Source organism: Mobula hypostoma, chromosome 11, assembly GCF_963921235.1.
Source record: "Mobula hypostoma chromosome 11, sMobHyp1.1, whole genome shotgun sequence".
Classification (NCBI taxonomy): domain Eukaryota; kingdom Metazoa; phylum Chordata; class Chondrichthyes; order Myliobatiformes; family Myliobatidae; genus Mobula; species Mobula hypostoma.
In genome coordinates this window covers 4,695,200-4,761,274 of record NC_086107.1, presented here as the reverse complement: position 1 = coordinate 4,761,274, position 66,075 = coordinate 4,695,200, and the positions used below count along the sequence as shown (strand labels likewise).

Sequence of the window (66,075 nt, the reverse complement as noted above, 5' to 3'; positions counted from 1 at the left end):
CTCCACCTTCCAGTAGCTGGCCCGGACCCCAGAGTATGTGCAGCATAGATCTCACATGGCAACGTCAGAGACTTCTGAGCCAAGAATCCGGAGCAGCAAACATCCTGCTGGAGCAACTCAGCAATGGGGCGTCATCTTTCACGTGCTCTGCAATCCCGCAGAACTCAGTTTAACCCCCGCTGCGCCTACAAATGGCAGTAAGGCTTCTAAAGCCTGCCGCAAACTCTGCACAGTTTCAGGCGTCTGTGATTCCAGCAGTTAAACATGTATCATTAGACAAGGGTCAGGGGTTAGGACAGTTAAACTGCTCAGCTTGTTCAGTGAACTTGACGAATGTCTTGTCTCCCAGTGTGGTTCAAACCAAAAGAGTCTGTTTTGAAAGCAATGTATCTGACCCCTCCGCTGAGAGCAAAATATCCTGCTTTCTGCAAAGATTGTTCCACAGAATTCAATCCATAAATTGATTAAACATTCATAAATTTTTGCACTAATGTCTTGTTTCGCTGTCATTTTCTTCCCTGCCTTGCATAATTTAGATATAATTCATGCATAATGTATGTTCTGTACGTTCAGAATCAGATTTGTTTTCACTGAAAACATCCAAAGTATTTATTGCTTCTGAGGATGTGCGGAAAGCTTCTTATGAACACGGCTGCATTCAAAGTTCAAAGTAAATGTATTATCAAAGTACATATATGTCACCACATACAAACCTGAGATGCATTTTCTTGCAGGCATTTACAGTAGACCCCCAAGAAGACCACAACCTTGTTGTGACTTTGAGGCTTTCTTGTTTCAAACACCAGGGGAGCTATGTTGGCGGGAGTCAGGGCTTTGTACTTTGGCTCTTAGTAGGATCACCCATGCCAAACAGGTCAAAGGGCAGAGGCCACACTAGGAGTGGTCCACCAGTCCTCCAGGTTCAGGGGTTCAGCTCAGGGCTAACAACCCCGACTGATAAAACAAAATAGTTACAAAAACAGCAATGAAAAATCCTCTACATCTGAGTTTGACAGCATTCCTGAGTCTACACCTGGGACTTGCATGAGTGACAGTAGTGAAACTGAGAAGAGGTTACTGACACGATGAGGAAGTCCGAACACTGTGTTTCATCAATCTTTATTCTGCATAATTTTTTATAGTTTCTACTGTTACTTCTTTATTTTCCTGTAAATGCCTGCAAGAAAATGACGCTCAAGGTTGTATATGGTGTCATATGGTGTAGCAGTTAGTGTGACACTATTACGGTTCAGGACATCGGAGTACAGAGTTTTATTTCAGTCTGTAAGGAGTTTGTACGCTCTCACAGTGACTGTGTGAGTTTCCTCCGGGTGCTCCAGTTTCCTCCCACAGTCTAAAGATGTACCAGTGAAATAGCCCTGGTTTAAGACTATGCTTTATTTCATTAATACAGTTATGCTGTTGGGAATTTTACTTTCTGCAGATTTTCCCAAAATTGCAATGTGTTCCTTTAATTGCATTATACAACCAAGTAATTCAGTTCATTGATAAGTTGGGTTTGTTGAATTAGCCAATAGGATATGTCTTGTTAACATTTTGTCTTATAAGGTTCCCTAGAACAGTCCCTAGAGGGTTTGGGGGTAGCCATTTTCTGGAGAGAGTGCAGGAGTGCAGGAGAGCGAATGAAGGAAAATGGAAAAGGGCAACAAACATAGAAGAACATGAATTCATTTGAAGGAGAGATGTACTGTTGGAATATCCTCATGCAGAAGTTAGTTTGACAGAGAACGTACAGACAAAGAGCTCCATTGATAATGTACACACTATAGACTAATTAATATAAGTGCAATGAGCCCTTTTCTTTATTGTGTTTGTTATAGTTTAAAATACTTTGTCATACACAATTTTAATCTAAGATTATACTGGTGTGAGCCAAATTATTGCTTCTTGGTGAGTGGTGATTTTGCATGGGTGTGTAGGTGTTCAGACAAGAGAGAGCCTCATTTTCCCTCAAAGGGACAATCAAACTTTTATGTTTGTGTCTACCCAGATCATATTTACCCTAGACATTTATTGGAAATGGCCTTTTCATTATTATTCCTCATGCATTGTCGCGTCATGTTGCTGTTAGTTTGTTTTCACAGTAGTAGCTAACCCATTATGAGCCTACGATGAGAGGGTTAAACCAGTTGGTAGGTTAATAGGTTATTGTAAGTTGTCTTTTAATTAGGTTAGGGTTAAATATAGGTTATTGGGCAGTATGGCAAGTTGAGTTGGGCAGACCTGTTTCATGCTGTATCTCTAAAAAAAAAATTAAATATCTGTCCTTTGATAGTAAATTCCCTTTGACTTTACTTTTCACTTATCATTTCAATGAGGAGAGAAGTTTATTAACTTCAGAAACAGAATCAGTCAGAATCAGATTTAATATCACTGGCATGTGTCATGATATTTGTTGGTTTGCACCAGCGAACAGTGCAATACATAAGAGCAAAAACTAAATTACAATAAGAAGTAGATATAAAAACAAGGGAAAAAGTGGTGAGGTAGTGTTCATAGGTTCATTGTCCATACAGAAATCTGATGGCGGAGGGGAAGAAGCTGTTCCTGAGTTGCTGAGTGTGTGCCTTCAGTCTCCTGTACCTCCTCCTTGATGACAGCAATGAGAAGAGAGCATATCCTGGGTGATGGGGTCCTTTAATGATGGATGCTGCCTTTCTGAGGCATTGCCCTTAGAAGATGTCCTGGCTGATGGGGACATAGTGTCCATGATGGAGCTGACTGATCTTAGATTTCCGCACCTTCTTCTGATCCTGTGCAGTGGCCCCTCCATATCAGATGGAATTGCAACCAATTTGAATGCTCTCCATGGTGTATCTATAGAAATCTGTGAATGCCTCTGGTGACATACCAAGTTTCCTCAAACTCCTAATGAAATATAGTCACTGTCGTGCCTTCTTTGTAACTGCGTCAATACATTGGGCCCAGGATAGATCCTCAGAGATTTTGACACCCAGGAACTTGAAACTGCTCACTCCTTTCACTCTGGTCCCTCTGAGGACTGGTGTGTGTTCCCTTGATTTCCCCTTTCTGAAGTCCACGATCAGTTCCTTCCTGACGTTGAGTGCAAGGTAGTTGCTGTGACACCACTCAACCAGCTGATCGATCTTGCTCCTGTACATCTCCTCGTCACCATCTGAATTTCTGACTGTGTCTTTCTGATGTACATTTTTGCTGTATTGTGGACTCATTCACAAAGGGAGGGAAACAGGAGAAATAGCAAGGATGGATTTAAATGAAAACTGGATAAATTCAAAGTATATGAGAGAGCAGATACCAGCCATCCATATCTCTAACACCAACACAATGCCCATGGTTACTATATCACCAACCTGCCCTTGTTTCTCCACACAGATGTGCTGATTAAGAAATCTGTCAGTCTATATCCTTTCTTAGGAGTCTGAGAAGATGTTGTTTGCCCATGAGGATGCCTAGAGCAAGGATAAGGTACAGACACTGGGGTGTCCCACTTGAAATATTAACTCTCTCTCTCTCTCTCTCTCCACAGAGGCTGCCCAATCGGCTGAGTGCTTCCACCATTTCCTGTTTCTGTTTCTGATTCCTTTGGGCATTGACCCAAATTGAATTAGACTTTAATGTTACTTTCTTTTCAGCTTAACAACTAATTGCCTACTAGTATTTTTATATATTTTGTATATAAGTAGTCATTAAAATACTAGCAGGTAATTGGTTGTTAAGCTGAATAGAAACTAACAATTTTATGAATAAAAAATACTGACCACTAGGAAGTATGTTAAACAGTTATATATGTATATGTGTATATAAATAATGTAACTGCTTATTATGCTTCCTAGTGGTCACAGTGTGTATATGTAATTGTTCAGTGTGTCCCCTAGGCCCACAGTATGCATATGTAATTGTTTACTGTGTCGCCTAGTGGTTACATTTCCTTGTATCATTCTGGAAAGCTCTGGAAGCTTCTCTGCTGTTGCATCATTTAAATAGGAGCTTTCTCATTGGCTGACTCTTATTTGCAAAATTGACTGAAACATTCAAAGACTCCACCATGTTTTTTGCTTCGCTCTCCCTTCACTCACTAGCCCTGCTCCTGTTACTCTCCTTTCAACTCTCTTTGTTCTATTAACACTTAATAAAATGATTACGAAGCAACAATTTTGTGCCTCTTTCCTGACTTCTGAAAGAACCTTGGATTAAAAACATCAGGATCCAACAGCCTTGAGGAGCAGCTCCCATTTGCATGGTAGAGGCACACTGACCATCAACAACCCATTTGCAACGATCCTACATTATAGTGATCGTCATGTCAATAATACAGTAGTGCGTGGCACCTTAGTGTAGGGGGCCAGCACAGCAGCAGAGAGGCAGCAGGATAATGAAACATTGAGCCTAATGCTTTACAGCAATCAGGTTCAATTCCCACCGCTGTCTGTAAGGAGTTTGTATCTTCTCCCCGTGACCGTGTGGGTTTCCTCATGGTGCTCCAAGTTCCTCCCACATTCCAAAGATGCACAGATGCACAGGGTTTCAATGTACTTTTGATAACTGAAGCTAATCACTTTAAAATAATCATTTTGTCTTTAATCACATTTTAATTCTTTCCACACTCCCATCAAGTCCATGCAGATTCTATCACTCAACACACACTGGGGCAATTTACAGCAGCCAGTTAACTTACCAATCCAATCTTTGTGATGTGGGAGGAAACTGGGGTAAAAATCATGCAAATTCCACAAAGACAGTGGCCAGGGTTGGAACTGAATGCAAGTCTCTGGCACAGCGGAGCCACAGCCCTACTGACCGTACATCTGTGCTGCCAGCAGCTGGCGTCCAGAACAATCTCCTCCGAAAGCTGTTCGAGGTTATTTATTATCGCCATTGGGAAGAAGGAAGAGGAGCCTGAAGACACACACTTTGTTTCAGAGCAGCTTCTTCCCCTCTGCCATCAGATTTCTGAATGGACAATGAACCCATGAACACTATCTCACTATTCCTCTTTTGCACTTGTTCAGTCATTAAGTCGAGTCCAACTCTTGGTGACCTCATGGACGATAGAGTTTTTGTGGCAGGATACGGAAGTAGATTGCCAGGCCTTTCTTCTGGACAGATACTGCTGCTGTCCAGGGTGGGACCCGGCTGGGTTTGAACTCAGGAGCACCTGCCTGAAAGTCCAGTGCTGGTGCCATTACACCACTAGCCAGCCTCTTCCGCACTACTTGTTTTTTATTGTAGCTTACAGTAACCTGGGGTGGCAAAGAGGAGATATGTCTCTACCAGAGGAGGTGCAAGGCACTCCTTCCCTCCACTAGTCTGCAGGTCACTCTCGGGCAAAGTGCTTCACCTGCTTAGCCCCCGATCACGTGAAGCCATGGGAGCAGGTGCTGGATGGTCATTTGAGCAACTGGTGCATATCACAAGTCCTGGTTATGCGACCACTGACACCAGGCAGACAATTGCTGAAGAGTATTGATAATGGCGGGGGTCACCCATCTTGTAAATACACGGCCCAGAAGAAGGCAATGGCAAACCACTTCTGTAGAAAAAATTGCCAAGAACAATTGTGGTCAATAGTCCATGATTGCCGCGTCATATGATATGGCACATAACAAACAAACAACAGTAATTTGTTATGCTTGCACTATACCACTGCCACAAGCCACAAGGCAACAGATTTTACAACATATGTCAGTGACAATAAGCCCAACTGTGATTCTCCCAGGAGAGGGAGAAGCTTCTCATAACCTCTCCCCATCTCCTTTACAGGCCTTAAACATTATGATCTGCTCACCTCACAACACACACACACACACATACACACTCACTCACACACACACTCACACACTCACACTCTCACACTCACACAAACACACTCACTCACACACACACTCATTCTCACACTCACACATACACACACTCACTCAGTCACACACTCACTCACTCTCTCTCACACACACTCATTCACACACACTCACACTCATACACACACTCACACTCACACTCACACATACACACACACTCACTCAGTCACACACTCACTCACTTTCTCTCTCACACACTCATTCACACACACTCACACTCATACACACACTCACACTCACACATACTCACACTCACTCACACACACTCACACTCACACACACATACACACTCACTCAGTCACACACACACACTCACTCACACACACATACTCACACTCACTCACTCGCACTCACTCACACACACTCACACTCACACACACTCACACTCTCTCTCACTCACACACACACTCACACTCTCACACTCACACAAACACACTCACTCACACACACACTCATTCTCACACTCACACATACACACACACTCACTCAGTCACACACACACATACACACACTCACTCAGTCACACACACACACTCACTCACTCACACACACATACTCACACTCACGCACTCGCACTCACTCACACACACTCACACTCACACACTCACACTCTCTCTCACTCACACACAGTCACACTCTCTCTCACACACACACACACACACACACACACACACACATACTCACTCTCTCTCTCTCACACACAAACACACACACACACCACCACCATGAAAAATAGACCACCATGATAAGTGGACCACCACTATTATACTTACAGAAAATTTGACACAGACTTAGAGGAGAGATTTTCAATGCAATTACTAGACATCTATGGCTTAACATATACTGTTGTTTCATTTGGGCCACTTTAACTATTAGTTTCCTGGTTGTAGAGCCAAGTTGCTGGTTTTGTCTGGGTCCTGGGGTGCAATTATTCCTTATTCCTTTCTTGTGGCTTTTGCTGTTTTATCTGGCAAGTTTGGAGAATGCATGAGTCAGGCACAAGCATATGGAAATAATTAAGACATGAAGAAAAAAATCCAGACTTGTTGAACAAATGCACCCTTTACTCGGAGGTGGGGAGGTCCATCTGCTTAAGTCATCAAGCCCTGCCCTTCCAGCATTTGGGAATTGAACACTGTAAATCCATCTACTTTTTTCAACATTCTCTGCATAAAATTCAAAGGACTGTAACTTGGTGCCTGCTTAAGTCAAAAGCAAAATCTAAGATTCTTCAATCCAAACAAACAACAGGAATTTCATTATGTTCTCTGATGTCTGTGGAAGAAGACTCCTGGGAATGCTATCTCCAAGGCTATTGACATTTTTGCTTCTAACTCAAGTGCTTGGACGAGCCCAACGAACGCCACATGATGCCATGCTGGTGCAGTACATTGAGAGACGCATCATGATACTTGAGGTAAGTGAAATGGTCAGAGTCCAGTTCTCTCCCGTGTCTTGGAACAGACGTCAAGAAAAGAAACTCAAACCTCTGATTGCCAACATTGCACATTGCTCCCTTTACCGGTCTTTGTGACACTCTACTGGTTAGCTACGACATTTCATGACTGTGGTAGCATTTGTCATTCTATGCAGATGCTGGAAATCTAGAGAAGCACACACAAAATGCTGGAGGAACTCAGCTGGTCAGGCAGCAGCCACTGACAGGATCAAACAGTCGATGCTTTGGGCTGAGATCTGATGAGCAGTTTCCGCTCATAGCTTCGACTGGTTATTCCTCTCCATGGATGACCTGCCGCGTGTGCTGCTCAGGGGTTTATTAAAGGGGTCTTCAACAAGCAAGTAAAGAAAGATTACTAAACTGAGGGAATAGAACTATAAGGATTGGCTGATAAACTAGAGGGAGATGGAAAAGTGTTTTACATCCAGTCATTGCAATCTAGAACTTACGGTCCTATTTATTTATTTAGAGATACAGCAACGGAACAGGCCCTTCCGGCCCTACAACCCACCTAGTTAACCCTAGCCTAATCACAGGACAATTTACTACAAAGACCAATTAACCTACTAAGCAGTACGTCTTTAGACTGTGGGTGGAAACCAGAGCATTGGGAAGGAATGGCAAAACTTGCTTACAGAGGACGCCGGAAGTGAACCCGGAACTCCGAGCTCTGACACCTCGCGCTGTAATAACTTCATACGAATCACTATGCCATGCTTTGCTACTGTGGCGCCCCCAACGCTACTGAAACAGATTTACAAAGCATAGAACGTAGAACGGTACAGCACAATATAGGCCTTTTGCTCACGATGTTGTGCCAACCTTAAAACCTATTCTAAGATCAATCTAACCCTTCCCTCCAACATAGCCACCTACTTTTCATTCATCCATGTGCCCATTTAAAAGTCCCTTTAATGTCTCTAATGTACCTGCCTTCGCCAACCACCCCTGACAATGCATTGCAGGCAGCTACCACTCTCTGTGTAAAAAACCTACCTCTGGCATCACTCCCTTTACTTTCCTTCAGTCATCTTAAAATTATTATCATCATTATGTGCCGTGTCATATGACATCACTATGAGTGACGTTGTGTGACATCATTATGTGTCATGTCGTATGACATCATTATGTGCTGGTTACATACACCTTAGGTTACATTCTCCAGTTACCTTATAAGGTAACCGTAGCCTTCAGCCAGGAGCAGATGTCATCAGGTGGTTCCCAACCTTCACAAAGTGTTTCGACCCTTAACCACGACACTCTCCAGTTGGCGGGGCCAGCAGTGGTGGCCACATCACTGCCCATCTGCTCCTGGCTTCCAGCTTCCCTCCTCTCGCCTACTCCAAATCTAACAAGAGGCTCATTCTGCCTCTTCCCCCATCCTACGAGCTGCTTGTTTTTCCCTCCTTTCGCCCAGGCCCAGATCTGACAACAACCGCCGTGCTGATTTGGCTGGGAAACCTCTGCAGCCGATCTCCACAGGGAACAACCATGCCTGCCATCCCTTGTCTTTACACTCCTGCACTAAGGGCTGATACTTCAAGGCCTTTCTCTCATGGGCCTGTTCCCATCCCTCCTCCCACGGCACAGTCAACTCAACCAGAATTATTTTCTTGTCTTCGGTTGACCACAGTACAATGTCCGGGCATAGGGTTGTGTGCACCACATCCGGGAACTGCAACCTCCTTCCCACGTCGACCCTCATCTCCCAGGACCTGGCCGTTAGCACCAGATTGGGCTTTGGTTGTTTGGTTATGAAAGGCCTGGCTCCCTCTTTGATGAAGGTGATGGCCTTCCTCAAATCTGTGCCAGCCGTCCTCTTCTTGCATCTCTCCCGCTCTAGTGTGTCAGCAAGAGCCAGAAGCACCTTATCATGGCGCCACCTATACCGTCCTTGAGTTAGAGCTGTTTTACACCCGGACAGTATATGAGCCAGTGTCCCCTTTTGACCACAGAGCTTACAGTTTGGGTCCTCTCTCATCCCCCATGTGTACAGATGTAATGGTGAAGGAAGGGTGTCATACACGGATCGCAAGAGGAAGGAAATACGGAAGGGCTCCAGTCTCCATAACTCTGCCCATGAGATCTTGCGCTTAGGCAGATCCCATTTTGTCCAGGCAACAGGTGCCATGTTACGTGACATCATTATGTGCCCTGTTGTATGACGTGGGCGATCATGGTCATGATTGTTCTTGGCAATTTTTTTACAGAAGTGATTTGCCATCGGCTTCTGATCTTAACAAGACAGGTCACCCCAGCCATTATCAATACTCTTTGTTAATATTGATTTCATAAATTCTTTGATCAATACTTACTGTATTTCTTCTACTTACGTAAAAGAAATAAAAAGGTAGACTACTTTTTAATGGAGAGAAAACTCAAACATCTGAGGCACAAAGGGACTTGGGATTCCCTGTGCTGCATTCCCTAAGGGTTAATTTGTAGGTTGAGTCTGTGGTGAGAAAGGCAAATGTGATGTTAGCATTCATTTCAAGTGGACTAGAATATAAAAGCAAGGATGTTATGTTGAGGATTTATAAAGCACTGGTGAGGCCTCATTTAGAGTATTGTGAGCAGTTTTGGGCCCCTACCTTAGAAAGGAAGTGCTGACACTGGAGAGGTTTCAAAGGAGGTTCATGAAGATGATTCCAGGATTGAATTGCTTGTTATATGAAGAGTGTTGATGGCTGTAGTCCTGTACTTACTGGAATTCAGAAGAATGCGGTGTGACCTAATTGAAACCTATCAAATGTGGAAAGGCCTCAATACTGCAGATGTGGAGAGGATGATTCCTGTCGTAGGAGAGTCCAAACTCAGAGGACACAGCCTCAGAATAGAGGGGCATCCTTTTAGAATGGAGATGAGGAGGAAGTTCTTCAGCAGCTGTGGTAGTGAAGTGTTTACATATACTTAAAGCAGAGGTTGATCGATTTTTGATTAGTCATGTCATGAAAGGATACAGGAAGAAGGCAGGAGATTGGGGCTGAGAGGGAAATGGATCAGCCATGATGAAATAGCGGAGCAGGTTCAATGGGCCAAATGGCCTCATTTTGTTCCTATATCTTATGACCTTATGGTATCATCAGAGGTTGGTAAAGATGTATCACCACCACGCCACCCCAAGAAATGAATCACTGAATGGTATTAAGATGATTCAGCTTAGAAAGTTTGTACTGATTCTTCTCAGGAAGTGTATTTGGTAATTGGCTCCTTATTATCAAGTAAATAAGGTGCAATGCAAAGCGTTTGTTTGCATGCCATCTGGACAGATATTTCTATACACACTCTCTGGACTAGAGGGCATGTTTTATGAGGAAAGGTCGAGTGAGCTATTGCTTTTCTCTTCAGAGTAAACGAGGATGAGAATCAACTTGCCAGAGCTGTATAAAATGATAAGAGGCGCAGATATAATTTTAAGGTGGAGATATCTCTCTACCAAAAGAAGTGTAAGGTGCTCCTTCCATCCGCTAGCCTGCAGGTCACCCTTGGGCAAGGTGTAGCACCTGCTTAGCCCCCCCCCCCGATCAGGGTCACGTGAAGCCATGGGGGCAGGCAGTGGATGGTCGTACGAGTAGCTGGTGCAAATCACAAGACATGGTTATGCGACCACTAACACCAGACAGACAATCTCTGAAGAGTATTGGTAATGGCTGGGGTCACCCATCTTCCAAAGACACTGCCCAGGAGGCAATGGCAAACCACTTCTGTAGAAAAATTTGCCAAGCACAATCATGGCCATGGAAAAACCATGATCCGTCCATGTCATGTGACGTGGCACCAATGAACAAATGAACAAATGAACCATACATTTCTTAACATTTAGTAGTTTCCCTGTGCAGGCATCAAACTAAGAAAGAGTAACAAGCAGAAAATGTTGGTGTACTCAGCAGGTCAGGCAGCATCTATGGAGAGGAATAATCCTGGCAGAATCAGAATCATGCTTAGTATCACCGGCATATGTCAGAAATTTGTTGTTATGCAGCATTGCAATACATAATAATGAAAAAACTATAAATTACAAGAAATATATATACACATTAAATTAAATAAGAAGTGCAAAAAGAGATGGATAAAATACTGAGCTAGTGTTCATGAGTTCACTGTCCATTCAGAAATCGGATGGCAGAGGGGAAGAAGCTGTTCCTGAATCGTTGAGTATGTGTCTTCAGGCTCCTGTACCTCCTGCTAATGGTTGCAATGAGATGAGGGCATGGCCTGAGAGATGGGGGTCCATGATGATGTTTGTCACCTTTCTGAGGCATCGCCTTTTGAAGGTGTCCTGGATACTGGGGAGGTTAGTGCCCGTGAGGAGCTGGCTGAGTTTACAACTTTACACACCAGACGGTGATGCAGCCAATTAGAATGCTCTCCACAGTACATCTGCAGGAATTTCTGAGAATGTTTACTGTCTCTCCGTAAATCCTATCCCTGAAGGGCATAAGTGAACCAGATGGGGCTTTATTAATATACAGCACTTTTATGCTTACCATTACCGAGAATACAACATTTCAGATTTAAATTAATTTCAAGTTCAGATTTCCTTAAAGCAGCAAACTCTCTCTTACACGAAAGCAACACACATAAAAGTTGCTGGTGAACGCAGCAGGCCAGGCAGCATCTCTAGGAAGAGGTACAGTCGACATTTTGGGCCGAGACCCTTCGTCAGGACTAACTGAAGGAAGAGCTAGTAAGAGGTTTGAAAGTGGGAGGGGGAGGGGGAGATCCGAAATGATAGGAGAAGACAGGAGGGTGAGGGATGGAGCCAAGAGCTGGACAGGTGATAGGCAAAAGGGCAGACGGCGAAGAAAGTGTCCCGAAGGTGTGGAAGGGTCTGGGATAGGGACGCCAAGTACCTCCTCATGGCGGGGAGAGTTGCCTTCAGAGCTTGACGGCAGAAGCGGCGAGAGGCAGAGTCAATAAAATGTGAGTACCTGGGATCCTCAGAAGGTCCAAATTGAGAGGCTCGGAAACGAATCCTAAAGCCAACTGGAGTAAGTTGGCGGCGGAGACACATTCCAAGAAAGGATATATGGCTGTGATAGCGAGTCTGAGTCAAAGTGTGGTCGAAAAGTTAAGCTCCTCCTCCAGTCCTTTCTTCCATGATCCACTCTTCTTTCCTATCAGACTCTTTCTTCTTCAGCTCTTTACCTTTACCATTTATCACTCCGTGCTCTGACTCCATTCCTCCACCCCCACCTGTCCATCTTCCCCCTTCACCTGGTCTCACCTATCACCTCCCATCTTATACTCCTTCCCCTCACCCCCCTCCACCTTCTTATTCTGGCTTCTGCCCCCTTTCATCTCCAATCCTGATAAAGGGTCTCGGCCTGAAACATCAACTGTTTAGTCCTCTCCACTGTTGCTGCCCGACCTCCAGTATTTTGTGGGTGTTGCTCTGGATTTCCAGCATCTGCAGAATCTCTTGTGTTTTTAAATGTTCAGCACTGAATTCCCAAGCTGCCATGTGGGATCTGAACTCACATTAACATAAACAGCTGAGAGTACCAACCAACCTTTCCAGTAATACACACAAAAAGCTGGAGGAAGTCAGTAGGCCAGGCAGCAGCTGTGGAAACATCAGCTGTATTCTTTTCCATAGACGCTGCTTGGCCTGATGAGTTTTTCCAGCACTTTGTGTGTGTTACTGGGATTTCCAGCATCTGCAGATTTTCTCTTGTTTGTGATTGCCTTCCAGTAATATGATCACTTTTTTAGTATGATCAGTCTTCTTTTTCCGTTTCATTTTCTTTCCTTTTTTGTTCTTTTTGCGCTATTCAATTATATTTAATTATAATTTATAGTTTTTATTATGTACTACAATGTAAAAGGCATCCGTTAGTCTTGTGAGACCATGGATCTGCGCCTGGAAAGTCTTCACTCTGGGCAGGCCTGGGCAAGGTTGTATGGAAGACCAGCAGTTGCCCATGCTGCAAGTCTCCCCTCTCCACGACACCAATGTTGTCCAAGGGAAGGGCATTAGGACCCATACAGCTTGGCACCAGTGTCATCGCAGAGCAATGTGTGATTAAATGCCTTGCTCAAGGACACAACACGTTCCCTCAGCTGGGGCTCGAACTCACGACCTTCAGGTCACTAGTCCAATGCTTTAACCACTTGGCCACGTGCCCACCACACTACAATGTACTGCTGCCACATAACAACAAATTTCACAATATATGCCATTGATATAACATGATTCTCATTCTGATTCTGAATCCACAGGACAGGATGGAAAAATGCAACCAAGACATGAACAAGTACGTCAGTGAGTTCAGAGACTTCCGGAAAGAAATTATGCTGCGCTTGGACAGGCTGAATGTTTACAAATCTGAGTTTAAGAATGAGGTAGTGGACTTGGGATCCAGAATAGAGAGGATTGAGAAGGATATTGACTACCTGGAGTCTCAACAGCCTACACAACCATGCTTGGAGGTTGATGAGAAGCTGGCCGAAAAGGAAATCCAACAAGAGCAGAAGAGAAAGACCAAGTTCCGTATGTCTGCAGGTGAGAGTTGGGCACCTACTTTGCTGCAATTATTTTCCCTTCAAGAAACTGAGTAGCACGGTAGTGTGGTGGTTGTCCCAATGATTTACAGTACAGGTGACCCAAGTTCAATTCCCACCACTGCCTGTAAGGAGTTTGTACATTCTCCCCAGGACCATGTGAGTTTCCTCTGGGTGCTCTGGTTTCCTCCCAAACTCCAAAGGAAGGCCTATTCCGCACTGCCTCTCAATAAATAAATACACCTCTTCGACTTCCCACTCTCAGTCCAACAGCCTCTCCTACTGCCACGATGAGGGCCACACTCATGTTGGAGGAGCAGCACCTCATCTTCCATGTGGGAAACCAACCGGACAGCATGAACATAGATTTCTCTAAATTCCAGTAACTTCTCCCCCTCCGCTTCTCTATATATCCATTCCCCGTTCTGACTTTATTGTAATGTATACCTTTTTATTATTACGTATCGCAATGTACTGCAGCCACAAAACAGCAAATGTCACGACATTTGCCAGTGACATTAAACCTGATTCTGATTCTGAATCATTCATGTCCCTCTCATACCTCTCTTCCTTCTCTTTCTCCCCAAGTCCACTCTCCTCCATCATATTCCTTCCTTCCTTTGTTTATTTAGAGATACAGCGCAGAACAGGCCCTTACGGCCCTTTGAGTCACGCCGCCAGCAACCCCTAATTTAACCCTAGCCTAATCACAGGACAATTTCCGATGACCAATTGACCTACCAACTGGTACGCGTTTGTCTGTGGGAGTTAACCAGAGCACTTGGAGAAAACACGCACATTGCACAGGGAGGACATAGAATCTCCTTACAGTGGAAATCCAATCTCTGACGGCTGAGCTGTAAAAGTGTCGTGCTAACCACTATTCTACTGTGGTACCAAACATTCCTTCCCCTACAGCCTTCACTTCTTCCAGCTCTTCACCATGTCAGTCCATGGCCTCCTCTACTGTCGCAGTGAAGCCACACACAGGGTAGGAGGAGCAGTACCTTATATTCAGTCCAGTAGCCTCCAGCTGAAGGCATGAACATCGATTTATCAGACTTCTAGTAAATGCCCTCCCGCTTCATTCTCTGTTCCTATTCCCTCTCTCACTTTATCTCCTTACCTGCACATCACCTCTCTCTGGTGGTCCTACCCTTTCCCTTTCTTTCTTGGTCTTCCACCCTCTCCTATCAGGCTCCCCCTTCTTCAACCTTCTATCTCTTTCACCTACCAACTTCCCAGCTCTTTACTTCTCCTCTCCTGCTCTCCTGGATTCGCCTATCACCTACCACCTTGTAGGTCTTCCTCCCCTCCCCCCACCTTCTTGCTTTAAATTCTTATCATTTTTTCCCAGTCCCAATGAAGGGTCTCAATTCAAAACGTTGACTGTTTACTCTTCTCCGTTGATGCTGCCTGGCCTGCTGAGTTCCTCCAGCATTTTGAGTGTGTTGCTCCACCTGTCACCTCCCAGATTCTCTCTTCTTCCCCCCTCCCCCACCCTTCACCTGGTATCACCGTCACCTACCTGTGACCCATCACTCGTACACCTCCCTCACCTTATCCTGGCTTCTCCCCACCTTGCCTCCCTCTGGTTTAAGGGTCTGTTGTATGCAAGCTTCATTTTTAGCAGCATAGTAGCATAAAGGTTAGTTCAGGTTCAATTCCGCTGCTGTTTATAAGGAGTTTGTACATTCTCCCTGTGTCCACGTGGTTCACGGGGAGCTCCAGTTTCCTCCCACATACCAAAGACAGTTGTGTTTGTAGATTAATTGGTCGACATGGGTGTAACTGAGCGGCGTGTGGTCGTCGGGACAGAAGGGCAGTGTTTGTCTATAAAATAAAGCTCTCATGGTTAGAGGAGAACTGGCCCTAATCACCAAGGGACAGCTTGCCTTTGTTCAACGGCTTTTGTACCCACGGATGTCCCGAAACACTTCACAGCCAATTATACCCACTTTTATACCCACAGCTGTCCCGAAACACTTCACAGCCAATTATACCCACTTTTATACCCACAGATGTCCCGAAACACTTCACGGCCAATTATACCCACTTTTATACCCACAGATGTCCCGAAACACTTCACGGCCAATTATACCCACTTTTATACCCACAGATGTCCCGAAACACTTCACAGCCAATTATACCCACTTTTATACCCACAGATGTCCCGAAACACTTCACAGCCAATTATACCCACTTTTATACCCACAGATGTCCCAAAACACTTCACAGCCAATTATACCCACTTTTATACCCACAGCTGTCCCAAAACACTTCACAGCCAATTATACCCACTTTTATACCCACAGATGTCCCGAAACACATCACAGCCAATTATACCCACTTTTATACCCACAGATGTCCCAAAACATTTCACAGCCAATTATACCCACTTTTATACCCACAGATGTCCCAAAACATTTCACAGCCAATTATACCCACTTTTATACCCACAGATGTCCCAAAACATTTCACAGCCAATTATACCCACTTTTATACCCACAGATGTCCCAAAACATTTCACAGCCAATTATACCCACTTTTATACCCACAGATGTCCCGAAACACTTCACAGCCAATTATACCCACTTTTATACCCACAGATGTCCCAAAACACTTCACAGCCAATTATACCCACTTTTATACCCACAGCTGTGCCAAAACACTTCACAGCCAATTATACCCACTTTTATACCCACAGATGTCCCGAAACACATCACAGCCAATTATACCCACTTTTATACCCACAGATGTCCCAAAACATTTCACAGCCAATTATACCCACTTTTATACCCACAGATGTCCCAAAACATTTCACAGCCAATTATACCCACTTTTATACCCACAGATGTCCCAAAACATTTCACAGCCAATTATACCCACTTTTATACCCACAGATGTCCCAAAACATTTCACAGCCAATTATACCCACTTTTATACCCACAGATGTCCCGAAACATTTCACAGCCAATTATACCCACTTTTATACCCACAGATGTCCCGAAACACTTCACAGCCAATTACGCAAACAACAGGAATTCTGCAGATGCTGGAAATTCAAGCAACACATATCAAAGTTGCTGTCCTGACAAAGGGTCTCAGCCTGAAACGTCGACTGTACCGCTTCCTAGAGATGCTGCCTGGCCTGCTGCGTTCACCAGCAACTTTGATATGTGTCACAGTCAATTACACCCACTTTTATACCCACGGATGTCCCAAAACACTTCACAGCCAATTACACCCACTTTTTTACCCACGGATGTCCCAAAACACTTCACAGCCAATTAAGCACTTTGTAGAAGTGTTAATTAAGAAATTGCACCATTGTAATTAAAAATAAACCTGAATGGGATCTGTACAAATTCCGATGTTTCAGTAAACAGTCCTAATGCAGTCAAACAGCATTCACTTAGATGAGTAAAAAGGGTAAACACAAGTGTTTTAGATCCCTAGAAATCCAGAGTCACACACACTAAGTGTTGGAGGAGCTGAAGTCATACAGCATCTACAGAAGTGAATAAACAGTCAACCCTTCATCAGGACTGGAAAGGAAGGGGAAAGAGGCCAGAATAAGAAGGTGGTAGAGGGGAAGAAGTACAAGGTAGAAGGTGACAGGTGGATGTGGGGGTGGGGGATGAGACGAGAAGCGGCAAGGTGATAGGTAGAAAATATTAAGAGATGAAGAAGAAGGAATCTGAAAGAGGAGAAGAGTGGACCATGGGAAAAAGGAAAGGAGGAAGTGATAGGCAGGTGAGGAGAAGAGGTAAGAGGGGAGACAGAGTGAGGAATAGAAGAGGGAAAGGGGAGGGGATAAATTACCAGATGTTAGAGAAATCGATGCTCATGCCATCAGTTTGGAGGCTACTTGACGGAATATGAGGTGCTGCTCCTCCAACCTGAGAGTTACCTCGTTGAGGCAGAAGAGGAGACCACAGACCAGCACTTTAGAATGAGAGTGGGGAAAGGAATTAAAATGCTAGGCCACCAGGAAATCCTGGTTGTTGCGAGTGGAGTGAAGGTGCTCGGCAAAGCGATGCCTTGATTTTCACTGGGTCCAACCAATGTTGAGGAGGCCTACTTACTGTACCTGCCTGCACATCGATGGGATGTGGAAGGAAAACAGAGCACCCAAGGGAAACCCACAGAGGTCACAGAGTGAGCATGCAAACTCCACATGAACACTACCCAGGGTTGTGATCAAACTCGGGGTCACTGAAACTATAAGGCAGAGGCTCTGTTACCTGTGTCAATGTCCCACCTCTTCAGAAAGGACACTGGGATACAGATGCAGAGGGCCATTTGGGCTGAACTGAGAACTTTGCAAAAGATCCATTGACTGAACAATGTCACTTTAAGATGCAACCACAACTCAGAATGATTTTTAAATTTCTTACATACTTTTTTCTCCAAGGTTTTAAGTTTTTCACTTGAACCGGATCAAGATTAGCAGGGCAACAGCAATATGTGGCCCAGTTAGCATGAAACCCACAGCCAGTCTTGGCTTAGACACAAGGAATTCTGCAGATGCTGGAAATTCAAGCAACACACGTCAAAGTTGCTGGTGAACGCAGCAGGCCAGGCAGCATCTCTAGGAAGAGGTACAGTCGTCATTTCAGGCCGAGACCCTTCGTCAGGACTAACTGAAGGAAGAGCTAGTAAGAGATTTGAAAGTGGGAGGGGAGGGGGAGATCCAAAATGATAGGAGAAGACAGGAGGGGGAGGGTTGGAGCCAAGAGCTGGACAGGTGATAGGCAAAAGGGATATGAGAAGATCATGGGATGGGAGGCCCAGGGAGAAGGAAAAGGGGGAGGGGGAGAAAACCCAGAGGATGGGCAAAGGGTACAGTCAGAGGGACAGAGGAAGAAAAAGGAGAGAGAGAGAAAGAATGTGTGTATACATGTGTCATTTATACATGTGTCTGCACATGCCCTTACACTTCCTCCCTTACCACCATTCAGGGCCCCAGACAGTCCTTCCAGGTGAGGCGACACTTCACCTGTAAGTTGGCTGGGCTGATATACTGTATCCGGTGCTCCCGATGTGGCCTTCTATATATTGGCGAGACCCGACGCAGACTGGGAGACCGCTTTGCTGAACATCTACGCTCTGTCCGCCAGAGAAAGCAGGATCTCCCAGTGGCCACACATTTTAATTCCACATCCCATTCCCATTCTGATATGTCTATCCATGGCCTCCTCTACTGTAAAGATGAAGCCACACTCAGGTTGGAGGAACAACACCTTATATTCTGTCTGGGTAGCCTCCAACCTGATGGCATGAACATTGACTTCTCTAACTTCCGCTAATGCCCTACCTCCCCTCGTACCCCATCCGTTATTTATTTATATACACACATTCTTTCTCTCTCTCTCCTTTTTTTCCCTCTGTCCCTCTCACTATACCCCTTGTCCATCCTCTGGGTTCCCCCCCCCCGTCTTTCTCCCTGGGCCTCCTGTCCCATGATCCTCTCATATCCCTTTTGCCAATCACCTGTCCAGCTCTTGGCTCCATCCCTCCCCCTCCTGTCTTCTCTTATCATTTTGGATCTCCCCCTCCCGTCCCACTTTCAAATCTCTTACTAGCTCTTCTTTCAGTTAGTCCTGACGAAGGGTCTCGGCCTGAAACGTCGACTGTACCTCTTCCTAGAGATGCTGCCTGGCCAGCTGCGTTCACCAGCAACTTTGATGTGTGTTGCCTTTCTTGGCTTTGCACCCTGTCCAATATCACTTCTCTTCTCCTCACCTACCTATCACCTCTCCCTGTGTCCCCTCCTCATTCCCTTTCTCCCATAGTCTACTTTACTCTCCTATCAGATTCCTTCCTCTCCAACTGTGTACCATTTCCATCTATCACCTACCAGCTTCTCACTTCATCTCCCTCCCCCATTCTCCAGGCTTCATCTAGCACCTTACAACTTGCCTCCTTTCCCTCCCCCAACTTTATCATTCTGGCATCTTCCCCCTTCTTTTCCAGCCCTGATGAAGGGTCTCAGATCGAAATGTCGACAGTTTATTCTTCTCCATAGATGCTGCTTAACCTGCTGAGTTCCTCCAGTATTTTGTATATGTATTGCTCTGGGTTTCCAGCATCTGCAGAATCTTCTGTGTTTATAATACATGGTCCCCTTGGCTTGAGACCAACAGCCAAATCTGGCTTTATACCCTCTGATGTCAAAACACTGGGATAGAAAAATGGCTCCATTAGTGTACCATCTCCTCAGCTCACACCTTCCCGAGTCCTGTCCTCCTGAACAGTTAGATCAGGGAATTAGGAATTAAGAGTTATGGGGAAAAGGCACATTGGTGGAGCTGAGCCTATGGCCAGATAGGCCAAGATAGTATTCAAAGGTGTAGTAGGCTCGACGGGCCAAATAGCCAACTTCTGCTCCTATTTCTTATGGTCTGAAGTAACTATGTACGTAGAGTAAAGACTGAGATGGGAAATTTGTGAGATTGTTGTTCAGGTTCAAGTTTATTGTTGTCTGACTACACACAGTATGTATGTACAAGCAATCAAAACAATATTCCTCCAGACCATGGTGCATCCACAAAACATATATCATACAAAGTATATAAGGCAAAATATTACCACAAATAACACACACAAAATGCTGGAGGAGCTCAGCGGGCCAGGCAGCATCTGTGGAAAAAAGTAGGGTCAACATTTTGGGCTGAGGCCCTTCAGCAGGATGGGAATAAAAAGATGAGGAGTAGAGTTAAAAGGGGGGGGGAAGGGGAGGAAGAAACACAAGGTGATGGGTGACACTGGAGGGGTGGGGTGAAGTAAAGAGCTGGGAATTCGACTGGTGAAAGAGATGCAGGGCTGGAGAAGGGGGAGTCTGATAGAAGAGAACAGAAGGCCGGCGAAGAAAGAGAAGTGGGAGGAGTGCCAGAGCGAGGTGATGGGCAGGGAAGGAGGTAAGGTGAGAGAGGGAAAAGGGGATGGAGATTGCTGAAGGAGGGGGGTGCCATTACTGAAAGCTTGAGAAATAAATGTTCATGCCATTATGTAGGAGGCTACCCAGATGGAACATAAGGTGTTGTTCCCTCAACCCCCCAGAATATGGCCTCATCAGCACGACATATGGAATGACAATAAACTTGAACTTGAACAACAATCTCACAATATGGATAGACATATTGGAATGAAAAGGAGAAGTGGAAGTGGAATTAAAATGGGTGGCTACTGGGTGATCCCACTTTTTCTGGCAGACAGAGTGTAGATGCTCGGCAAAGCAGTCTCCCAATCTACGTCGGGTCTCAGCGATATACAGGAGGCCACACTGGGAGCACCAGACACAGTATATAACCCCAACAGGCTCACAGGGGAAGGGTCGCCTCACCTGGAAGGACTATTTGGGGCCCTGGATCGTAGTGAGGGAGGGGTTAGAAACATAGAAACATAGAAAACCTACAGCACAATACAGGCCCTTCGGCCCACAAAGCTGTGCCGAACATGTCCTTACCTTAGAACTACCTAGGCTTCACCCATAGCCCTCTATTTTTCTAAGCTCCATGTATCCATCCAGGAGTCTCTTAAAAGACCCTATCATTTCCGCCTCCACCACTGCCGCCAGCAGTCCATTCCACACACTCACCACTCTCTGCGTAAAAAACTTACTCCTGACATCTCCCCTGTACCTACTTCCAAGCACCTTAAAACTCTCATGCTAGCCATTTCAGCCCTGGGGAAAAGCCTCTGACTATCCACACAATCAATGCTCTCATTATCTTGAACACCTCTGTCAGGTCACCTCTCATCCTCCGTCGCTCCAAGGAGAAAAGGCCGAGTTCATTCAACCTATTCTCATAAGGCACGCTCACCAATCCAGGCAACATCCTTGTAAATCCCCTCTGCACCCTTTCTATGGTTTCTACGTCCTTCCTGTAGTGAGGCGACCAGAACAGAGCACAGTACTCCAAGTTGTAGGGGCAGGTGTAGCACTTATTCCGCTTGCAAGGATAAGTGGGGAAGGACGAATGGACAAGGGAGTCGCGTAAGAGGCTATCCCTGTGGAAAGCGGAATGTGGGGGAAGGAAGGATGTTTTTGGTGGTGGGATCATGTTGGAAATGGCAGAAGATGCAGAGAATTATATACTCCCACCTGATGACATGATCATCAATTCTTTGAACACCGGTAATTCAATAACCACTGCTATCCCCTTTTCCATCTCTCACCTTATCTCCTTTTCTGCCCATCATCTCCCTAACGTGCTCCTCCCTCCTTTTCTTTCTTCGCTGGCCTTCTGTCCTCTCCTATTAGACTCCTCCTTCTCCAGCCCTGTATCTCTTTCACCCATCAACTTCCCAGCTCTTTACTTCACCCCTCCCCCTCCTGGTTTTACCTATCACCTTGTGCTTCTTTGAGGACTGGTGCAGTGGATGTTGTATATTTGGACTTTCAGAAGGCCTTTGACAAGGTGCCACACATGAGGCTGCTTACCAAGTTAAGAGTGCATGGTATCACAGGAAAGTTACTGGCATGGTTAGAACATTGGGCTGATTGGCAGGAGGCAGTGAGTGGGAATGAAAGGATCCTTTTCTGGTTGGCTGCCAGTGACTAGTGGTGTTCCGCAGGGGTCAGTGTTGGGACCACTTCTTTTTCTGCTGCATATCAATGATTTAGATGGGAACAAATGGCTTTGTTGTCGAGTTTACGGCTGATACAAAGAGGGGCTGGAAGTGTTGAGGATACACTTGGCTGCAGAAGAACTTAAGCAGATTAGGAGAATGGGCAAGAAATTGGCAAATGAAATAAAATGTTGGAAAACGCATGGTCATGCACTTTGGTAATAGAAATAAATGTGCAGACTATTTTCTAAATGGGAAGAACATCCAAAAATCTGAGATGCAAAGGGACCTGGGAATCCTTGTGCAGAACACCCCGAAGGTTAACTTGCAGGTAGAGTCGGTGGTGAGGAAGACAAATGCAATGTTAGCATTCATTTCAAAAGGTCTAGAATACAAGAGCAGGGATGTGACGCTGAGGCTTTATAAGGCACTAGTGAGGCCTCACCTTGAGTATTGTGAACAGTTTTGGGCTCCTCATCTAAAAAAAGATGTGCTGGCAATGGAGAGGTTTCAGAGGAGGATCACAAGGATGATTCCAGGAATGAAAGGGTTATCATATGAGGAACACTTGATAGCTCTGGGTCTGTAGTGGCTGACGTTTAGAAGGATGAAGGGGATCTCATGATTGAATGGTGGAGCAGACTCAATAGGCCCAATGGCCTAATTCTGCTCCTATGTCTTTTGGTCTTTGGGTCTTTGAGGTGAAGATCCTTCCTCCTCCAAGGATAAGGTCTTTGGATCTTCTGTTAGCTTTTCTGTAACGGTGAGTTTTTACGGGATGGGGTTCTTAACCTGCCCCCCACCCCACCCCCTGCCTTCAGAGCTGGCTTGGGACCATCCATGGCTGAGCTTCAATCTTGCTTCTTCAAGAGGATTTATTTCCCTTTGATTTTGTTTGCAGATTGTGATAGCCTACTGACAGGTATCAAGTCTCTGAAGATTGTGAAGAGAACGGGAGAGGTTCAAGGTTCCTGGATAAAGGACCCAATCCGGGACTTCCACAAGATTTATTTCTTCCGGGGGACCAGCGGCGGCTCACTCGCAGAGTTTGCCGGCATCAGGTCCTTCACTGACCGCTCGCGGACGCAGCTGCCCAAGACAGTGACCCTGCCGGTGGCCTGGCAGGGGACGGGGCATGTCGCCTATGATGGCTACCTCTACTTCCACGCCAACGGCACACTCAACCAGATTGTCAAGTACAATGTGCGCAACAGGACAATCAGCGACCGGATGCTGCTTCTGGGGGCTGGGCAGGTCCCAGCCTACCAGCTGTCTCCCTACACCTTCATTGACCTGGCGGTGGATGAGCAAGGCCTCTGGGCTGTCCATGCCGAGCCTGACAGCGGCGGCCGCAGCACCATCGTGGTCACCAAAATCGACCACGGCAGCCTGGCGGTGGAGCACTCCTGGGACACGCCATGCTCCAGCCAGGGGGCCGAGTCGGCCTTCATGCTCTGCGGCACCCTCTACGTGGTCTACAACACAGAGTATGGCAGCCGCTCTCACATCCAGTGCCTCTACGATGTGACTGATGTGGTGACCAGCGCCCAGCTACCCGTCCTCTACTTCCCCAAGCGATATGGTCGGCACTCCATGATCCACTACAACCCGCGGGAGAAGCAGCTTTATGCCTGGGATGATGGCTACCAGACGATCTACAAGCTCTTCACGAGGAGAAAGCTCGAGAGCTCGCTCGACTCCCAGTAGCTTCCATCTTAATCTTTAATATGCGCTTTACATGAAGTGGCCTACGTTTACGTTACTGAACAATATCTATCCTGCTTCTAGAATATAGAATAGTACAGGCCTATCGGCCCACAGCATTGTGGCAAGCTAGAACATACAATTCTATATACAATATAGAACAGGGCAGGCCCTTTGGCCCAAGATTTTGAGAGGACCTTTTAACCTATTCTAAGATCAATCTAACTCCTCCCTCCCACCTAGCCCTACATTTTTTCTAACATCTATGTGCCTGTCTAAGAGTTTCTTAAATGTTGCTAATGAATTTACCTCTACCATCACCCCTGGCAGCACGTTCCACACATCCATCACTCTCAGTGTAAAAGATTTAGCTCAGATATCCGACCCTTATCAACAAAATTTTAGTCTGTCATATTAGCTATTTCTTCCCAGGGAAAAGTCTTTGGCTATCCACTCTATCTTGTACATCTCTATTAAGTCATTGAACATACAACCTTATAGCATAGTAGAAGCTCTTCAGCCCATGATGTTGTGCTGACCTTTTAACCTTCTCTAAGATCAATCTAATGCTTCCCTCCCACATAGTTCTCCATTTTTTCTATCATCCCTGTTCCTATCTCAGAGTTTCTTAAATGCCCCTAATGTATCTGTCTCTAACACCATTCCTGGTAGGGCATTCTATGCACCCATGAACTTACTTCTGAAATCCCCACGATAGTTTCCTTCAATCACCATAAAGTTAAGTCCCTTCATATCAGCGATTTCTGCCCTGGGATAAAGGTCTCTGACTGTCCGCTCAAGCTATGCCTCTTGTCATCTTGTACACCTCCATCAAGTCACCACTCATCCACCTTCACTCTAAAGAGAAAAGTCCTAGCTCGCTCAGCCTATTCTCATAAGACATGCCCTCCAATCCAGGCAACATCCTGGTAAATCTCCTCTGCATCATCTCTAAAGTGTCCACGTCCTTTTCATAATGGGGTGACCAGAATTAAAAGGAATGAAATCTGACATCATTTTTGTATATGTTTCAAAGTTTCAAAGTACATTTAATATCAGAGCATATATCCAGTATACAACCTGAAATTTGTCCTTTTTACAGACATCCACGAATCAAAGAAACCCCGTAGAAAGATAGAAATATCAAAACCATGAGCCCCCCCCTTTGCACAAGCAGCAAAAGCATCGACCCCCATCGATAACTTCTTCAGCCAGCAGTTCCTGCTGCTTCTCCGTTAGCTGACAGCTTTATACTCCATCTGATTGAGGATCATAGCCCGCAAAATCGACTGTTTATTCATTTCCTTCGCATGATCTGCTGAGTTCCTCAAGCATTTTGTGTGTGTTACTCTGGATTTCCAGTATCTGCAGAATCCTTTCTGTTTAAGCTTTATACCTGTACTGCTTTCCAAACCCGTCCCTTGTTCATAAGGCACAGGTCAGGAGCCTGATAGAATATCTTACACGGAATCTGAATCAAGTTTATTATCACAGAAGCATATCCTGAAATTCAAACAACAGGAATTCTGCAGATGCTGGAAATTCAAGCAACACACATCAAAGTTGCTGGTGAACGCAGCAGGCCAAGCAACATCTATAGGAAGAGGTACAGTCGACGTTTCAGGCCGAGACCCTTCGTCAGGACTAACTGAAGGAAGAGTGAGTAAGGGATTTGAAAGCTGGAGGAGGAGGGGGAGATCCAAAATGATAGGAGAAGACAGGAGGGGGAGGGATAGAGCCGAGAGCTGGACAGGTGATAGGCAAAAGGGATACGAGAGGATCATGGGACAGGAGGTCCGGGAAGAAAGACAAGGAGTTGGGGGGACCCAGAGGATGGGCAAGAGGTATATTCAGAGGGACAGAGGGAGAAAAAGGAGAGTGAGAGAAAGAATGTGTGCATAAAAATGAGTAACAGATGGGGTACGAGGGGGAGGTGGGGCCTTAGCGGAAGTTAGAGAAGTCGATGTTCATGCCATCAGGTTGGAGGCTACCCAGACGGAAAATAAGGTGTTGTTCCTCCAACCTGAGTGTGGCTTCATCTTTACAGTAGAGGAGGCCGTGGATAGACATGTCAGAATGGGAATGGGATGTGGAATTAAAATGTGTGGCCACTGGGAGATCCTGCTTTCTCTGGCGGACAGCGTAGATGTTCAGCAAAGCGGTCTCCCAGTCTGCGTCGGGTCTCACCAATATATAAAAGGCCACATCGGGAGCACCGGACGCAGTATATCACCCCAGTCGACTCACAGGTGAAGTGTTGCCTCACCTGGAAGGACTGTTTGGGGCCCTGAATGGTGGTAAGGGAGGAAGTGTAAGGGCATGTGTAGCACTTGTTCCGCTTACACGGATAAGTGCCAGGAGGGAGATCAGTGGGGAGGGATGGGGGGGACGAATGGACAAGGGAGTTGCATAGGGAGCGATCCCTGTGGAATGCAGAGAGAGAGGGGGAGGGAAAGATGTGCTTAGTGGTGGGATCCCATTGGAGGTGGCTGAAGTTACGGAGAATAATATGTTGGACCCAGAGGCTGGTGGGGTGGTAAGTGAGGACCAGGGGAACCCTATTCCTAGTGGGGTGGCCTGAAATTTGTTGTTTTGCAGCAGCAGTACAGTCCAACACTCTAAGTTACAATATATCAATAAAAAAATAACGCAAAAGAGAGTAACGAGATAGTGTTCATGGGCTCTTGGACCATTCAGAATCCTGGAGAGAATTGTAATTGTATTTGGAATTGGAATTGGCTTGTTATTGTCACATGTACTGAGATAGGGTGAAAAGCTTGTCTTGTATACTGTTGATACAGATTAGATCATTACACGGTGCATTCAGGTAGAACAATAGAGATAGTGAATTTAGATTTAAATGTGTAAAATGATTATAATAGAAGTTATAGGGTCATAGAACACTACAGCACAGAAACAGGCCCTTCAGCCCATCTCGTCTGTGCCGACTTCAATGATATTATTACACAAGAGAATGAAAGAACTGGAATTGGAATTGGTTTATTAATGTCACACGTACAGAGACACAGTGAAAAGCTTGTCTTGCACACTGTTCATACAGATCAGATCATTATACAGTGCATTGAGCAGGAACAAGAGGGAAAGAGGATTTGTATTATAATCGTGCAGAATGGTTATAATGCAAGTCTTGAATGAATCGACTGGGAGCAGCTTGCTGAGAGTCACCACTCTCTGGCGCCATCTAGAGGAAGGGGAAGAAACACCCAACAGCCATAAAGAAGCTTGTTGCCATCCAGGCTGGAGCAGCCCGGACGGTCGGCCCCCCAGCCACCTCCACATCCCCCCCCCCGGACGGTCGGCCCCCCAGCCACCTCCACATCCCCGCCCCCCCCCCGGACGGTCGGCCCCCCAGCCACCTCCACATCCCCCCCCCCCGGACGGTCGGCCCCCCAGCCACCTCCACATCCCCCCCGCCGGACGGTCGGCCCTCCAGCCACCTCCACATCCCCGCCCCCCCCCGGACGGTCGGCCCCCCAGCCACCTCCACATTCCCCCCCCCCCGGACGGTCGGCCCCCCAGCCACCTCCACATCCCCCCCCGCCCCGGACGGTCAGCCCCCCAGTCACCTCTGCATCCAACCCTGCATCCACCCTCCCCCCAGATGTCAGCCCCCAGCCACCTCCGCATTCCCCCCTGGACGGTTGGCCCCTCAGCTACCTCTGCATTCCCCCCCCCCACCCCCGGACGGTCAGCCCCCCAGCCAGATCTTCCCCCCCTCGGACAGTCGGCCCTCAGCCACCTCCGCAGATGGTCGGCCACCAGCCTCCGCATCCCCCACCCCCCGGACGGCTGGCCCCCCCCAGCCACCTCTGCATCTCCCCCACCCCGGACGGTTGGCCTCCAGCCACCCCCGCATTCCCCCCCCCCACTGGATGGTCGGCCCTCAGCTCATTCCCCCCACCCCGAACGGTCGGCCCCCAGCCACTTCCGCATCCCCCCCCATGCACTCACTCACTCCAACACTGGATGAGAGTGCACTGTAGTTACACATCAAGTCTGCACCTCACAAACCGGGCATCCCCACTGCCAAGTTCAAAAGCAGCCAGCAAGGACATCCTGTTTTAGAAGGGCATCAATCTTACCAGTGCCCAAGAGGAGCAGGGTGAGCTGTTTCATCAACTATCACTCAGTTACACTCACACCTACTGTGATAAAATGTTTTGAGGGGTTGGTCATGGTTAGAATTAACTCGTACCTGGACAAGGAGCTGGACCCACTGTAATCTGCCTACCACCACATCAGGTCTACAGTGGAAGCAATCTCACTGGCCCAGCCTTGGGCCACCTAGACAATAGCAATACATAGATTGGGCTGCTTCAATTGATTACAGCTCATCATTCAACACCATTAAAGCATTTCTCATCAACCAGCTTCAAAAGCGGGGCCCCTGTAACTCCCTCTTCAACTGGATCCTTGACTTCCTCATAAGGAGACCACAGTCAGTAACAATTTGTGGTAACATCTCCATCTCACTGACAATCAACACAGGCACATCCGAGGATGTGTGATTAGCCCACTGCTCTACTCCCTTAACACTCATGGCTGTGTGGCTGGGCACAGCTCAAACGCATCTATAATTCGCCAGTGGCAGCACTATTGGCAAAATTTCGGATGATGATGAGAAAGCATACGGGAGCAAGATAGATCAGCTAGATGAGCAGTGTTACAGCAACAACCTCATGCACAACATCAGCAAGACCAAGGAATCAGTTGTGAACTTCTAGAAGGGGAAGTCGGAAGAACACGTACCAGACCTCAGAGGTGGAAAGGGTGAGCAGCTTCAACTTCCTGGGTGTCAATATTTCTGAAGATCTCTCCTGGGTCTAACACATCGATGCGATCCCGATGAAGGCACACAGAGTATTAAGAGTTAGAGGAGATTTGGTATGTCAACAAAGACTCTCGCAAATTTCCACAGATGTACCTTGAAGAGCATTCTAACTGGTGGCATCACCACCTGTAATATAGGCGCCTCCAATATGCAAGACTGTAGGAGGCTGCAGAGGGTTGTACACTCAGCCAGTTCCATCACTTGCACAACTCTTCCCACCATGGTGGACATCTTCAAAAGACAGGACCTCAAGAAGGTGGTATCCATCATTAAGGACCTCCAACATCCAGATCATGCCCTCTTCTCATTACTACCATTTGGGGCCTGAAGACACACACTCAATGTTTTAGGAACAGCTTTTTCCCCTCCATCATCATTCCTGAATGTCCCAAGAACCCATGAACACGACCTCACTATTCCTTTTTTGAGTAATTATTTCCCTATTTTTATAGTAATGTGTTAAATCCTGCACTGTACTGCTGCCACAAAACAATAAATTTAATGACAGATGTCAGCGACAATAAACCTAATTCTAGTTCTGATTCCTGCAAGTCACTGATGACAATAACCTGGAAGTGTCACACCACTTCTTCATCGTCACTGCATATAAATCCTAGAACTCCCTTCCTACCACCACAGCAGACCGCAGTCGTCCCAGAAGACAGCTTGTCCTCATTTCTGAAGGACAGCTGAAGATGCAGCAATGACTGTGGACCATCCTGGCTATATCCACATTGTTCTTTGGTTCTGATTGCACAATAAAGGCAAGGAAAAGATATTAAACGCTCATAAATTCTATTCTCTCTCTCTCTCTCTACTGCCCGTTACACTGCTGGGTTTTAGGGCAGCAATGTAGATCCTCCATTTCTGGCAGCTTATCATGTCAGTAGCTTGATTTTCACTACCGTTAGCGTGCAAGACCCGGATGGATCCCATTGCACTCAGAAGTAGAAGGATTCTTCATTGCGGTCTCGGTAACAATTTTGTTTAACCAACCAGGGTTTTTAGCCCTGATCTGCACCCCCAAATCTGGATGTCTGGTGGACCACTCTTCATCTGGCCTCTACTTTTTGACCCATTGACATGGATGACCCTCCCAAGAGCCAAAGCACAAAGCCCTGAATTCAGCCAATGTAACTCTCCGAATCATTGAGGCACTCAAGTCAGCAAAGCACAACAAGGCTGTGGTCCTCTCCGATGATAAGTTCTATTGTAATCTGTAAAACATGAACAGAGGAGGTGATACCACGTGGAGTCCTCCAGGAGAAGGAAGGAACTGCCGTGCTCTTTCCGGAGAGTGGTGGACCTCCTGCAAAAATCCAGTTAACGTAGCTCATGTTATTACAGGAGATAGTGTCATGTCAGACCTGTCTCTTCATGAACAATGGGAGATATCTGTCTCCTCCTACTCATAGAGTCAGAGTCATACAGTCCCTTGGCCCATCTAGTCCATGCTGAACTGCTAATTTTCCTAGTTCAATCAACCTGCACTTCGATTATAGCCCTCCATAACCCTCCAATCCAGGTAGCTAACCAAACTTCTCTTAGGTTTTGCAATCAAATCTGCATCCATCACTTTCACTAGCAGCTTGTCCCACACTCTCAACCCCCTCTGAATGAAGAGGTTCTCCCTCATGATCCCCTTAAATATTTCATCTTTCACCCTAAACCTATGACTTCTAGCTCTAATCTCACCCAATTTGAGGAAAAAATCCTGCCTGCATTTACCCTATCAATACCCCTCGTAATTTTGTATACCTTGATCAAATCTCTCCTTATTCTCCTATGCTCCAGGATTAAAGTCTTAACCTATTCAACTTTTCCTTACAACTTAGATTCTCAAGCCCCTACAACATCCCTGTAAATTTTCCCTGCACTCTTTCAATCTTATTGATAAGATCCTCTTCTAGCCTTTCTGAGCTGGTGATTTAGAGCCTTGGAGTTATACAGCAAGGAATCAGGCCCTTTGGCTTAACTGATTCATTCTGGCCATGATGCCTACCTGAGTTAGTCCCAGTTGCCTGCATTTGACCCATATCCATCTGAACCTTTCCTAAACATGTTTCTCTGACCAAATTTGTTATAACAAAGAACAGTGGAACACATTTGGGGTGGTATAATGGTCCACAATGTTGTGCTAACCTTTTAACCATCTCCACAATCAAACTAACCTCCTACACAGCCCATAAATTTCCATTTTTCTTTCATCCATGTGCCTATATTTTATTTATTTACTTATCGAGATACAGCATGGAATAAGCCCTTCTGGCCCTCGAAGCCATGCTCCCAGCAATTCCCTGATTTAATCCTAGCCTAATCATGGGACAACTTACAATGACCAATTAACCTACCAACCGGTACGTCTTTGGACTCTGGGAGGAAACCAGACCCTCCGGAGAAACCCACATATACATGGGAAAAACATAAAAACTCCTTACAGGCAGTGGCGGGAATTGAACCTGGGTTGCTGGTACTGTAAAACATTGTGCTACAGTGCCACTACCAAGAGGGTCTTACATGTCCCTAATGTGCAGCGTGTCCAAGGCACCCACCACTCTGTGTGAAAAAACTGCCACTGACATCTCCCCTACACTTTCCTCTTATCAAATTAAACAGATGTCCTGTGGTATTGACCGTTGCTGCCCTCGGAGAGAACACACCATTAGTCCACTTTGTCTCTGCCTTTTGTTATTTTGGGCGTTTATTCTTTTATTTTGAGATACAGCACAGTAACAGGCTCTTCCGGCTCAGTAAGATCGCATCACACAATTACAACCACGTGACTAAGTCCTGCTGAAGGGTCTTGGCCCGAAACATCAACTGTTCATTTTTTTCCATAGATACCACCTGGCCTGCTGAGTTCCTCCAGCATTTTGTATGTGTTGCTTGTATTTCCAGCATTTGCAGATTTTCTCTCGTTTGTGATCTACCAACCCATACATCTTTGGAATGAGGGAGGAAACCGGAACACCCAGAGGAAACCCACACGGTCACGGGGAGAACGTACAAACTCCTAGCAAACAGCAAAAGGAGATGAACATGGCTTACTGATCCATAAGATATTCAGCTCATGGAGTCTGCTCTGCCATTCCATCATGGCTGATTGATTTTCCCTCTCAACAACATTCTCCTGCCTTCTCCCTGGAACCTTTGACACGCTGACTAATCAAGAGCCTGTCAACTTCCACTTCAAATCTACACAATGACCTGACTTCCACAGCCATCTATGACAACGAATTCCATAGATTCACCATGCTCTGGCTAAAGAAATTCCTCCTCATCTCTGTACTAAAAGGTCATCCTTCTATTCTGGAGTTGTGCCCTCTGGTCCTAGACTCCTACACTATAGGAAAAATCCTCTCCATGTCCACTCTATTTAGGCCTTTCAATGAGATTCCTCCCTCCAGTGAGTAAACTCCAGTGAGTACAGGCTCAGAGCCATCAAAAGCTCCTCAAAGAATTGAAAATACACATGGACTAAGATGTTAACTGTCCTGTGCTATCACCAGTGGGATCATCAGTTGATCTGCCACCTGTCTTCAGGAGTTTCGGGCCACTTATGATCAAGACTCCCTCGAGGTGGTGGGCCAGCAGTGCTAAAGCACCACCTCCCACTGGTGAGCTTAAAAACTTGGCATCTGCCTCTATCAGAGTTGTTGGTCGCTTCCATCCAACAGATAGTCTGCTCTTCAGGTGTCTATGCAACTACTGAAGGGTTTGCAAGATATGTATACACTGTCTGACTATCTGCCCCTCTGGACATACTTGGTCCACACCCATGCTGATCCTTTCTCTGCTGCCTCAGCTACAGCCCTGCTGGTTGACTTGATCTCTCTTCTAGTGAAGCCAAGGTCACGCAGCCACTTCTGGAGAGTGAACGCAATAAGCCCACGGCAGCCTACTTCGAATGGATAGCATGAGACCTTCCACCCTCTGTCTCTGCACTCTGATCTTAATTCTGCATACTTGGTTAACTTGCGCTCATGGGCTTCATCGATGTTATCTTCCCAGGGGACTGTGAGTTCACCAATAACCACTTCTCTACTGGTGTCAGACCATACGATTATATCTGGACGCAATGTGGTGAAAGCTATTTGCTCCGGGAAACTGCCTTTCCCATCCAGGTCAGCCTTGACACACCAATCATTGGCTGAGGAAAGTATGCTCGATCGTGAGCCTGTGCTGTACACCCTTGACTTGGAGCTTTCTTTCACAAATGATATGCGATGTTCTGTGCAGCATGGGGCATGAGATAAGTTGTGCTGAAGTACTCTCTGCTCTCCCACTTCTGTTACAATTTTGAGAACGTTGTTATGTCTCCAAGTGTACATGCCACTGGAAAGATTGACTCTGCATGTACTCAAAATATTTTCCCTTCTCACCACAAGCAGCACACCTGTCTGTCTTATCTTCATACCAAGTGATGAGGTTGGCAGGTGTTGGGAGCAGATCATATGCTGCTCTGCATAGAAAAGAAATGCAGAGCTGTTCCATCTGCCAAAGAACATTCCAAGATAGATGTCGTTATTCAACACTTTCCTACCAGGTCCAAGCCCCTTGTTCGGCCAGGCCAGCTGTTTTAGCTAACCTCTTCTCCTCTTCTACCTCTCGTATTTCTTGTGTTACAAGCTCACAGCGCTCTTTACCTGTAAAAGATGACCACCACTTGTGGGTTGTCCATCCAAGACCCTGGCGACCTAGCTGGATAGCCCCAACCATCTCCTTGTGCTTCAATCTAGACTCTGCCTCATCAACTGCTACACGGGCTGACCACTTCCTGCCTGATCTCACATCCGGCTGGGTGTTCTTGATGACAGGGTCTTTTGAGTCTCAAGAATGATCTTACCTTGGCTACCTTGACGTCTTCAACAAGGGATTGCATTGGGATGGTAAGCTTTGTCTGGCTACTGTGGATTGCAACATTGGTGAGGCTGCTCGGTACTCCAAGCCACTTCTTCACATACTTGTTGATCTTCTGTTCCATTGCCTCAACATGGGACATTGCCACTTCATAGACAGTTAGTGGCCACATTATCCGTGGCATCAGTCCTTACTGCAAGCACCACAACTTCAACTTGCCAGGCAAGCCACACTTGTCGAAAGACATCAGATCTCTGCTGATCTGTTCTCCTGCTCTTGAACCCTCTTGGTGTCTCTCAGCTCCTCTGTGTACCATCGACCAACGCTCTTAACTGGTTGGTCCTGAATGGATGGAATCTCCTCTCCACAAAGGGTGAAATGAAAGTCAACCAGCTTTCCTCTCCTAAGAACAAGGCTCCTTGACTTCTTAGTCTTGAACTTCATTCTTCCCCAATCCATTAGCTCCTCGAGTCTAGATAGTACAATTTCCACTGCCTCCGTGCTAGGACTCAAAAGGGTGAGATCATCCATGAACGCTCATATTGGTGGTAACTCCCCTCCGCTATCAAGTGCAACACCTGGTCCTACTGATTCTGCGGCCCTCACAATGACCTCCATGGCTAACACAAAAAGGATGGGTGAAATCGCACATCCCATTGGGACTCCAACATCCAAGCTCTGCCACCTAGTTGTAAACTGCTGAGTGGAAAACTTCACCCGGAAATTGTTGTAGTACTGCATAACAAAGTTCCTCACCTTAGCAGGAATCTATAGGAATTCCATCGCAAACTCAATCAGGACATGGGGAATAGAACCATACGCATTTGCCAGATCAAGCCAAACTACAGCCAGATTTCTTCTCAACCTTTTCAACTCCTGGATGGTATGCCATATCATACTAGAATGTTCAAGACATCCTGAGAAGCCTGGTATTCCTGCCTTCTGCACAGATGTATCTACTAATCCATTCTCTATCACAAATGAAGATATTCTTTCTGCCAGAGTGCCAAACATAATCTTCCCCTCTACATTCAGGAGTGAAATTGGTCGGAACTGATTCAATGTAGAAGAATTCTCTTCCTTCGGGATGTATACTCCTTCAGCCTCACTCCATGACAAAGGAACAGCACCTTGTCTCCACACCACCTTTAACAATCTCCACAAGTATTTCCTCAGCTCTTCACACTTCTTGACACCTTATATGGCACTCCATTAGGTCCTGGCACTGAGCCTGACCTTGCCTTTCTGATGAACCGTTCGACTTCTGCCAGTTCGGGTTCTGACAGATCGAACTTCACTCCTGGCTTCACAAGCCCTGAAATGTCAAGCAAAGGAGCCTCCCGCTGTTCGTTAGAGTAAGTGCTTGCCAGATGATCCTCAAGTTCTTGTTGAGAGATGTTAAGCTGCCCGCTCTTACTTTGTTCAAACAGTTTCTTTGTGAACTCGTGAGGGTTCTCAAAGAACGACTTTCTTGCCTTCTCTCTCTTCTTTCTCTTTTTACGTTGTGACTCTGCACGACGGAGTGATGCTAACTTTATTCGAAAATGCTCTCGGAGATCAGCAAGCCCTGGCTTGTCATCCTCATTTGCTACCTTCCACCTCTGTCTCAATGATCTAAGCTCTCTCCTCAACCTACTAATTTCCTTCTGGCACCTGCTTGGTTGCTGTGTAGGCTTTGCTTTCTTCAACTCAACCAAATCAACCCTGTACTTTCCAATATCGTAAATCATATCGCCCATCACTTCCAACTTTCTCTTTGATGATCCCCTGAGAGTGTTCTCCAACATCATACCGATATCCTCATCAAATACACGCTAAGCCTTCTCATCTGCCATTGCTGGCCACTTGCCCTTCCTCTTCTCCTCTACCTCCTCACCACCGCCATCATGCGAAGGATCTACCTGGGTACTGTGGTCTGAAACCTGACCTGGGTTATCTCTCGTCTGACCTGGAGTATGTTGACTCTCTCCAGAGCGAATCACTGTGGCTTGTGATTCAGTGGTTGAAAAGACCACATCATCTGTGCTTGGTGAAGTAATCTCATCTTCATCCACTGGGATGGAATAGAACTTCAACTTTGCTTGGTGGACTCGTAAACCTTTAATTCTGGAAAACGCTCTCCCACACCAACACACTGGACACTCAGAGCCTCTTATCCTAGCTCTTGGTCATAGTCATTCCCTGTAATTAACTGTATCCGTCCAATTGGGTCCATCATTCTCCCTCCCTCTCTCATATGTTAACCCTTTTATTCCTGGGATCATTCTCAAAAGCCCCCTCTGGACCTTCTCCAATGCCAGTTCATCCTTTCATAGATATGGGGCCCAAAACAGTTGATAATACTCCAAAAGTGACTAATGTCTCATGAAGCCTCAGCATTGCATCCTTGTGTTTATAGTCTAGTCCTCTCAAAATTAATGCTGTGGAGGGATTCAAGGGAAATGACATTGTCAGTCACCTCTGACATTATTTTTAACTTTAAATTATCCTGGATTTAAGCCCCACCTAAGTTGGCATGTTGATGCATTATCGAGCAGGTTTGTCCCAAGGAACTGCCATCCTTTGATTGGGTCTTGATGAGAACCTTAACAGAGCTGAGCCAATGAACATAAAACAACACAGCACATTACAGGCCCTTCGGCCCATTATGCTGTGTTGACCTTTTACCTACTCTAAGATCAATCTAACCCTCTCCTCCTCTATCCCCTCTATACCTTCCTCCAATTTCCATAAAATTCTGCCTCCTTATATTAACCATTTCTGCCCTGGGAGAAAAGTCTCTGCCTGTCCACGCTATCAATACCTCTCATCATCTTGCACACCTCTATCAAGTCACCTCTCATCCTCATTCATTCCAAAGACAAAACCCATAGCTCTCTCAATCCAGGCACTACTCTGGTAAATCTCCTCTGCACCCTCTCTAAAGCTTTCACATCCTTCCTATAATGAGGTGGCCGGAACTGAATACAATACTGCAAGTGTGGGCTAGCCAGGGTTTTTTAGAGCTGCAACATTACCTCGTGGCTCTTGAAGTTAATACCCCGACTAATGAAGGCCAACATACCATACACCTTCCTAGAACATAACCGAATTGCACGGTAACTTGGTGGGATCTGTGGATGTGGAGTCTTTTGTTGGATCAGCCATGAAGTGATGGGACAGTAGGGAAGGCACGAATGGCTGTGTGGGCATCTCCAGCTCTTTCTTCCTACAGCTGTCCATTTCTACTGGTGATAGAGGCTTTATTCTGTCACCTCAATGTAATGGGACCAGGCACCTTGTTCCACCACATAGTGTCAAACTAATTAAACCCCTAATAGACTCAGCCAGTCAGGTAGCATCTATGGAAAGGAGTAAGCAATCAACATTTCAAGCCAAAACTCTTCAACTGTTTACTCCTCTCCATAGATGCTGCCTGACCTGCTGAGTTCCTCCAGCATTTTGTGTATGTCGCTCTGAATTTCCAGCATCTGCAGAATCTCTCGTGCTTAAATAGACTAATCAATTTTGCCTATGCAATATCCATATTCCTCCATTCTCCATTTATTCATATGCTTATCTAAAAGCTTCATAAATGCTTCTATTTTTCTTTTTGCCTCTGTCGCCATTCCAGACAAACATTCCAGGCATCAACCACACTCCGTGTAAAAAGCTTACACCGCACAACTCCTTTAAACTTATCCTGTCATCTTAAATGCGTGCCCTCCACACTTCGACATTTTGATCCCCGAAAAGTGATATGGCTGTCGACGTTATTTATGCTTCTTATAATCTTATGAACTTTTACCAGGCCTCCACTGTTCCAGTGAAAACAAGGTGAGTTTATCCAACCTTTCCTGAATTCCTCTAATCCAGGCAGCATCCTGGTAAACCTCTTCTACGCCCTTTCCAAAGCCTCGACATCTTTCCTATAGTGAGGAAACCAGAACTGTTTGTAATACTCTAGATTACTAGAGTTTTATAAAGCTGAAACCAAACTTCCTGACTCAAACTCAATGCCACAACTAATAAAGGCAAGATGTCATATGGCTTCTGTACCAACCCAGCAGCTTGTGCAGCCTCTTTCAGGGAGCTGTAGATCAATAGACAATAGACAATAGGTGCAGGAGTAGGCCATTCGGCCCTTCAAGCCAGCACCGCCATTCACTGTGATCATGGCTGATACTCCCAATCAGTATCCAGTTCCTGCCTTATCCCCATAACCTTTGGTTCCGCTATCTTTAAGAGCTCTATCCATCTCTTTCTTGAAAGCATCCAGAGACTTGGCCTCCACAGCCTTCTGGGGCAGAGCATTCCATACATCCACCACTGTCTGGGTGAAAAAGTTTTTCCTCAACTCCATTCTAGATGGCCTACCCCTTATTCTTAAACTGTGGCCTCTGGTTCTGGACTCACCCATCAGCGAGAACATGCTTCCTGCCTCCAGCGTGTCCAATCCCTTAATAATCTTATATGTTTCAATCAGATTCCCTCTCATCCTTCTAAATTCCAGTGTATACAAGGCCAGTCGCTTCAATCTTTCACATATGACAGTCCCGCCATCTGGGGAATTAACCTTCTGAACCTACGCTGCACTCCCTCAATAGCAAGAATGTCCTTCCTCAAATTTGGAGAACAAAACTGCACACAGTACTCCAGGTGTGGTCTCACCAGGGCCCTGTACAGCTGCAGAAGGACCTCTTTGCTCCTATACTCAATTCCCCTTGTTATGAAGGCCAGCATGCCATTAGCTTTCTTCACTGCCTGCTGTACCTGCATGCTTGCTTTCAGTGACTGATGTACAAGAACACCTAGATCTCATTGTACTTCACCTTTTCCTAACTTGACTCCATTTAGATAATAATCTGCCCTCCTGTTCTTACCACCAAAGACCCCTCTGTATGTCAGAATAAGAATCAGGTTAAATATCACTGGCATATGTTGTGAAACTTGCTGTTTTGTGGCAGTAGTGCATTGCAGTACATAAAAATAATTAAATTACAACAATAAATATATTTTAATTAATAAATTAAATGTAATAATTAAATCTATACTAGGCCCAATATATCGATGCAATTATAAAGAAAGCATGACAGAGCTATATTTCATTGGGAGTTTGATGAGATTTGCTATGTCACCAAAGACCCTCGCAAATTTCTAAAGATATACGGTGGGGTGCATTCTAACTGGTTGCATTACCAGCTGGTATGGACGGGCCACTGCGCAGAATTGGAGGAAGCTGCAGATCCATCAGATCATTAAGTTTAAAATTCAGCCAGATCCACCATGGGCACTAGCCAGCCCAGCTTCCAGGACAACTTTAAGGAGCAATGCCTTGAAAAGGCATCATCCATCATTAAGGACCCCCATCACCAAGGACATACCCTCTTCTCATTTCTACCATCATGCCGGAGGTACAGGAGCCTGAAGGCACACACTCAATGATTCAGGAACAGCTTCTTCCCCTTTGCCACCAGATTTCTGAATGGACATCGAACCCATGAACACTACCTCACTACTTTTTTTTCTCTTTTTGCACTACATACTTAATGTAACTTTTTTAAAAATATATACACTTCTTACTCTATATTATAGATTCTATTATTTTGTATTGCACTGTACTGCTGCTGCATAATAATAAATTTCACGACACATGCCAGTGATATTAAACCTGATTCTGATTCTGAAAAGAGAACAAAAAAAAATTGAGGTAGTGTACATGAGTTAATTGTCCATTTAGAAATCTGCTGGCTGAAGGGAAGAAGCTGTTCATAAATCGTTGAGTGTGTGTCTTCAGGGTCTTGCCGTTAATAGCGTACTGTCCCTTTTCATTTGGTCTTCCAAATTGGAGTCTCACATTTGTCTGAATTAAACTCCATTCTGATGACAACCATCTCATATCCTGCTTTACAGCTAACCTCTTCATTCAGATTAAAATACAGTTCCATCGATCCACATGTGGATTTCATCTCTCTGCCACCAGGAAAGGCAGCCGGCTTTCTATTGTGCATTACTGTTGGAGAACTCTTTTGTAGAATTCTCCGCTCTCCCTATCAGTTTGCCAATTTAAAACAAGCGTAGAAACTACAAAACCCTTGTAAAGTTTAATTAATTATTCAAATTATCTATCGCGTGTGGCAGACCGGCTGTTTGTAACTACTGCTCAACTTGTGTGAACAAGTGCTGAACCAGAAACCACAAGACCATAAAAATACAGGAGCAGATTTAGACCATTTGGCCTGTCGTGTCTGTTCTGTCATTCCATCATGACTGATTTATTATCCTTCTCTACTTTAAATATAACCAATGACTTAAACCACGAGCCAGCCTGTCCACACTCAAACTCACCTTGTCCTGTTCTGGGACACTGTGAGCTAAGTCTGGTCCCCACTAGGGCAGCACACAGGATGGAGGGGATGCCAGGAGGTGAGATAGGATATGGACCTTGGAATCCTGCACTCTGCCTTTCACATACTGACCAAGATTCCCACTTAATGTAATCCCATTTGCCTGTGTTTGGCCCATATCCTCTGAAACACAGAACATAAAACATAGAATATTACAGCACAGTACAGGCCACTTAACCTATTTTAAGATCAATCTAACCATCGCTCTCACCTAGTTCTCAACTTTTCTTTCATCTGTGTGGCTAAGGGTTTCTTAAATGCCCCTAATGCATCTGCCTCTACTACCACCTCCGGCAGAGTGTTCTACACATTCATCATTCTCTGCGTAAAAATTTACCACCGACATACCCCCGCCCCCATACTTTCATCCAACCACCTTAAAATTATGCATCTTGTGTTAGTCATTTCTGCCCTGGGAAAAAGTCTTTGGTTGCCCGCTCTATCTATGCCCCTATCATCCTGTGCACCTTTATCAAGTCACCTCTCATCCTCCTTCACTCCAAAGAGAAACACCCTAGCTCACTCAACCTATCCTCCCTCATAAGACAGGCAGCATCCTGGTAAATCTCCTCTGCACTTTCTCTAAAGCTTCTACACCTTCCTATAATGAGGTGACCAGAACTGAACACTGTGGTCTAACCAGAGTTTTATAGAGCTGCAACATTATCTTGTGGTTCTTGAACTCATTCCCCTGACTAAAGAAGGCCAACAAGTCAAGTGTAGTTGTCATTCAACGAAACATGAATACCCATGGATACAGCCAGACAAAAGTGTGTTCCTCTGAGGCGAAGGTTCAAAGCACAGTACCAACAGTCACACAGCACAAAAACACATATAGCACATATAACACAGCAAGCACAATTCAAGTATCAGTAAAATAGTCACACGAGAAATATAGCCCAAGATCTTGAGTCCTTGAATGTTGTCTTCTTAACAATCCTATCAACTTGCATGGCAACTTTGAGGGATCTATGAATGTGGACCCTGAGATCCCTCTGTTCCTCCAGACTGCTAAGGTTCCCTACACTTGTTAACTTTACCTTTTATTCTGAGAGTACATATAAGCTTTGTACTCTCAAAAATTCACTTTTGAAGTCCTCCCACTTACCAAATGCCAGAAAGCAGCCTGTCCCAATCCACACTGCCAGATCATTTCTGATACCATCAAAATTGGCCTTACTCCGATTTAGAATCTCAACCTGCGGACCAGACCTATCTTTTCACATATTTACTTAAAAACTAATGGGATAGTGGTCACTGGATGCAAAATGTTCCCCAATACAAACTTCTGTCACCTGCCCTGTCTCATTCCCTAATAGCTGATCCAGTATCTCATGCTCTCTTGTTCGGACGTCATACCAATGTAGAAAACTTTCCTGAACACATTTGACAAACTGGGATTCCCAGTCAATATGTGAAAAGTTAAAATCACCTACTATAACAACCCTGTGATTTTGCTGCAGTCTGTGATCTCTTTACAAATTTGTTCCACTAAATCCCTAGGGCTGTTGGGTGGTCTGTAATATAGCCCCATTTCTTAATTCTCAGTTCCACCCATAATGTCTTACTAAATGAGTTCTCCAGTCTGTCCTGACGGAGCTCTGCCATGACATTTTCCTGACTAGTAACGCCAGCCCTCCTCCTTTAATCCCTTCCGCTCTGTTGTGTCTAAACCAACAGAACCCCAGAATATTGAGCTGCCAGTCCTGCCCTTCCTGCAACTAATGGCTACAGTATCATAATTCCAGGTGTTGATCCATGCCCTGATCTGCCTTCCCTACAATACTTCTTGCTTTCAAATATACACAGCTCAGGACATTAGTTGCACCATGCTCAATCTTTTGATTTCCAACTTTGGCTGAGTTCTTACCAACATCTGCTTCCACAACCTCTCCACCAACTGTTCTAGCATTCTGGTTCCCATCCTTCTGCAACTCTAATTTAAACACCTCCATGCAGCATTAGCCAACCTTCCCGCTAGAGAATTAGTCCCCTTCCTGTTCAATTCTTCTGTATAGGTCCCACTTTCCCTGGAAGAGAGCTCAATGATCCAAAAATCTTATGTCCTCCCTCCTACACCAACTCCTTAGCCACATGTTAAACTGTATAAATTCCACGAAAATTGCACAGCAGTATAGTTTATGCAGCAGTATAAATTCTGTGAAAATTAGCTCTTTGCAGCAGCTGTAGAGTATATTAGATATGATAAATGTTAATTAGCATAAACTTAAATTAACATAAATCATTCATAATCTAAATAACAAAATAAACAAGATTCATAGAACACTACAACACAGAAACAAGCCTATTGGTCCACCTAGTCTATATCCAACTCTTAATCTGCCAAATCCCATCAACCTGCTCCGGGCCCATAGCCCTCCATACCCCTGCCATCCATGTACCTATCTAAATTTCTCTTACATGTTGAACTCAAACCTGCATCTGTCAAATATACAGGCAGCTCTTTCCACACTCTCACCACCACTACCCCCTAGTGAAGAAGTTCCCCTCATGTTCCCTTTAAATATTTCACCTTTCACCCTTAACCCATGATCTCTAGTTCTGGTCTCACCTAACTTCAATGGAAAAAGCCTGCTTACATTTACCCTGTCTCTGTACCCCTCATAATTTTGTATACCTCTATCAAATGTCCCCTCATTTTCCTATGCTGTAGAGAATAAAGTCCTAAAGTATTCAACCTTTCCTGATAACTCACATCCTCAAGTCCCAGTAGCATCCTTGTAAATTTTCTCTTTCTCATCCACAACTCTCATGCGATTGTTTTGAAGGGCGTTCGCACTGTGATGGGGATCCTTAACGATGGATGCTGCCTTTTTGAGGTGTGACCTTTCGAAGATGTCCTGGGTGCTGGGGAGGTGAGTGCTGAGTTTGCAACTTACTGCAGCCTTTTTGCGAACCTGTGCAGTGGCCCCTCCGTACCAGTTGGTGGTGAGCTAACATGAAGCAGAAGTCGGTCTGATCTTGAGGAGTGTGAATCGGGTGTCTCCCCTCACAACACCACCCTCTCCCCCGTGACTCCATCATTATATCCATCGCAGCACTTTACGTAAAGTAACAGCAGCACACTGCAATCCACAATTTGGAGCTTGTTGCTTGCAACGTATCAGTGATCTCTAGCAAGGCAAAGACTGCCCCCAAGAGGCAACATGACAGCAGGTCACAGAGTCCCACCATTGAGCACATCTTCACGGAGGGCTGGCGTAGGAAAGCGGCGTCCGGAATCAAGGACCTCCACCATCAGCCATCAGCCATGCTCTCTTCTCACATCTGATATCGGGAAGGAGATACAGGAGCCTCAGGACTCACACCACCAAGTTCCGGAACAGTTACTACCCCTCAACCATCAGGGTCTTAAACCAGAGGGGATAACTTTACTCACCCAATCATTGTAATGTTCCTACAACCTATGGATTCACTATTAAAGACTCTTCATCTCATGCTCTCAATATTTATGTGTGTTTATTTGTTTATTTGTTTATTTTTGTATTCAGACAGTCTGTTGTCTTTTGAACACCACTTGTTTGTCAGTCCCTCTTGTGTGTGTTTTTTCATTGATTCCTTTGTGTTACTTTTTAATTATTCTGAATACCCACAGGAAAATTAATCTCTGGGTAGTATATGGTGACATAAATGTACTTTGATAATAAATTTATTAGAACTTTGAACTTGAGGCAGGGTTAGAAATATCACAGAAAGAAGCATTGACTCCCGAATTCAGAAGTCATGAAAATAATAGTTTTGCAATTACCTCAGGCTCACATTCATTAAACAACTTTTTTGGACAAACTTTGGTTGCTTCCTATGGAGCTGTGGGGGTTGAAGGGAGACCTGATACAAGAGGCATAGATAGAATAGGCAGCTGGTAGCTTTTGTTCTTCAGGCAAATGGGGTTCATCCACCATGGTTGGAGAAGGAAGACTATGATTTCAAACCTCAGCTGCCTTGCGGCTACACCCACTCACGAAGAAGGCTTTGGGAGTAAATGCCAAGAAAAAATCCAGAGCTCGTGTCTCTAAGGCAGTTCTACGTTGAGTTCAATGCTGACTGGCAACTCCTGCAATGCTGCTGGTGCCAAACAGTCTCTGACATTCTTCTGGGGTCAGCAGCTTGGCCTGCTACATGGGCAGCTTTCTCTCTGTAACAAGAGAGCGATGGATGGTGGTGAACCCAAGTACAGAGTAAGGTCTAGAATATACTCAGATTCAAAATAAACAAAATGAAATCCAAAGGCAAAACTAGAAACAGTATTACTAGAAATGGAACTCCTATGATTGAGCATTGGGTACTCAGCACGAAGACTTTAAGTTCAGGCTTTCCTTAAGTGATTGTGGTAGGCAATAATTGGCCATCTGAGTCTTAAAGGGACAGCAGCAGCTAGCCATAGTCCGGGGACTGGAGCGCTGAAACTTGGATGCCTGCCACTGTTTAGTCAGGACCACGACAGCTCTCCATATCTTACTGCCCTAATTGAGCATTGGTTTGATGTTCCGTAGACAGCTAGGACACAACATCCATAGTCAGCCACGACATCCAGCTAGGACACAACGTCCATGGTCAACCACGACCCACAGAGCCCTAATAAAATGAATCTTCTGTCCCAAGCTTGAAAGTGAGAAGGGGTAAGTTCAAAGGAGATGTGTGGGACAATTTTTCAAAAACAGAGAACTAGGCGTCTCTGGAAGGCGCTGGGGTGGTGGTAGAAGCAGGTACAATAGATGAGTTTAAGAGGCTCTTAGAAACACATGAGTGTGCAGGGGATGGCAGAATGTGGACAGTGAGTAGGCAAAACAGATTTGTTCGGTTCAAGATTCGAGCTTCAAGATTGTTTAACGTCATTTCCAGTATACGAGTGTAAAGGAGCATTAAATACTCCAAATCCGATGTAGCACAAAAAAACTCAATAAGATAACAAACACAATAATACTCATAAAACCACAATAAATATAAACACACGAGATAGTGTACATGCATAGATTGATTGTACATCCATAAGGTGATGCTAGGCACAGGAGAGTCTGCACCTAAGGTAACTGATAGGAAATGATAAGGTAGTGGTGGTTTGGGTGTGGAGGGGTCGGTTAGTGGGTGGAGGTGTTGATCAGCCTTGCTGCTTGGGGGAAGTAGCTGTTTTTGAGTCTGGTGGTCCTGGTATGGATGCTACATAACCTCCTCCCTAGTGGGAGTGGGACAAACTGTTCATGAGCAGGGTGGATGGGATCCTTCATGATGTTACTGGCTTCTTCCCTGCACCTTTCTGTATGTACGTCCTTGGTATCAGGTAGGGTGGTACTGGTGATGCACTGGGCAGTTTTAATTATCCCTTATAGAGCCATCCTTTTGACCACAGTGCAGTTTCCATACCAAGAAGTGATGCATCTCGTCAGGATGCTTTCCACTGCGCATCTGTAGAATGACCTGAGTATGGATGTGCAACGTCCAGCTCTCTTCGGCCTCCTCAGAAAACAGGCCATTGACAGGAGAAAATCTGCAGATGCTGGAAATCCGAGAAACACACACAAGACACCGAAACGTTGACTGTACTCTTCTCCATAGATGCTGCCTGGCCTGCTGAGTTCCTTCAGTATCTTGTGTGTGTTGCTGTGTAAGTAGAGGCATCGGCAAGCTTTCCTGATTGCATAGCCCATCAAGTCTACTCCACCATTCAATCATAACTGATTTATTTTTCCTCTCAGTTTCATTCTCCTGCCTTCTCCCCATGAAACCCTGACTAATCAAGAACCTATCCACCTCTATTTTGTGCAGTTTTGGTCCCCTAATCTGAGGAAAGACATTCTTGCCATAGAGGGAGTACAAAGAAGGTTCACCAGATTGATTCCTGGGATGGCAGGACTTTCATATGATGAAAGATTGGATCGACTAGGCTTATACTGGCTGAAATTTAGAAGATTGAGGGGGGATCTCATTGAAACGTATAAAATCCTAAAGGGATTGGACAGGCTAGATGCAGGAAGATAGTTCCCGATGTTGGGGAAGTCCAGAATGAGGGGTCACAGTTTGAGGATAAAGGGGAAGCCTTTTAGGACTGAGATGAGGAAAAACTTCTTCACACAGAGAGTGGTGAATCTGTGGAATTCTCTGCCACAGGAAACAGTTGAGGCCAGTTCATTGGCTATATTTAAGAGGGGGTTAGATATGGCCCTTGTGGCTAAAGGGATCGGGGGGTATGGAGGGAAGGCAGGTACAGGGTTCTGAGTTGGATAATCAGCCATGATCATACTGAATGGCGGTGCAGGCTCGAAGGGCCGAATGTCCTACTCCTGCACCTATTTTCTATGTTTCTATGTTTCTATTTTAAATATACTTAAAATCGTGGCCTCCACAGCCCTCTGTGGTAATGAATTCCACAGAATCACCACTCTATGACTGAAGAAATTCCTCGCTCACTGAAGGGAAATCCTTGAACTCTTGTATTCTGGTCAAGTGTCCTTATAGGTATAGTTCATACCTATCTTATGTCAATTAACACTTCTTTGTACAGTGTTCCATACCTTTATTGTGTTTGACAGTAGAGTTGGACTTCAGGGAAATCAAACTCAACATACAAATGGGAATGGATGGTGTGTGTAGTACTTGGTAAGGCATCCCTAAAGTTCAAAGATTCAAAGTAAATTTATTATCAAAGTATATACACAGCGCCTATAAAAAGTATTCAACCCTCTTGGAAGTTTTCATGTTTTATAGTTTTACAGCATTGAATCACAATGGATTTAATTTGGCTTTCTTGACACTGATCAACAGAAAAAGTCTCTTTCTTGTCAAGGTGAAAACAGATCTCTACAAAGTGATCAAAATTTATTACAAATATAAAACACAAAGTAATTGATTGCATAAGTATTCACCCCTAACAAGTCAGTATTTAGAGATGCACCTTTAGCAGCAATTACAGCCTTCAGCCTGTGTGGATAGGTCTCTATCAGCTTTGCACATCTGGACACTGTAATTTTTCCCTGCTCAAACTTTGTCAGAATGCATGGGGATTGTGAATGAACAGCTCTTTTCAAGTCCAACCAAAATTTCTCAATTGGATTGAAGTCTGGACTCTGAGTTAGCCACTCCAGGACATTAATTTTGTTCTTTTTGAGCCATTCCTGTGTAGCTTTGACTTTTTGCTTGGGGTCATTGTCATGCTAGAAAACAAATTTTCTCCCAATTCACAGTTCTCCTGCAGTCTGCCTCAGGTTTTCATCCAGGATTTCCCTGAAGTTTGCTGCATTCATTTTACCCTCTACCTTCACAAGCTTTCCATGGCCTGCTGCAGTGAAGCATCCCCACAACACAATGTAGCCACCACCATGCTTCACGGTAGGGATGGTGTGTTTTTGATGATGTGCAGTGTTTGGCCTACACCAAACATAGTGTTTAGACTGATGGCCAAAAAGCTCAATTTTGGTTTCATCACTCCTTCTTCCAGCTGACTCTCAAGTGTTACGTAAATGGCAACAATGAATATCAATCGAGACAGGTTATACAAAAACAACCAAACATTTGTTAAACACAGATAAACAATAAGGGAAAAAACAAACGAAAACTTTAACCGGAAGTTAACTGATATGCAGCCGTTCAAACAACTCGTCACTCAGCACTGGTTTCTTAAAGAGTTAAATGCAAAAACAGTTCTTAAAGCGATAAAGTCGGATATAGTTCTTAAAATTGTAAATTCAAAAGTCCAACAGATTTATACATTCAATTGGGAGAGACTTCTCTGGAGAAGGATTTCTTCACAGACGTAACTTTCCTGCTGGTTCTGTCCACAGGACTCACGATGCCGAAAATAAACAGTTTAAAACAACTGACCTTAAATACTTTCAGAGAGAGAGAAAGCAAACCTTTGCATGAACTCTTTGCTCTTCCTGGCAAGACTTATCCTCGATGCAGGTCGCTACTCCTCCAACGAAGACTCAATAAGGTCGATCCTTTATTAAACTGCCAAAGGATGCCGGCTCCTCTCGATCCTTCGGTCCTGTACTTTGATAAAGTCTTCACTCTCCCTTCTACTGTTGGAATTGAGTAAATCAACACATCTAGCAAAAGTTTCTGGTCCAATAATATGGTATCTTGCAATAGAACGCACAACCGTCTTAAAAATGAAACTGCGTCACAAAAACAAACACGCAACAGAAACGAAGACACAGTACGTCCTACCTGGAAATCTACAAACTAAAAAACTAACTGCATCACCTGGGTTCGACCCTTATATGTGCATGGTGCACATGTCATCACGTGACCTCACATTGGCAGGAAAATCACATCAGGTGACCTCCAAAAGACCATTACATCATTCTCACAAAAAAAAACAGATATCCTTGAGCATGTAACACAAGTCTCCCACATGCTTCTGGCGAACTCTAGCCGAGACTTCATGTGAGTGTTTTGCAACAGTGGCTTTCTCTTTGCCACTCTCCCATGAAGCTGTGACTGGTGGAGCACCTGGGCAACAGTAGTTGTATGCGCAATCTCTCCCATCTCAGTCACTGAAGCTTTAACTCCTCCAGAGCTGTCATAGTCACTTGGTGGCCTTCCTCACTCGTCCCCTTCTTGCACGGTCAGCCAGTTTTTGAGGACAGCCTGCTCTAAGCATATTTACAGCTCTGTCATATTCTTTTCATTTCTTGATGATTGACAAGGATATTCAGTGACTTGAAAATTTTCTTGTATCCATCTCCTGACCTGTGCTTTTCAATAACCTTTTTGCAGAGTTGCTTGCAGTGTTCTTTTGTCTTTGTGGTGTAGTTTTTGCCAGGATACTGAAAGCTGTTTTATACTTGTGCGTCAAATGGATGCCGTAACCTACGCAAGTGACTTACGCGTGTTGTGAGCATTTATACTTGTGTGTTGGTGTGTCTGCATTGCTCTGCAATTCAGGCGCGTTGCGCATGCGCAGACCTGCCCATGCAAGGCTTCAAGGTCATGGTAGTCTTTCTCGAGGTAAACAAGTTTAAACCGAGCGTCTTTTCTTGTAAAAGCAAAATGTGTCCTCCATAATTTCGGAGGTCTGTAAAGCTTTATGGAAAGCATTGCAGCCAGAGTTCCTCCCCTGCCCTTCAGTCACCCAATGGAAAGCTATTGCAGCGTAGGAGGAAAAGCGATGCTACCAAGTGGACCAATCACAGCTCTTGTGGTCTGCGTTGCCGTGACGCATAGTTACATTTTGGGAGAGGTGCGCGTCATGCTACGGGGTAGGGATCTGCGTAGGGTTCACAGTGATGCTGTACCTACAACATCGAGTTGACGCAGAAGTATAAACCAGCCTTGACTCACCAGCAGTTGGACCTTCCAGACACAGGTGCATTTTTACTGCAACCAATTGACTGCACACAGATCTCCAAAAACAGGTCTCCATTTAACTAATTACGTGACTTCTAAAACCAACTGGCTGCATCAGTGATGATTTGGTGTGTCATATTAAAGCGGGGGAATACTTATGCAAACAATTATTTTGTGTTTTATATTTGTAATAAATTTTGATCACTTTGTAGAGATCTGTTTTCACTCTGACACGAAAGAATCTTTTTCTGTTGATCAGTGGCAAAAAAGCCAAATTAAATCCACAGTGATTCAATGTTGTAAAGCTATAAAAAATGGAAATTTCTAAGAGGGGTGAATACCTTTTATGGGCACTGTATGTCACCATATACAAACCTAAGATTCATTTTCTTGTGGGCATAATCAATAAATCCATATAGTAATAAGCATAACAGAATCATTCATTGAAAGTCCACCGACCAGGTTCAACCAGAGTGCAGAAGACAAATACAAAAAGAAGAAATAATAATAATAATTAAATAAGCAATAAATATTGAGAACATGAGATGAAAAGTCCTTGGAACTCTGGATTTGGCAGCGCAGTAGATACAGCAATTGCGCTTGTGAATCTGCACATGGTAGCTAATTATTATTTAATTGTGATAGTATTTAACTCCATACTTGTCTTCGTAGTGCTTGTCGAGACTTGGACAGAGCACAGCAACGCTTCGCTGCCTGTTTGCTTTCGGCCTTCCCTGAGAAATTGGACTTTCAAGTCAACTGACTCTGAAGACTAGCGGTATTCGTTTAATACTTAGATGTTCTTTTCAGCCGCAGTGTAGGGTTTGTTTCCCGATTGAGAGTTTTAGTTAACAGCCCTGTTTGGCTGAGCGTTTATTGTTTTATTTTCCTTTTAACACTGTTCACATTAATGTTCTGTGAACTATCGACCCGCCTCAGTGTCTCTCACTCCGCACTTGGTCCATATCTGAACCCAGTGATGGCAAGTCTCGACCACACGAAGGGGGACCCAGCAGAGAGAGAGCAGCTGACCTTGGCCGTGAGATTCATTGGTCAGGTAGGAGACAAGCTACAAGCAATGGAAGTTACAGAGGCAATGAGGCAGATAATCTTGTGCCGACAAGCCCAGTCTCACTTGGAGGAATAGATATCATCTCTAGCTGGCTCCTGTGCTCAGACCCCCACAGACACCCTCGTCCGTCCAAGAACCGAGTATTCCACTTCCAGGCAGATATTCTGGTGATCCCGATGGCTGCAGGAATTTTATTACCCAATGCAAGCTGACATTCCAAGCCCAGTCTGATCATTTTGGTGATGATGCGCGAAAATTGGCATACATGGTCAATCTTCTTGACAGCTCTCCACTCAGCCTGTTCAATGCTTTATGGGAGTAAAGATACGCCACAGCCCAGTCATTCGGACATTTCATGGCGGAGTTAAGGAGAGTTTTTGATCTTCCAAAATGGTGTCAGGAGACTGCCTACCGACTCTTGGACCTGTGCCAAGGCAGAGGAACGGTGAGAGCCTATGCAGTCAAATTCCGTACCCTTGCAGCAGAGACAGGTTGGAATGAGAAATCTCTCATCACTGCCTTCCAGCGTGGACTGAATGCAGGGGTGCGGCATGAGATCGCCATCCAGGACGAGCAGGATAGTGTGGATGACCTGATTAATCTGGCTATTCGAGTTGATGACCAGATGACTGAGTGGTGCAGGGAAAGAATGTTTCAAATTTCCTACACTCCGCTTGATCACCGTCCTTCCTCGCTCTCTCCCCCTCCCTCAGCACCCAGCACCCAGCACCCAGCCCACGGACACAGAGGAGCCTATGCAAGTGGGGCGCATGCATCTGTCTCAGGAGGAATGAGAGCGGTGCTGGAGAACAGGTTCCTGCCTGTGGTGATCCAGGACACTTCCGGGTGGAATGTTCTAAGTGTCCAGTAAAAGACAATACCCATCAGCAGGGAGGGGAATAGAGGCAGAGGTGAGGGCCGCCCTACAATCAAATCCAGGCCCGGATGGGGGACCTCCCAACCAGCTGTTTGTCCCTGCTGCAGTGCGCTCCAAAGTGTTGGAATGGGGTCACTCCTCCCGCCTGGCTGGACATCTGGGAATTCAACGCACTCAGAATTTATAAAGAGACAATTTTGGTGGCCATCTATTTCCCAGGATGTCCACGACTTTGTATCTGCCTGTACCACCTGCGCTCGGAACAAGACATCATGCCAGCGTCCCTCGGGTCTGTTGTGTCCTCTGCCTGTGCCCCACTGCCCCAGTCCCACATCTCAGTAGATTTCATCACTGGTTTGCCCCCGTCTAATGTAAATTTGGTCATTGTGGATCGATTTTCCAAGGCTGCTCACTTCATTGCCCTCCCCAAGCTCCCATCGGCTCGTGAGACTGCCACACTCATGGTTCAACATGTGTTCAGGTTCCATGGCTTTCCCCAAGACATAGTGTCTGATCGTAGACCACAGTTCACTTCCCGCTTTCGGAAGGCTTTCTGCTCCCTTGTAGGAGCCACAGCCAGCCTCTTGTCTGGTTTCCACCCCCAATCTAATGGCCAAACTGAGAGAGTGAACCAGGAGTTGGAGACAACCCTGCACTGTCTTGCCTCTTCCAACCCCATGTCCTGGAGCTCCCAATTGGTTTGGGCAGAGATTACTCATGATAACCTCCAGTCGTCCTCCACCGTATGTCTCCCTTTGAATGCCAGAAGGGATTCCAGCCCCCACTCTTCCCTGATCAGGAGATTGATGTAGGAGTTCCTGCTGCTGAACAGCTGATCCAGTGCTACAAACGCACCTGAAGACGAGCCAGGACTTCTCTGCTGCACGCCCAGAAACAGCATTCCTGGTAGGCTGATTGGCTCCGTCGACAGGTAAAGTCATTCAATCCAGGAGAGGAGGTCTGGTTGGCATCAAGGGATCTTCCCCTGAAAGTAGAGAACCAGAAATTGGCACCGCTCTACGTGGGACGATTTGTAGTGGAAAAGGCTGTCAACAAGGTATCCTATAGATTGCGTCTGCCAGCATCACTGAAGATCCACTCAGTATTCCATGTTTCCCAGCTCAAGCCGGTTACTACCTCTCCCCTGGCCCCAGTCACGCCACCTCCCCCTCCTCCCCGCCTGGTAGATAGTTCCCTTGTCTATACTGCGCGGCACCTCCTGGCATCTCGCCGGGTACATGGTAAGGTCCAGTACCTTGTGGACTAGGAAGGGTATGGCCCAGAAGAGCTTACCTGGATCCCAGCAAAGGACATCTTGGACAAGTCGCTGATCCGGGACTTCCGGTGGACACAGGTCTGTGGCACCTCAGGGGCTGAACCTCGAGAGGGGGGCCCTGTCACAACCATGGATTTGGCAGCGCAGTAGATACAGCAATTGTGCTTGTGAATTTGCACATGGCAGCTAATTATTATTTAATCGTGATAGTATTTAACTCCATACTTGTCTTCGTAGTGCTTGTCGAGACTTGGACAGAGCATAGCAACGCTTCGCTGCCTGTTTGCTTTCGGCCTTCCCCGAGAAACTGGACTTTTGAGCCAACTGACTCTGAAGACTAGCAGTATTCGTTTAATATTTAGATGTTCTTTTCAGCCGCAGTGTAGACTTCATTTTCCGACTGAGAGTTTTAGTTAACGGCCCTGTTTGGCCTAGCGTTTATTGTTTTATTTTCGCTTTAACACTGTTCACATTAATGTCTGGCGAACTATCGACCGGCCTCAGTGCCTCGCACTCCGCACTTGGTCCATATCCGAACCCAGTGACACCTTGGTTGGGGAAATCATTCGGAGGTATGGCGAGGGAAGTTGAGTGAAGTTATCCCCCTTGGTTCAAGAGCCTGATGGCTGAAGGATAGTAACTGTTCCTGAACCTGGCGGTGTGAGTCCTGAGGCTCCCGTACCTTCTTTCTGATGGCAGCAGTGAGAAGAGAGCATGGCCTGGGTAGTGGGGGTCCCTGATAATGGATGATGCTTCCCTGCGATAAGTGTAGAAGTGCTCAGTGGTTGGGAGGGCTTTACCCATGATAGACTGGGCCATATCCACCACTTTTTGTAGGATCTCTTGTTCAAGGGCATTGGTGTTTCCACACCATGCTGTGAGGCAGCCAGTCAGTATACTCTCCACTGCATATTTGCAGAAGTTTGTCAAAGTTTTAGATGACATGCCAAATCTCTGCAAACTCCTAAGGAAATAGGGGTGCTGCCGTGTTTTCTTCATAATTGCACTTACGTGCAGGACAGATCTCCAAAATAATAATATCTATCAGAACTTGCAACAGATCTCCAAAATTTGATGAAGGATTTCTAGACTTATATTAACTTTGTTAGCAGCTACAAGTAGTGTACCAAAATGTACACGTTTCCCAGGAGTATGCTAGTATCAATGGGAATAGGTGAATGTTTGCAGAAATTCCACGTCAATATTTGAAAGTCCTCGGGAATATTTTGATATTTGCAGGAAGTCCCAGCTGTTTTTAAATATCTGCAGAAGGGGAACCAGAGATATGTTGATATTTATAGGATTCCCTAAACACAAGAGATTCTGCAGTCACTGGAAATTCAGAGCAACACACACAGAGTGCTGGAGGAACTCAGCAAGTGACACAGCATCTATGGAAATGAATTAGCAGTAGATGTTTTGTGCCATGACCCTTCATCAGGACTGGAGGGAAGGGGGAAGTGCGAGACACTGGAAAGGAATGGAGAAGATCAGGATTTCCTAAAGTCTTTCAGGAAGTCACAAACAGGGATTGGCGAGCAGAGGTAAATGTAGAGTGTTAGAAGTTGATGTAATCTCCAGTAGAGGGCACCTGATCACTATATTTGACTGAACAACTGCCCAAAAGCTGATTAACTCCACATTAAAAAGCATAAGACGTAAAAGCAAAATTAGTCCACTCAGCTCATTGAGTCTGGTCCACCATTCAATCATGGCTGATTTATTAACCCTCTCACCCTCATTTTCCTGCCTTCTCCCCATAACCTTCAATGCAATGACTAACCAAGAACATATAAATCTCTACTTTAAATATACCCAATTATTTGGCCTCCACAGCCATCTGTGGCAATAAATTCCACAAATTCATCATCCTCTAGCTAAAGAAATTCCTTCTCATCTCTGTTCTAAATGGGTACCCCTCTATTCTGAGGCTGTGCCATCTGATCCTAGACTCACCAACTATAGACTCAACTCCTCATCCAATCTGTCTAGGTCTTTCAATATTTGATAGGTTTCAATGATGTTTGATAGGCTTCTTCTAAACTCTGGTGAGTACAGACCCATAGCCTACAGGAGGAGGAAACCAGAGATCCATGAGCTAGTCCTCATCGGAAAATCGGAAGTGAGACAGTCAGCAACATTAAATTCCTCACTTATCATTTTGGAGGACCTGTCCTGGCCCCAGCACATAAGTGCAATGATGAAGAAAACATGGCAGCACCTCTATTTCCTTAAGAGTTTGCGAAGATTTGGCATGACATCTAAAACTTTGACAAACTTCTATAGACGTGCAGTGGAGAGTATATTCTGGCTGCATCACAGCCTGGTATAAGAACGCCCATACCCTTGAATGGAAAATCCTACAAAAAGTAGTGGATATGGCCCAGTCCATCATAGGTAAAGCCCTCCCCACCATTGAACACATCTACAGGGAGTTTTAATGCAGGAAAACAGCATCCATTTTTCAGGGACCCCCACCACCCAGGTCATGCTCTCTTCTCACTGCTGCCATTGGAAAGAAGGTTCAGGAGCTTCAGGACTTACCCCATCAGGTTTAGGAATAGTTATTACCCCTCAACCATCAGGCTCTTAAACCAAAGGGGATAACTTTTCTCAGCTTCACTTGCCCCGTCATCGAAATGTTCCCACAACCAAAAGACACACTTTCAAGGACTCTTCGTCTCATGTTCTCGATAGTTATTCCTTATATTGCATATTTGGACTTCCAAAAGACCATTGACAAAGTGCTACAGATGAGGCTGCTTACCAATTTAAGAGCCCATGGTATTACAGGAAAGTTACTAGCATGGTTAGAGCATTGTCTGTTTGTTAGGAGGCAGTGAGAGGGAATAAAAGGATCCTTTTCTAGTTGGCTGCCAGTAACTAGAGTTGTTCCATGGAGGTTGGTGTTGGGACTGCTTCTTTTTATGCTGTATATAAATGACTTAGATGATGGAATAGATGCTTTGTTGCCAAGTTTGCAGATGATACCAAAATTGGTGGTGGGGCAGCTACGTAGTGTTGAAGAAACAAGTAGGCTGCAGAAGGACTTAGACAGATTAGGAGAATGGGCAAGAAAGTGGAAAACGAAATACAACGTATAAGGCGGGATGTCAGAGATAAGTTTTTTTACACAGAGTGGTGGGTGCCTGGAATACGTTGCCTGGGGTGGTAATAGATGTAGAAAGATTAGGGAATTTTAAGAGATGTTTAGATAGGCACATGAATGTGAGGAAAATGGAAGGATATGGACATTATGTAGGCAGAAGTTATTAGTTAGCCATTTGATTACTAATTGAATTGGTTCAACACAATATTGTGGGCTGAAGGGCCTGTTCCTGTGCTGTATTGCTCTATGTTTATTTTCTCTGAGCACACGATGCCAACCAGGTGCTTAGTGGCACCACCTGCAATGGTCAGGCAACTGTGTCTGTGGCAGTACAAAAAATAAACCACAGTATTAGCTCAAGCAACACACATCAAAGTTGCTGGTGAACACAGCAGGCCAGGCAGCATCTATAGGAAGAGGCGCAGTCGACGTTTCAGGCCGAGACCCTTCGTCAGGACTAACTGAAGGAAGAGTGAGTAAGGGATTTGAAAGCTGGAGGGGGAGGGGGAGATGCAAAATGATAGGAGAAGACAGGAGGGGGAGGGATGGAGCCGAGAGCTGGACAGGTGATAGGCAAAAGGGATACGAGAGGATCATGGGACAGGAGGTCCGGGAAGAAAGACGGGGGGGGGGGTGACCCAGAGGATGGGCAAGAGGTATATTCAGAGGGACAGAGGGAGAAAAAGGAGAGTGAGAGAAAGAATGTGTGTATAAAAATGAGTAACAGCTGGGGTACGAGGGGGAGGTGGGGCCTAGCGGAAGTTAGAGAAGTCAATGTTCATGCCATCAGGTTGGAGGCTACCCAGACGGAATATAAGGTGTTGTTCCTCCAACCTGAGTGTGGCTTCATCTTTACAGTAGAGGAGGCCGTGGATAGACATGTCAGAATGGGAATGGGATGTGGAATTAAAATGTGTGGCCACTGGGAGATCCTGCTTTGTCTGGCGGACAGAGCTCCCAGTGGCCACACATTTTAATTCCACATCCCATTCCCATTCTTCCCGGACCTCCTGTCCCATGATCCTCTCGTATCCCCTTTTGCCTATCACCTGTCCAGCTCTTGGCTCTATCCCTCCCCCTCCTGTCTTCTCCTATCATTTTGGATCTCCCCCTCCCCCTCCAGCTTTCAAATCCCTTACTCACTCTTCCTTCAGTTAGTCCTGACGAAGGGTCTCGGCCTGAAACGTCGACTGCGCCTCTTCCTATAGATGCTGCCTGGCCTGCTGCGTTCACCAGCAACTTTGATGTGTGTTGCTTGAATTTCCAGCATCTGCAGAATTCCTGTTGTTTGAGTATTAGCTCAAGTTACATTTCAAGATGGGCCAGTGACCAACACGACCAATAGCAACATCCTGCAAGCAGTTCACAAAACCACTTCTTTTATGACTTTCACTTCTTCTTCTTTCAAATATGATTCTACTAGGAAGCTGTGTGCGATTGGAACCTGTGATTTACACTTTGATGGTGTGTTTCGGGCCAGTTGAGCGATCTGGTGCTTTGCTGTCTCCGAGGGAATGCGGTGAGGTTTGATGCAGAGCGTGCGGCAGGACAGTCCTGGGATGGGACACCAGCCCCTGATCGACTCCATAGCCTCTCTCCGACTGAGGCGTCAAGCAAAGTTGAAGGCGACAGGGACGAGAGCAGAGGACAGGTGGATGCTCAGCACTGTCTGCCTGTATTTGACCACTCTTTCTCTCCCTCTCACCAGCTGCTTTCAGAGAAAAGTGCAGGACCCTTAGGATCCACATGACACGGATCGATCGGCCACCCTGTGGCTCATTTCGGGGAACTTGGAGGTTCATGTCATATGTGTTCCTAGATTCTGGTTACGATTTTTTTTGCTGTGTTTAAGCAGTTTGATCAGGGCGATCAGTGAGGACTAGGACGCTTTGACGAAGATTAGCTCTGCGACCTCCAGTCAGTTAGCAGCGCGGTGCTAAACTGAACTAAACTGAAAATAACTGGACTCCCGGTCTGGTGTACTATGTGTTGTTCACCTGCTTTGTGTCATTTAAGCAATTTGCACTTTTTTGCACATTGGACGTCTGATATTTTCTTGAAAGGGTTCCATGGTATTTCTTCATTTCATGGCTGTCTGCAGGAGGACGAATCGCAGAGTTGTATTCTGTATATATACTTCGATAATAAATGTACTTTGAATCTTTGAATTTTAGAAGTAAATCTCTTTCCGTCAGGACATGCCTGGAATAAGTTCCCTCCGATGATGACAGTGATGAAGAGCACAGGAACTAGCCATTTGGCCCACTAATTCTATGCCGATTTTCAAGCTGCCATCTTTTTATTCTTCCCCCTTTTCCATCAGCTCCCCCCACCCCAATATTCTCCCAATTATTTGTAAACGGGGGACAATTTAGAGCAGCCATATAACCCTACCAAGCTGCACGTCTCTGGGATGTGGGAAGAAACGAAAGCACCTGCATTGGCAATAAGAATCAACATCAAACTTATTATCACTGATTTATATGACTTGCGTTAGTTGGGATTTGACCAAAGAAAAAGTGGCTGAAGTTGCCTAGCACTCTAGTGCAAGGGTGTTTATAAGGAGTGTCAAAAATCAAACTTGCACAAATTAGCGATGAATAATGAAAAGAAAACTGCCAATATTTACAAAAAGACATCTAGCAGAAAAAAAAAATAAATAGCTTTCTACTATTCTTGTCCAATGTGAACTCCTGACAGGCCCCATCTGTCTCCCATACCAAGAGTGAAGCACTCCTTATTTTTAGGCACCAGGGCATACCATCTTTAATTGCCAGCAAAGTTAACTTAAGGCTACAGATTAGTTAGAATATAATTAACCCACAATGTAGCTACCACAAGACCCTAAGATATAGGAGTAGAATTAGGTCATTTGGCCCATCAAGTCTGTTCTGCCATTTCATCATGGCCTCTCCAAATTTCCTCGCAGCCCACTGTCTTGTTTTCTCCCTGTATCCTTTCATGCCCTGACCAAGCAAAAATTCATCAACCTCTGCCTTAAATATACATAAAGATTTACCCTCCGCATCTGCCCGTAGCAAGGAATTCCACAGATTCACCAATCTCTGGCTAAAGAAATTCCTCCTCATCTCCATTCCAAAAGAACGCCCCTCTATTCTGAGGCTGTGTCCTTTGGTATTAGACTCTCCCACCATAGGAAACATCCTCTCCACACCCACTCTATCATGGCCTTTCACCACTTGATAGTTTTCAATGAGATCACCATTCATTCTTCTGAATTCTAGTGAATACAGGCACAGAGCTCTTCATATAACAAACCATTCAATCCTGGAATCATTTTCCTGAACTTCCTTTGAACCCTTTCCAGTTTCAGAACATCCCTTCTAAGATAAGGGGCACAAAACTACTCACAATACTCCAAGTAAGGCCTCACCAGTGCTCTATAAAGTCTCAACATTACATCCTTGCTTTTATATTCTAGTCCTCTTGAAATGAATGCAAACATTGCATTTGCCTTCCTCACCACAAACTCAGTCTGCAAATTAACATTTAGGGAATCCTGCACAAGGACTCCCAAGTCCCTTTGCACCTCAGTTTTTTTGTATTTTCTCTGCATTTAGAAAATAGTCTACCCATTCATTTCTTCTACCAAAGTGCATGACTATACACTTCCCAACATTGTATTCCATCTGTCATTTCTTTGCCCATTCTCCTAAACTTTCTAAATCCTTCTGTAGCTTCTCTACTTCCTCAAAGCTACCTGCCCCTCCACCTATCTTCATCTGCAAACTTTGCAACAAAACCATCAATTTCATCATCCAAATCATTGACATATAACGTAAAAAGAATCAGTCCCAACATAAACCTCTGTGGAACATCACTAGTCACTGGCAGCCATCCAGTAGAAGTTCCCTTTATTCCCACACTTTGCCTCCTGCCAATCAGTCACAGCTTTATCCATGCTAGAATCTTTCGTGTAATACCATGGGCTTGTATCTAGTAAAGCTGCCTCATATGTGGCACCTTATCAAAGACCATCTGAAAATCCAAGTACCCCACATCAATTGATTCTCCTTTGTCTATCCTGCTTGTTAATTCTTCAAAGAATTCCAACAGGTTTCCCTTGAGGACGCCAACATGTTCCCATCCACTGAGGTCAGACTAATGGACCTACAATTTCCTTTCTTCTGCCTCTTTCTCTTTTTGAAGAGTGGAGTGACATTTGCAATTTTCCAGTATTCTAGACTCATTCCAGCATCTAGTGATTCTTGAAAGATCATTACTAATGCCTCCACAATCTCTTCAGCCACCTTTTTCAGAATCCTAGGGTGTACACCATCTAGTCCAGGTAACTTGTCTATCTTCAGACCTTTCAGTGTCCCAAGAAACTTCTCTCTAGTTATGATAACTTCATACACTTCATGATCCCCGATACCCGGAACTTCCACCATACTGCTAATGTCTTCCACTGTGAAGACTGTTGCAAAATGCTTATTCTGTTCATCTGCCATTTTGTTGTCCCCATTACTACCTCTCCAGCACTGTTTTCCAATGGTCTGCTATCCACTCTTGCCCCTCTTTTGCACTTTATGCACCTGAAGAATCTTTTGGTATCTTTAATATTATTGGCTAGCTTACTTTCATATTCCATATTTATCTTCTTAATGACTTTTTAGTTGCCTTCTGTTGGTTTTTAAAAGGTTCCCAATCCTCTATCTTCCCACTTATTTTTGCTCTTTTATATACCTTCTCTTTGGCTTTTATGTTGGCTTTGACTTCTCTTGTTAGCCATGGTTGTGTCATCTTTCCTTTAGAGGACTTTTTGCTCTGTGGGATGTATATATCCTGTGCCTTCCCAATTGCTTCCAGGAATTCCAGTCATTGCTGCTCTACCATCATCCCTGCCAGTGTTCTTTTCCAGTTAATTCTGGTCAAAGCCTCTCTCATGCCTCTGTAATTCCTTTTCCTTTACTGTAATACTGAGACATCTGACTTTAGTTTCTCCTTCTCAAATGTCAGGGTGAATTCGATCATTTTATGATCGCTTGCCCCTAAGGGTTCTTTTACCTTCAGCTCTCTAATCAATTCTGGTTCATTGCAAAACACTCAATCCAGAATAATTGATCCTCTTGTGGGCTCAACCACGAGCTGCTCTAAAAAGGCATTTTGTAGGCACTCTAGAAATTTCCCTTCCTGTAATCCAGCATTAATCTGAATGTCGGAGAGCTGATCAGAGCTCGAAGTTTTCGGATGACTCAGAGTCGGATTGTGGTCGGGCATGGCAGGGAGAGTTTTTCTTCCTTCTCCCGTCTGCGTGAGATGTGGGACATTTGAGAGACCTTGAACTTTTACTGTGCTCATGGACTTCTTCATCAAGTTATGGTATTGTTGCACTGTTGTAACTATATGTTATAATTATGTGGTTTTGTCAGTTTTTTCAGTCTTGGTCTGTCCTGTGTTTTGTGATATCACACCGGAGGAAATAATGTATCATTTCTTAATGCATGCATTACTAAATGACAATAAAAGAGGACTGCGTGTCTTCATTACAAAATAAACAGTAGTAACTTCCTTAAATACAAAATACAAACAATATACACACATTTACATGTCCCTAATTCTAAAGAAATAGAATATTCTGCTGTGTATGGCGGGAAAGGCACCATAAAACCATCCTGAGTGCTTCAGCTCATTTTCAGACTCGTTATGAACATACACCAGGGAAGATGTTGAAGTTCACCCACTCAGCCCAATGAGAGCAGAGTGACAAGGCAATATTTGTATGTGAGCGAATACAAGTTTGTAAGGACTGTGTTTACTGAGTGATCTCCATCACAATGGGAAATTTGTGTTTTGTGTCAGCAATACAGTGCAGATGTATAAAATTATTGTAAATAAATGTTGCATGGGCCATTCAGAAATCAGCTGGCTGAGGGGAAGAAGCTGTTCTTGAATCACTGAGTGTGGGTCTTCAGACTCCTATACCTCTCCCTTGATTGTAGTAATGAGAAGAGGGCGTGCTCCAGATGGTGAGGGTCCTTAATGATGGATGCCATCTTCTTGAGGCATTGCTTCTTCAAAAAGATGGTGAGGAAGGTTGTGTCAGTGATGGAGCTCACTGAGTTTGCAGCCCCCTGCAGCCTCTTGCCATCCCGTGCATTGCAGCCTCCATACCAGGCTGTGATGAAACCAGCAGAATGTTCTCCACCATTCATCTATAGAAATTTATAAAAAGCATTGGTGACATACAAAACCTCCGCAAACTTCTAAAGAAGTAGAACCACTACCATGCCTTCTCCATGGTTGCATCAATACAGCGGGCCCAGGATACATCCTCTAAGACGTTGACACCCAGGAATCTGGAGCTGCTCACCTTCTGCACCGCTGGCCTCCTGATAACGATGGTGTGTATTCTGACTTCCCCTTCCTGAAGTCCACAATCAATCGCTTGTTCTTTCTGACACTGAGCCGGAGGTTGTTGTTGCTGTGAAAGCACCTTTCAGATCTGTAGAATATTCCAGCAGGTTCAGGTAGAGTTATTTTTCATTGTGATGCAGGAAACACGATAGACAGCTGGGGCACAGCAAGCTCCCACAAACAGCAATGTGATAGGGACCAGATTACCATGTGTTGTTTGGTTCTGGTCACCTCATCTGAGGAAGGATGTGAAATCTATAGAGACGGCACAAAGGAGATTTACCAGGATGCTGCCTGGACTAGAGAGCATGTCTTATGAAGATAGGCTGAGTTTTCTACGGCTTTTTTCTTTGAAGGGAAGATGTATAAGCGGTGACTTCATAGAGCTGTACAAGATGATAAGAAGTATAGGATGGAGTGGACAGCCAGAGACTTTTTCCCAGGGTGGAAATGACTAATACCAGGGGGCATAATTGTAAGGTGGTTGCAGGAATGTACAGGAGGGATGGCAGAGGCAGATTCTTTACACAGAGTGATGCAAGGAAGGAACACGCTGCCAGAGGTGGTGGGGGAGGCAGATGCATTAGGGACATTTAAGAAACTCTCAGATAAACACATGGATGATAGAAAAATGAAGGCTATATAAATGAATGTGTTCGAACAGAGGATCAGATCTTCACTTTGGGCCTCACTCTGGCATGGAGGCGTTTGTAGATGTACAGGTTAGAATGGGAATGGGATTGAGAATTAAAGAGGCAACAGAAACCAATTACCTCTGTTCTGAGTTATGCACTAGAAATGAAGAGTCAACCCATGGGCACCGTGGCTACACCGTGGCTACAGTGGTTAGTGGGTGGCACGGCTCAGTGGGCTATTCTGTACTGTATCTCTAAATAAAGTGTATTTACAGCGTATCTAAATACATTCTAAATGCTGTATCTCTAACTCTCTAAATAAGATGAAGAAAGGAAAGGCAGCAGGTCCTGATGAATTAGTAATAGAACAAATTATCGCCCTTGAAGATTACGGAATTGAAAAACTTACTGATTTAGTCAATGACATTTGTGAGACTGGAATAATACCAGAACAGATGAAAAAATCAGTATTTCTCACTCTTCCTAAGAAACCTGGAGCAATAGAATGTGAATTACATAGGACCATAAGATTAATGAGTCATATTACCAAGATACTTCTAAGAATTTTGATGACAAGAGCTAAAAGTAAGATACAAGCTGAAATACGTAAAGAACAATGTGGTTTTGTGAAAGACAAAGGTACAAGAAACGCAATGTTGATGTTAAGGATACTATCAGAACAAGCTATTCAAGTGCAAAAAGATTTGTTTATTTGTTTTATCGACTACACAAAAGCAGTTGATAAAGTGAAACACAATAAGTTATTTGAAATATTACAGGAAACTCTAGATCTAGATTCGAAAGACCTCCGCCTGATCAGAAATCTGTACTGGGAACAAACTGCCGCTGTAAGAATAGATGGAGAAGTCAGGCAGTTTACAAAAATCAAGAGAGGCATTAGACAAGGGTGTGTTTTCTCCCCTGATTTATTTAATGTGTACAGTGAAACAATGTTACAAAAAATAAGAGACATCTTGGGAATCAAAGTTGGCGGTGAAAACATCAATAATTTCAGATATGCAGATGACACTGTGTTAATTGCAAGTACAGAGGAAGAACTACAAAACTTAATTGATATAATTGTTGAAGAAAGTGCAAAAATGGGTCTATCTATCAATTGCAAAAAGACAGAATGTATGGTGATATCCAAAAAGGAGGAGAATCCTATCTGTAGGCTGAGAATAAATGGGGAAGACATAAAACAAGTACAGAACTTTTACTACTTAGGAAGCTGGGTGACATCAGATGGCAGGTGCGACATGGACATCAAAAGAAGAATAGGGATGGCAAAGGACACCTTTACGAAAATGAAGAGTATACTGACCAATACTAAACTAGGCATGACAACCCGCCTCAGAGTACTGAGTTATGTTATATGGCTCAGAATGTTGGACAATATCTAGTAACATGAGGAAATGAGTTGTAGCAACAGAGATGTGATTTTTGAGGAGGATGCAAAGAATATCATAGACAAAATGAATATCTAACGAGGATGTCATGAACAGAGCAAACACAAAAAGAGAAATAATGTATGAAATCATGAAAAGGCAACGTAACTTCATTGGACATGTGATTAGGAAAGAGGAGTTAGAATGCTCAGTAATTATGGGAAAGATTGAAGGGAAGAAAGCAAGAGGAAGACAAAGACAAATGATGATGGAGACAGCAGCCAGAGAACTGGAAATGAATACCAATGATTTGATCCACTTGACCCAAAACAGGAGTGTGTGGGCCGTGGAAGTCAAAGCTCAAACTGGGCATGGCACCTGATGATGATGATGATGATGACGATCTCTAAATAAATAAACCCCATTACTTGGTTTGAAGTCAATCAGGGGCCAGATGGCCTTTTGGGAAGGACATTACTGATCTTTAATCACCAGCTAGTCACATCAGACTCATTGTTACTGAGAATCAATTTTAACGCCAGACTAATTTAATAGCTTGAATTAAATTCACTAGTCCCATAATGGGATTTGAACTCTTGCCTCCAGCTCAATAACCCAAGTGTCTGGTTCATAATACAGCACCTAGCTGACCACGATAGTGTGAACTGTGTGGGAATTGAACCCTTTGTGTTCTGGCCTGTGGGTTGGTGTGCTGCTCTTGATCCAAATCTCAATCCCAAGAGCATAGAACAACACAGCAAAGTACTGGCCCTTCAATCCACTATGACGACCCTTTTAACCTAGTTCAAGATCAATCTAACCCTTCCCTCGACATAGCCCTCGATTTTTCTTTCACTGTGTGCCTATGCAAGAGTGCTTTATGTGTCCCTAATGTATCTGCCGGTACCACCACTGCTGACAGAGCGTTTCACACATCCACCATTCTCTGTGTAAAAAAACTGACTTCTGACTTCCCCAATACAAATTCCTCCAATCACCTTAAAGTTATGCCCCTCACATTAACCATTTCCACCTGGGGAAAGGGTCTCTGGCTGTCCACTCTATCTATGCCTTTTATCATCTTATACATCTGTATGAAGTCACCTCTCATCCTCCTTCTCTCTGAGGAGAAAAGCCCCAAGCTCGCTCAACCTTTCCTCAAAAGACATGTTCTCTAATCCCAGCAGCAACCTGGTAAATTTCCTCTGCACCTTCTCTAGAGCTTCCACATCATTCCTATAATGAAGTGACCAGAACAGAATACAATATTCCAAGTGTGGTCTAACCAGGATTTTATAGAGCTGCAACACTACTGAACTCCTGAACTCAATCCCCTGAATAATGAAGGCTAACACACCATATGCCTTCTTAACAAACTTACCACTTGTGTGGCAACTTTGAGGAATCTACACTTTATACTTTATTGTCGCCAAACAATTAATACTAGAACGTACAATCATCACAGCGATATTTGATTTTGCGCTTCACACTCCCTGGATTACAAATATTAAATATTAAAAATTAAAAATATTAAAAATAGTTAAAATTAGTAAATATTAAAACTTTAAATTATAAATCATAAATAGAAAATAGAAAAATGGGAAGTAAGGTAGTACAAAAAAAACCCAGAGGCAGGTCCGGATATTTGGAGGGTACGGCCCAGATCCAGGTCAGGATCCGTTCAGTAGTCTTAATCTATGGATGTGAACGCCAAAATCCCTCTGTTCTTCCACACTGATAAGAATCCTAACATTAATCCTGTATTCTGTCTTCAAATTCAAACTTCCAAAGTGAATCACTTCACTCTTTTCCAAATTGAACTCCATCTGTTACT

At 44.9% G+C, this 66,075-nt stretch overlaps 1 protein-coding gene and 1 long non-coding RNA gene across 2 annotated transcripts in view; one reads left to right on the top strand and one right to left on the bottom strand.

Annotated features, from left to right (window-relative positions):
• LOC134354219 (uncharacterized) overlaps positions 1-101 on the bottom strand; it is a 10,238-nt gene extending 10,137 nt beyond the window's left edge. Inside the window, exon 1 of the long non-coding RNA XR_010019732.1 lies at positions 1-101. This exon is cut by the window's left edge and continues 11 nt beyond it. This is a non-coding gene — a long non-coding RNA (uncharacterized LOC134354219).
• Positions 102-7,000: 6,899 nt separating this feature from the next.
• olfml1 (olfactomedin-like 1) lies at positions 7,001-26,424 on the top strand. Its single transcript, XM_063063115.1, has 3 exons — positions 7,001-7,275; positions 13,540-13,822; positions 23,300-26,424. The coding sequence occupies exons 1-3, from the start codon at positions 7,120-7,122 to the stop codon at positions 24,103-24,105; spliced, it is 1,245 nt and encodes a 414-aa protein (XP_062919185.1). The 5' UTR covers positions 7,001-7,119; the 3' UTR covers positions 24,106-26,424.
• Positions 26,425-66,075: the final 39,651 nt, after the last annotated feature.

Bases quoted from the DNA above. Each gene is read 5' to 3' on its own strand.
- olfml1 (XM_063063115.1), top strand. From the start codon at position 7,120: ATGTTCTCTGATGTCTGTGGAAGAAGACTCCTGGGAATGCTATCTCCA. The intron at 7,276-13,539 runs GTAAGTGAAATG...CTGAATCCACAG, and splicing joins GACGCATCATGATACTTGAG to GACAGGATGGAAAAATGCAA. The intron at 13,823-23,299 runs GTGAGAGTTGGG...TTTTGTTTGCAG, and splicing joins CAAGTTCCGTATGTCTGCAG to ATTGTGATAGCCTACTGACA.